At 45.2% G+C, this 66,307-nt stretch overlaps 3 protein-coding genes across 7 annotated transcripts in view; 2 read left to right on the top strand and 1 right to left on the bottom strand.

Moving 5' to 3' along the window:
- Nucleotides 1-17,996: 17,996 nt before the first annotated feature.
- On the bottom strand, nucleotides 17,997-33,983 carry LOC129340124 (serine protease 27-like). 5 transcript variants are annotated; one of them, XM_054994714.1, is made up of 8 exons: nucleotides 33,735-33,794; nucleotides 33,054-33,115; nucleotides 30,718-30,869; nucleotides 29,947-29,967; nucleotides 26,083-26,245; nucleotides 23,356-23,627; nucleotides 22,184-22,353; nucleotides 17,997-20,460 (listed from the first exon to the last, which is right to left on the bottom strand). In XM_054994714.1, the coding sequence occupies exons 3-8, from the start codon at nucleotides 30,773-30,775 to the stop codon at nucleotides 20,164-20,166; spliced, it is 981 nt and encodes a 326-aa protein (XP_054850689.1). In that variant the 5' UTR covers nucleotides 30,776-30,869; nucleotides 33,054-33,115; nucleotides 33,735-33,794; the 3' UTR covers nucleotides 17,997-20,163. The 5 variants fall into 5 exon arrangements, with proteins under 5 accessions (XP_054850689.1, XP_054850690.1, XP_054850691.1 ...); XM_054994715.1 differs by lacking the exon at nucleotides 33,735-33,794 and adding an exon at nucleotides 33,578-33,613; XM_054994716.1 differs by lacking the exons at nucleotides 33,054-33,115; nucleotides 33,735-33,794 and adding an exon at nucleotides 33,906-33,983.
- A 7,400-nt stretch (nucleotides 33,984-41,383) lies between these two features.
- On the top strand, nucleotides 41,384-56,012 carry LOC129339498 (serine protease 27-like). Its single transcript, XM_054994078.1, has 7 exons — nucleotides 41,384-41,605; nucleotides 47,021-47,044; nucleotides 50,505-50,664; nucleotides 51,509-51,780; nucleotides 55,059-55,228; nucleotides 55,725-55,895; nucleotides 56,004-56,012. Exons 1-7 carry the CDS (start codon nucleotides 41,551-41,553, stop codon nucleotides 56,010-56,012), a joined length of 861 nt encoding a protein of 286 aa, XP_054850053.1. The 5' UTR covers nucleotides 41,384-41,550.
- A 6,031-nt stretch (nucleotides 56,013-62,043) lies between these two features.
- Nucleotides 62,044-66,307, top strand: part of LOC129340126 (serine protease 27-like) — a 14,574-nt gene continuing 10,310 nt past the window's right edge. Inside the window, exon 1 of the mRNA XM_054994718.1 lies at nucleotides 62,044-62,208. Within this exon, the coding sequence (XP_054850693.1) occupies nucleotides 62,154-62,208 (55 nt within the window). The 5' untranslated portion in view covers nucleotides 62,044-62,153. The remainder of the gene's footprint in view (nucleotides 62,209-66,307) is intronic.

Here is a 66,307-nt window from a genome sequence, read left to right as displayed (position 1 = left end):
CTGTTTGACCCTCCCATCCTCTTCCACACTGCTGCTTAAAATACTGGCAGAGAAAAAAATAAAGGGGACCCCTCAGCAGCCAACATCAGTGCTACATCACTTCTGGCAAAAAAACAGAAGTGACATCGTTGCACTGGGACAACGCTGTAGGGTTCACCCAATACTCTATGGTTTAACCAAGATTGTCCCAAAGTTCTACCAGCAGATTGTCACTGTTGGATGGCAACTCTGCCCCACCCCAGGCAAGGGCCCAAGCAAGTAATGGAGTGTCCTACCTGGCAGGCACCCATTCTGCCTTCTTTGGAAGCAGTGCAAATCATATCTTCCTTGACTGGGTTCGGCTCTTGATTAATATTGAAGAGAGAACTGCAGGTGATTGGCACCTCCAGTTCGTGAGGAGTTTGTGGGTAGCCCAAGTCCACTGTAGGGAAAAGACATGGGAGACCTTTGTGTTCATGGAACAAAGAGACTTCTGTTTGTTTTCGAAGGAAAAGTACTGACCTCCTACTTCCTGAGATCTTCACAGACAGCCAGGAGTCAATGTTTTCTGTATCCCATAATTGTCTCAATTTGTTATTTAGTGTAGAACACAGTGGGATGGATGCAGCCAGCTTCCCCCTCCCCCCAGTCAATCTCTTCTAATTCTCCTTCTTGCTACATCCCCCCATCGCTCATGGACTTTGGTCATGCAAGACCCATAATCCCCAGTGTAGCCTTTTTGGGTGATCAGGTGGGACCCCACTTTCCTTTTTCGCTAGTAGAAAATATGGTTGGATTGAACCCAGGAACCTAAATATTAATCATCGAACCTTCCCTCCTCTATCCCTTGTTTCCTTTGTTTCTACTGCTCTGTTGTTATATCTTGGTGACAAACTTCACAGCAGGGACATGTCTCTTTTCCCACAAGCTGGTGCACCATAGTGGTGAAAGGATTGACCTACAAACCATTATGTCCCTGGTTTAAATCCTTTCCAGGTCATGAACTGACCAGGTGGCCTGTTGCAAGCCGTAGCCCCTCTCACCTGCCAGTTGATACGGGTCTACCTTACAGGGTTCTTGCAAGGATTACAGCAAGATCAAAGATGCGAAGTACCTGGAACAACCAAAAGCCTGGAACAAATGCTTAAGTATTATGATTCGCCTTCCGCATGTCCATGGGCGATAAGAAAGAAACATCACTGCCTGAATGAACACCATAAAGAATGCCTCCCCACACCCAGCTCCTTACCTCTTGTCTGAAACTGTGTGACCCAGCACTTGGTTCCATTGGGGAACTGAGCAGAAGGATCTGGCAAGCAGATGGGAAGGGTGTTGTTGGTGAAAGTTACAGGCCACGACAGTTTTACTAAAGCAATACCCCCACTGGATCCCTCGATGCCACTGAAGTTAGTGTTGAGGATAGTCTGGTTTATCATGGTTACCATTTGGTATCCTTGGAAAAATTTTTGAATTCCATAGGCATATTTCACCAACACTGTATAGTTGCTCATGCTCCTGGAAGTATGAAAACAAAGGCAAAAAGATAACAGATGCAGGATGCTTGCAAGACTAGGCTTGGAGTTTCTGAGAGACCTCCGATCCTGTCTTGCTGAGCTAACTTCCCCATCCCCAGTTTTGTTTTTTTGTTTTAATTTTTTTTTTAATAATTAAATTCCACCCCCAGTTTTAACTTGATGTTGTAGCCGCTTCTTTATGTTGCCAGTCTTCATGTACTGCCTGTACTTATATGCTGCCCAACGGCTGTTTTATGACTCATGCTTGATATTGTCCGAGTGCTGTTTTTTATTGCTTGGTCTTGTTTCATTGTTACTTTTTATTGTTTGATTGCTGTTTTTAACTGCCAATTGGGTTAGCATTTTGTATTATTGTTTTATCATGATTTAAATCTGTTTTACTTTTTGTCATTGGCTATCTTGAGCAGGACTCTGGAGTACAGCTGGTTCCTGGTTTTGGGGACTTCTGGGCAGAGAGTTTCCATGGGGCCGCTCTCTCTGCCCACTACCAGACCTCACCAGTTGTAGCTCCCTTTCCTCTTCCACCCATGCCTTCCCTCCTGTCTGCCCTGCTTGTGAGCCTTCTCACCACCTGCACTCACAGCTGCCCGCACTGCCTGCATGTCCTTTGCCTGATGACACCAGGCAGTGCAAGTAGTTGGTGATGCTCTTCCCCAACCACACTGAGTCACATGTTTAGCTGGGAGCATGGGTAGTGGAGCGGCATGTGGTTGGGGATTGGTGGCAGTGGACCTCATCAAAAGCCATGGCAGCTGTCCCACCTTAGATATGCCGATACAACAACAACAACATTCAATTTATATACCACCCTTCAGGATGACTTAACACCCACTCAGAACAGTTTACAAAGTATGTTATTATTATCCCCACAACAAAACACTCTGTGAGATGGGTGGGGCTGAGAGAGGTCTTAGAAGCTGTGACTGACCCAAGGTCACCCAGCTGGCTTCAAGTGGAGGAGTGGGGAATCAAACCCGGTTCTCCGGTCCTGCGCTCTTAACCACTACACCAAATTGGCTCTATCAGCCCTGACCTGGAGATGCAGCACGAAATCTTCTCAAACAACCAAACAAGGGTGGCTTCTCCAAGAAACGGAAGGTTCTCCACCTTCTACCAAAGTATGGTTCCTCCAGATGCTTCTGGTTACCAGCCTTCCACCTTTGATGCCCTCTTCTGGTACAGCAGGGTTGCATCTACAGGGATGTTTTGCTCCACCCCGACTTTCAAACTTGAGCAGTGTTTCTTAGAGGGTTCCCATGATGTTGCCTTGATTTCCAGGGTGTCCCCTCCTTTACTCCAGACTTTACAAGCCTGCTTTGCTAGGATCTTCCCTGAAAGATGGCAGTTCAGATCTAATGTGGGGAGATCTGTAGGCTCCACCTGGAGGTTGACAGCCCTGCACACAGCAGCTGCGGGGAATTGCTTTTCAAAAATAAAGGAGAGTCCAAATGGGCGTAGAACATGTTTGATGGGGGATGAAAGGCTCCTGCCTCCCCCCTTGAGCCATTTTCCCATGTGGAAACAGTGCAAGTGGGACAGAGATTTCTTTTTTTTGCTGCTTTACATGGAGTATTATGTGCATATGGAACAGCAAAAAATGGAGAAATACCCCTGCACACACACACTATTTCTGTGCGGGAAAACAGCTGAAGGGCATGGCAGGAGTCTTTCCACCCCTTCGGAACCCAAGCTGATTCTGGGGAACCCGGACCCAACTTGTTAAATCTGAGCATGTAGAGTCTCTCTACACATTACTAAGTACCTAGGGACGCTCAAGTGAACCTCATTTCATGTGTCCCCCCCTCCAACTTTTCATGCACTCACAGTCACACTTCAATTTGTTCTACGTGAATAAATTCACGTGTTATATATCAGTTCCTCCTCAACTGCTAAAAGTATCCCAGTTTCAATTAATATATAATTGAAATGCAGATCTTGACACTTTCTCACACTTTAAAGAAATGCAAATTGGCAAGTCAAAGGAGCCGACAGTTCTTGTTCCCGCAGTGAAAACAGAGCTGAATCAACACTTTGCCCTCTGGACTTGCAGATGCTGCCCGTGAAAGTGGCATTCATGGTTCCCGGATGAGGCAGTGAAAGCACGACAAGGGAGTTTTATGAGCTCCCTGCCGTGACCTTCCTGGTTCCTTGGGATCTGAGAGATCGAGCCCCCAAGCCCTCCCCCCAGAGAGGGGAGGCAGGCTGGAACAAGGTGGAAGAGCTTAGGGGGTCTGGCAAACCTCCAGAAGCCCCACCACCGGTTCTGAAAGCAAGGACCAGATAAGGAGCCATTTGGCCAGGAAGCTGCTAAACTGAGAATCCCAACAAGCCAAAATGAACTACAGCGAATAAACCAGATTCTTAACAAGACAGATAGAAAACGACTTGAAGACAGCCCAAGTGATCCCACAACTTTCTAACAAGTAAGCTGACTGTTTTATGGTTTTATGAAGGCGATCCAGCTTGACTGCAAGTCGGCTGCTTCAGTGTGCTGGGAGGGGCAGAGAAGGAGAGGAATTCTAAAGAGCCTCTCTCAGCAGATTGCTGGAATGCTACAAATCTTTGAACATAATTAATCAAAATAAAACTTTTTACCACTCTCTGAAATGGAGTCTTGGGAACAAAAAATACTCTCTAATTTGCAAGGAATATCTAAATTATTGACTGAAGTACTAATCAAAGCAGACGGGATATTTGGAGTGAAAAAGGATAAAAAGATGACAAGAAATAACAATGCAGAAAAAATGTTTAAAGAGACAGATCTAACTGAAAGAAAAACAGAGCCAGATGAATGGAAAGGCAATCTGCGACACAGTTCACAAGATGAGCGATTTTACCAAGATGTCTCCTTGAAGATACAAAGCATTAGCAAGAAGAAGGCGGAGCCACAGAGCAGACCTACACGGAGAGAATCCAGCATGCCACCATTGTAAGGGGAAAGAAGATTGCGGATTTTAAAACAGAAAAACAAGCAGAGGAGTAACAACATGCATATTGACCCTCTACAGAAATGGCTGGAAGACAAGGGAATCTTCCTTTGGAGGCGTAAATGGATTAAAGACTGGAAGCATTACTTCACAGGAAGAAAGAAGAAGAAACCAGAATCAGATTAGGATTCAATAATGCAGATCTAACCTCTTACCTTTATAGCTTCTTCCCTTCTTTTCTTACTATCAATATTTCTCTTTATATAACACTATATATTTTATCTATGTTTTGAAGAGTTAAGAGAGTTAAGAGAGAGGGAGATAGATGGAATTATTGAGCTCTATGGTTTTATTACTACTCTCTTTTCCCTTCTTTATTCTGAAAATAAGAAAGAAGGAGAAATATGGATTATGATCTGGACTTCCTCTAAATGTTTAATGATATACAATATAGATATATGGCTCTATATTATAACAGACCTTGTATATCTACTCTTAAAGCAATAGTGATAATGTGATAAATGAGCCTTTTGGAGTTTACCAATTGTTCTTAGATCTTACTCCTTGTTTTCAGAATATAAATTAGTGGTTAAGCTAAATGACCATCTGCTCTTTTTAACCTTATGAGTATGAGAATTCAGGTGAATAAGTGCAGATGGTCAAAATAAAATAGATGAAGGAACTACTATTTTTAAAATGCAAAATTGCTCTTTTCTCTATATATAAAAACTGCTCTTTTCTCTATGTTGATGTATATTATTGTTCTGCTGATATTTTATGTTTTATTATTTTCATCCCACTCCTGGAATGATTAAGGATTTAATATCCCTGATTTAAAGATAAAAGAGGTGGAATGTGATCTATCTATAATATGCACAAAAAGAAAAAAATATTAGATATGATATAAGTGTTGGAGAAATTGTCGTTCTGCAACCAGGGACCAGTCCACTAGTTGCTGTCGGTTTGCTACTTGGGCTTGCCTCTTACCATAGGCATGTAAAGAGTGCAACCTCACTTGATCTTTCCCTAGTACTAAACTGATGTCTCTGCTAAGAATAATGTGCCAGCAGCAAGAAGGTCTTAAGCAAGACTGGAAGTTTTTATTTATAAAGGCAAAAAAACAGTTGGGCAAGGCACCAGACCTGGGCCCAGCCCACTGACCACTAGAGCGCTATAGAGATAGATACAGAATACAAGTTAGCATGCAAGATACAACAATATTATAAGATAACTACAAAAAAAAGACTTCCCCCCCTCATTCCAGAGCTCTGGGACCCCTCCGTTGCACAGCCACAAAGCTTGAGCTAGCTTCTGCGTGTTGGCAAGTGAAGGGTACCGAGTGCTTGGTTCGTCCCTCTTTTATAAGGAGGTATCAAAGACTTGCATCATTAACATCCTAATCAATTACATTGTCTTTGTTCCTGAAAGACAGTTCTGTTGAGGGTCTTTCATGTAAACATATGTCTACACATCCTCTGCCTATATAATAGACTGCATCTTTGAAATGTATTTGACCACATTGTGAATTACAAAGGAATGTTCACACCTCACTAGCTAAAGGTTTGAGATATCTTGTCCTTCCTGAAGATAAGCTGTTTGTTGTTTGTTCTGGTCCTTCCTTTGGTGATTTATATGTGAAAGGCCAGAGGACCCTTCAAAAGGTCCCAAACAACTAACAACTTTTATGGCCTTATCTGTTCTCTATCACAGAGGGTGAAATCTTGTCAGGAAATGCAACTTTATTTTGCAGGGAGGGAGGGGGGGAGGGAGAGCTAATGGAAGATTTCTTTTTCTCTATTTCTAACATGAGCCAAAAAGGCCTGGTTCCAACCCACTAACAAATTCTGACAACAATAAGGAGCAGAGTAAGTGGATTAAAAAGTATAGAAATTAAATAAAGACTATAGAAAATAAAAGGGAATTTTGAAGATATGTGGGGCGTCAATTACATATATAGTAGCTTTTTGTATTTGGACGGATGGATATGTGTCTTGTATGTGAATCTGCTAAAACATTGTCTTGTTGTAATCCCTCCCTGTTTATAAAAATCCAATAAAAATTAAATTTTTAAAAAAGTGGCATTCACTTGCGCAGGGCAAGAACAGCCTGCACATGAATTGAGGACTAAACATACAATCCTGCACTTGAGCATCCCTAGGTACTTACTAATGTGTAGAGAGACTTGTAATTTGTCCCTGAGACTGCCCTGTTGACTGTTAAACCACAGGCTACCAGCCTGCCTTTGCAATTATTTCTGGCTGGCATTTGACGGTTCCCGTCTAGTGATGAGCGTCAGATACTCACTTATTCATGCAGCGAGCTGCTGTCACCACCCATTGCTCGGCTATGAGGCAGGCTCCACAAACGTGCTTGTTATTGTACCGGATGCTGACTTGCTGGGTCCACTCTCCTTCACTGATTGGTTGCCCCACAACAAAGTGCATTGAAGACCTGTTCCGTCCACAGACTAAAAAGCAAAGAAGGGGTGGATGGAAAGGGCAAAGCAGGGTGGAGGTCAATGTTGATGAATTGGAATCATTATGAGGCCGTAGATCAAACAGAAACTCAGTGGTATTTGGGAGACAAAAAGAATTTATTCCAGCAGAAGTTTTCTTGAGTCCAAGCACACTTCATCAAATGCATTGGAGGATATACCCAGAAGACTGAAGCATTTATATTCACAAGAGAAGGGGGAGGGAGATGTCACAAAGAGAGGCTGATTTTGACATATAAATATAAAAGCATCGGCCTTACTGATGTACCTTCCAGTGTGTCTGATGAAGTGAGCTCTAACTCCCAATCATTTGAGCTGAATACAGGCCTTTTTTTGCACAGGCAATTTTTGTTGCGTTTGGTTCCATATCTCTTCGGGTTTTCTTCAGAATTCTGGACAATTAACTCCCCCTTCAGATTTCCAAGCGGCATTCCAAGGGTCCTTTTCTGAGTTTTCTGCCTGCACTTTTTCTGCGTGAGGAGAAAATTCAGAAGAAAACCCTTGAAACGCAGCACTGAAATCTGAAGGAGGAGTTAATCATTCAGAATGTGGAAGAAAACCCAAAGAGCTACGAAGCCAAACACAGAAAAATTGCCCATTTAAAAAGGCCACATTTTGTTAGTTTTTAAGGTACCACTGCTGCTTCAAACTCACATGGCGGCCCCTCTGAAATTACAACTGAGGCAAGAAAGGAAGAATATTAGATCACGAACCTCCTCAATATGAACGTTCTTCTATATGTTTGTATTAGAATTTCCAGACATTTCCATCAATAGATGCTCTTGGGTTTAGGGGGGCATGTGTCTGGCAACACTATTGCTTTCATATTTGTTAACATGACTTTTCAAAATGTGACTGTCAATAATTAATTTTTAGAATGACAGCATTTATAATGAAAAAAATTAGAAACTGCTATGTTTGAAGTGGCCGGTCTAATTTTGAAAAATCAGCCAGGGATTCTGAACCTATGAAGCTGTAAAACCATTGGACCATCTGACCCAAGAGTGCCTGCTCTGACTGGCAACTACTCAACAGCGGAGGAAAGGCCAACCTGGGGGCTCAGCAGCATGTGACACAGGGAGTTCTGTGAACAAAGCTCAAGTGTGCTGGGCCCCAACTCAGACTGGGCACACAATGCGCATGTGTGTGGGGAAGCTATGCCCCCCCCCCCCGCCGCACCATTTTCCTGACATGAAACAGCCTTATGGTGCCTGTATGAGTACACCTGATCCGGGCTGGCATGCCCATTGAGGCCAAGTAGGCGGTTGCCTCAGGGCACGGGGCACCGGAGGGGGCACTGGGGGCAGGAGCACGCGCCACGGAGCTGCAGCCTCCCGCCCCGTGCTGCCACCGCCGCCAACACACGCCCCCGGCCAGGTGCAGCAGCCACGGGCAGGCATCTGGGGTGGCACAGGGCAACCGAGAGGGAGCTAGGAGGCTACCTGTGCGCTGTCCCAGCTGCCCGCCGCCGCAATCAGGGCCGAATCCACACGTCTCAAGTTTTCTGCTTTTCCCCCTCCCATTATTCACTTCTCAGAGGGCTGTTCACATACTCTTACCTCAATCCCACCATTCTCTCGTGTCTTTCGTGTTGCGCCTCAGACGAATTTGTCATGTGTTCAAACGCCTCTCTTGCGTGATTCTCACCGTGGATGTGGACAAATAGAAGCGTTTCACAAGGAGACCACCCCCTTCAAACCACCCCACTTCCGTGTTTGTAGCCTTTCTGGAACACCATCCCTCTTTGCCATGCAATTATCAAGCTTTTCCACCCTCCGGAGCATGCCTGCCTGCCCACCCTTCCCCCCCTTTTTTTTTAAAAAAAGGGGAATTTCCCAGCATTGTTGCACAATCCCGGCCATAAATCTTAATCGGGGTGCTCCAAAATCCCCATGGAGACATCAAGGGGTGGCGTCATTTCCATTTCCGGGTCATTTTTAGGATGGTGAACAGTCGTAAATATCGGTGGCTGTTAAATTTTTTTTTTTTAAAACTGTTGAAATTACCATTATAGCGGAAATCCATCATTCTAACATTACATTCAAGCATCAAATAATTAGTCTGCCCGTTTGGAGAGTTGGGATCACCCCCACCTTAAATATCAGTTCAAATTAGCCTGTCAGAATAATGGTCCAATGGATTTCAAAGAAGAAGGCATAGAATAACATTAACCAATCACAGGCATCATAGGGGTGTGGCCTCGCCATAGCAATTTAGCAAAAAAACGCTATAGCGGAAATCTGATGAAAAAATGAAAAAAAAACCCAAATATGATGTCGTCATCTGCGACATTGGATCTAAACCCGCCCCGTATTGCACGATTCTACCAGGGATGTGGACGAAGTATAGCACAAGGCAGCGGCAGTAAGAGAAGGGATGTGAACACAGACTGGGACATTGCGGGATAGAATCCAGCGCGATTAATGCACATGAAAAGCAGAAAGTAGGGAAGTGTGGATTTGGCCCAGGCCGGCTTACGCGTGTGCGCGCACCCATGATGACATCACACGTAATGTCATCATGCAGGCTGGTGTGTGTGTGTGCGCCCCCGGCCTGCCAGCTGGCCGCAGGTGCCGAAAACCCTGGTGCCGCTCCTGCTCCTGATTGGCACATGGAAGGCCCCAGGTTCAATCCCTGGCTCCTGCAGTTAATAGAGCTAAGGTTTAACTAAGAAATCATAATATTTCTTTCTCTTTAAAAAAAGTCAGGTCCTCATCCCTGATTGAAATGAGCAGTACAAAGGGTGTTTTTTAAAAGCCTCCCCCAACATACTGTTTTCTTCAATGTGAAATAGTCCTGGGGAGCTGCTATGTCCCCTTTTTGTCGGAGCTCACTCTCTCAACGGTAGCTGCTATGCTACATTAAAAGAACACAAGACTCTTTGTCCATAGCCCAGACTCTAACCCGACTCCATTAAATGGCAAAACTGTAGTGACAGACCCATTAGCAATAGTCAGTAAAACCACACCAAGACTAACAAATGTATTGTAGCTTCAGGGCCAGAGTTGATTTTGTAAGATGCGTGAAATATTGATTTCAGTTGGACATAAGAGGAGTTATTACACAGCAATATCAGAAGGTACAGCAATCCCCCGAGGTACTGATTGCAACATGGAGCATGGATGAACATCAGTGATCCAGTCAAATGAACAAAAGATCACATCTGAGGATACCCACTGTTAGAAGAGGAAGATGAATGTTGTCCCTTTCCTCAGGTTTTAGAGGGGGACAAACCAGAAAGTTAGAAAGATAGAAAGGTCAGGCCATCTGTTTACTCTTTACTGCCCTGAACTATCCTTTGATGTGTAGATAGCTAATCTCAGGACTTCCTCCTAATGAAATCCTTGTCCTGCATTCCATGCTCATCCTTAGACTAGATAGGTAGACAGAAAGCTATTTTTCCTCTTCCCCTTCATAATAAAGGACTCTTATTTCTTTTAAAAATCTAAACTAACTGTAAGTTTGTTATTTTCTCTTTCACACACAAACTACCAGCCAGCAACTCCAAACACCCATCATGTTCCTCCTGTGATTGTTATACTCTGCACAGTTTTATATACCTTTTAATATGGAGGAAGATTAATTTGAAAAGCAAGATGAATACGTACACTTGTCAAGAGGGGCAATTACTTTCTGTGGCAAGCTGGCCACTCTTAGTATCTACTGAGACTGCCTTCTTTAAATTTGTGACTATGGAAGGAACCAGACAGCAAATGAATAGCTCTATTCTGCTCTCCAAGAAGGTCTGGTCCCCAATCCAGTTTTGAAATAGTTTATAGCTTTTCCTGGAAAAAGGATAAATGGTCTGGCGAACAAGGACAAAAATATAGAAGATGATTCATTGTTTGCTATTCGTGTATTTCAAAGACACATCTCCATCACCACCCCAAAAATCCCCCCTCCCGATTTCCATTCAGAGCATGAAAGGGAGTCTCCCATGCCAAGGTACACCTTTGTTTACCTGAAGATAACAACCCCTTCAGGTTCTCATTGCTCACATTTACATTATTTTAACATATTACCCTGCCTTTATGTGACATTTAAGGTAAGATTCTTGGGAGGTCTCCCATCCACGTACTGACCAGACCCATTTTTACTTTGGCTGCAATCCACAGAGGGATGTGAAACTGTGCCTCATACAATCACAGCAGCAGCAGGAGGGGGGAGTGGCAACAGAACTGCTTCCACCCATCCCTGTTCTTGCACACTCACTTGCCACTTCTCCCCCTCAACATCTGCTTCCTTCCCTTCTCCTGCTTTACCTTCAGAAAAGCACAGATGTGTATGGTTATTTCTCCAGGACCACCCCCTGCATTGCCTGAAAGCCCCCTTTCCCCTTTACTTTCTCCATTGAACCGTGCTGTAATGCTACCGGGCAATCGAACAATGAAATGCAAAAAAGTCCTGGGCAGAGGTATGTGGCAGTAAAATCGCCCTCCCCCCGATTTTAAAGTGGAGCTCAGTTGGTTGCCAGTTTCCAGTTGATGTCTGGAGATCTCCTGGAATAATCACCGATCTCCAGGCGACAGAAATCAGTTCCCTAGGAGAAAATGGCTGCTTTGGAGGGTGGACTCAATGGCATTATAACCTGTTGAGGCCCCTCCCCTCCCTGAACCCCACCCACTTCAAGCTCCATCCCCCCAAATCCCCAGGATTTTCTCAACCTAGGGCTGGCAACCCTTCCCTCTCCACAGACACAGAGGGTGTGTTCAAGCAGAAATCCCCTGACAGCCCCTCTGGAGATTCCCATTTGAGTTTGAGGCTTATTTTAAATCCAGTGTAAAGGGGAAAGCCCTTGGAAAGTCACAGTATTCAGAATGAGCATACTGTCACATATGGATGCTCCCCTTTAACATGGGGAGGTTCTTGCTATCCATGCAGGAAAAAAAATCTCCACAAAATGCCTATTTCTTCAGGTCATTTTCATCTTGCCCTTCCCTCCAAGGAGCTCTGGGCAGCATGTGCTTTCCTCTTCCCCACTGTATCCTCACAACAACCCATCGAGGTAGATTGACTGCTTCAAGGACACTCAGACAGTGTTGGACAATGAATACAGCTGACAAAAAGAAAATTGATTCATTAGAAATGTGGTGCTGGAGGAGAGTTTTGCGGTTAGCATGGATGCCCCAAAAGACAAATAAGAGGATTGTAGATTAAATCAAGCATGAATTCTCTCTAGAAGCTAAAATGATAAAACTGAAACCATCGTAATTTGGTCACATCATGAGAAGACAAGACTCTCTGGGAAAGTCAATAATGCCAGGAAAAGTGGAAGGCAGTAGGAAAAGAGGAAGAGCAAAATCGAGATGGCTTGCCTTAATAAAAGGAGCCATGTCCTCTAGTTTGCAAGATCTGAGTAAGTCTGTTAATAGGACTTTTTGACGGTCTTTCAATCATAGGGTTGCCATAAGTTGGAAGCAACTTGACAGAACATAACACACACACACCCCTTTTAATACAAATGTCTTTTGTAAACACTCCTTTTTGATTCCTACACCCCTCACACACACACACTTGCAAAATCCATGTGCAAAAATTCTTTCCAATCTATTAAAGGCCTCATACCTGTTTCTGAGCGGGCAACACCTGAGGGAAAAATCAAAAGAGAAGACATGTCAGGTGAGAGGAAAACCAGAGACATCCCCCTCTCCCCCTGCCCCCCCTTTTTCTAAAATTGTATACACTAGCAAAGGGGAAAGACTCTAGTCTGCAAACTGCCCCCAATTTGCAGAAAAACTTAACATCTTGTATAGTTGGTTATAGATATGTTTCTAGCCCTTTTCAAATTCATTTAATTCCCTTTAGTAATTGTGGTGCGTCTTAGCTCTGGAACCCACTCTGAACACAAAGCATAGCCTTGCAATGTAAGTTAAGTGGTCAGGTACTCTCTTTTCATTTCTATCATTCATCTCTTTTCAAGGTGTCTCCTGGCATACTGACAACTGGTCCAGCTACTCAAACATTTGAGATTGGGGGGCGGGGCAGGGGGAAGGATCCCAGCAGAAAGATGGGACACCCTGGAAGACCCCATGCCTTTTGTTTTAGAAATTAAGTCCCAGACTATATGGCTTTCTACTTGGTAGCAGGAACACTGTGATAAGTTACCTGCTATAAAGTCACCTGTGTCCTAGGTACCAACCATCTTCCTTTAAGTACTAGCACCCACTATCCTCTCAGAGCCACACAACAGACAAGAGGCCCATTTATTTCCATATGACAACTCAGGGATCTCTGTTTCATCCTGGATTTAAGACCTCATTTTTCACACACACCCTCCAATCTTTGCAAAGGAACAGCAGAACTAAGAGGATGAATCTCACACTTTTTGATGACCCCCCCCCCCCGCCCACAGCACCAATCACCTTGTAGCACAGCCAGGTGAAACAGCCATACAGCCAGAAAGGGGGGCACCACAGGCATGCTTTCAGCGTCTCTAATCCTTCTAAGCTGTTTTCTTCTCACTAGATCTTCTCCAATCACAACCAAGAAATAGATGTTTGATGTCTGAGTCTTTTATTATCTGTATTATAAAAATTTCATTGCAAGGGTAGGGCTGGTGGAGTTTCCTCCTTCCTGAGCATGGACATGCAGCCTGTACTCCTCAATCCCTGAATTCTCTCTATCCCAGCAGAAACCTGGATCCTATCTTTTTCACACAATCTGGGTCCTTCTCTCCTGATTTCTAGCACTGCCAGTTTTTCCCCATGGGGGTGGGGGGGGGTAGCTTTCCTGTTCCCATAAAATCACAGGCAGAAAAAAAGGGAGGGACTAGGAAAAATAAAACTATAAAAACATAGGAACCCTGCTAGCAAAAAGGTAGCAGGGTTCCTATGTTTTTATTATTTGCCTTGCAAATTATTATTTACACTCTGTTCCCAAAATTTTGATCCCCTCCTTTGTGTCTAGGGATTCTTGGGATCTAGTTCACCTTCCAGTTCTCTAGGTTTCTGGTATTGCATTATATATTTGTAACCCAGGCAGTGGGAATAAGGGCAAATTCAAGGCTTAGGGCCTCCTTTCTTAAAGCCACCCATCTCATTCACACCCCTTGGCTTAAGCAACTAACTGTTTATTACAACAGGAAAACTACAACTTTGCACACAGCATAAGATAATCCCCACCACAACTCCTTTCTTCTCCATGAACCAAAGGCCAAGTAGTCAGTGTTCCAGAAGTGCTGTTTCCCTGTTGAAGCTGGTCGAGCCACAATCCCTCCTAAGCAGGCCTCCAGGGGGAAGGAAAGTTCTATCATTGTACTATAGCTATTTAGCTGGTTCGGGGAGACTTTCAATGCACAGGCATCAAAGATTCTAGCTTTCAAATGAGTTCTACACACAGTTCATATCAATGCAGACATGGTTCAAACTGAGTAAATATTTTATTTATTAGCCAAATCCATTCAATATTTGCAGTAAAAACAATGGATTCCTCCATCCCCATTTGGGGAAAGGTTAATTAGTGAGACAAAGGCAGGAAAAGGGGCAATAAAATATATCCCGTGCATCTCAAAGGGAAGAGGGGCAGAAAAGAGTATATATCTACAATTCCCATAAGTCTGTTCTTAAACAGACGCAATTCCCTATTGATGCCTGTTGCCAATACAGAGGCATTTCTATTCTCAGCTGTAACAGCACAGGGCCTCTCTCCTCACCACCCCAGAGATCAGCTCCTGCTCAAAGATAGGTAGTCTGGGGGCTACCTCTTCCAGAACATGGGATGTCCCCCCCCCAAAAAAAAGTGGGGGGAAGAGCCTGCACCAGACAAAAACTTCTTCGGCTGAGGCCTTCCAGTATCCCAGTCCTCGGAGACACCAACATAACTAGGTCCCTTGCTCTACTCCCTCCCAATTCTCTCCTTTTTCTTTCAGTCACTGTTACGCACATTCCTCCCAATATACAAAGTAAGCAGTTTCTTTACTCCACCCTAAAGCATATATCCTCAAAGCTCTTCATTTCTCCCCTCAGCCAAAATTTGGCAGTTCCAGCAAACTATATAATATATATATATGTCTAAATTGCATAAACCTACCTCCAAACTCTAGTAACAAATGTAACCATGATCAAACAGGTACATAACTTGAAAAACCAGGGCTGTTTCCTCACAGTCTAAAAGTAGCAACAAGATACTCACAAAAGGCTGCCCACAAAAGGCTGCCGGCTTCCTTGTGCGATTTTTGACACCATACGTTTACAAAATGGAGGCAGGCAATGATGATGGTGCTTTCGTGGCAGGCTTCCATGAGTATCGTGAGTATCGTAGGAAACGGCCCAGGTTTATCATAAATCAATATTCTTACAGGGCGTATTTCTCTGCTGGATCTCCTGATAGTGGGTGATGCTGTTACCACCTCATTGACTGGGCTTTGAGTCAGTGTAGAGCATGGATTTTCATCGCGTCTCACTGCTGAATGTAGGGCTGATCTGCACATATGCATCTTCTGCTTCAACATTTATAGTGATTGAAGGATGTTTTTTTACCAGCACTTAAATTTTCAGTTGCTGTTGAATTCTGCTGTACTGGCTGCTTGTGGTATAAAGATCCAGAGGAGTTAGCCGTGTTAGTCTGTAGTAGCAAATTCAAAAAGAGTCCAGTAGCACCTTTAAGACTAACCAACTTTATTGTAGCATAAGCTTTTGAGAATCACAGTTCTCTTTGTCAGATGCATCTGATGAAGAGAACTGTGATTCTCGAAAGCTTATGCTACAATAAAGTTGGTTAGTCTGAAAGGTTCTACTGGACTCTTTTTGATTGTGGTATAAAGGGCTCAGCTCCAGCATTTAGCAGCTGAGGTTCTTGATTTTCTGGTGCCTTTTCACTAGGCACATGCAAGTCCATAGAAGCTGACAAATCTCCTTGAATATCAGTCTTACAAAGAATTACAAAGAAAAAGGAATTATAAAGGAACTGCTGTTATAGACTTACTGGGAATCCGAATTGGACATACTTGTCTTATTGTAATATTGTAATACTATAATATGAAATTTTCACAATTGAGCACTAGCACTTTAATATAATTAATTTTGCCTAACACCTGGTAGTGTGTGTGGTCTCCCTGGGGAGTTCCTTAGTGCTGCGGTGTTCTCATTGAAGACCTTCCCTTTTTTGTGGTGGAGAGTATTCTCCTGTTTCAGGCATGCCAGCCAACGAGGGGCAAAATCCCGGGGATTTGCCCTCTCGCCCGGCAATCGCCCAGCGATCTGTGGGAGGCACCCAGGGACCCTGCATTGTGCGTGCACTCCCTGTGGGCATGGCAATGTCAGTTCCGGAAGTGACATCGTTGCATGGGTTTGTGGGAGTGTTCCCATGCTTTGTTTGGGGCTGAGTCAGTTGCAGTTTGGATTATAGAGATGTAGGAATAGAGAGAAAGTAGTGAGACTTACAAAAGAGTGAACAAAATATGGAGTTTAGATAAGCTGTTTGCTATTTTACAATCCATGTACCCTTTACCCCAATTTTGTAGTAAATTCTTTTTTTTAGAAGCTAAACACATGACACAAGTGTCTGTGCTGCTTATTTCTGCTGTGTATTATTTTTCACTCTGCTACAATTTGTCAACAACTAGCCATTTGAACAGAGCTGCGTGTTGGGGTAGGAGTCCCATCAGATCCTCTCATTTTGTGATTGTGAATGATGCAGGCAGATTAATTAGTTACTTATTTATTTTGCAAAACGCTAAGCAGGCTTTGCATTAAAGACAATGGCAGAATCGTGCTATATGCTTTTCTGTCTGCTTTAAATAACAATCTGGGGCCACATGTTGGAATAGTCCCCTATGAAGAGAGACTTCCTTGCGCATAGAAAGCTAGTTTGTCAAGAAGTCAAAATACTTCTTTTGGACGTGATAGATTTTTATAGATACAACTGGCTGGAATGATATACAACTCTTGTATCTCAGTTTGAAATTGGAACACCACAGTCAAATGAATATCATCAGACTTCGGCTCAAAGACCGTGGATTGTTCCAGGCCAACATGTTTCCCCTCCCTGAAAATCCTAGAACCACACACAGTCTTACACTTCCAGCTCCCATGTGTATGTCACCATAGGTGGTGGTGGAGGAGATGCTTTATTTAGCCTCTCCTCTTCTTCCATATCTCTATGATAGTGTCATATGGATAACATTATTGCCTCTCACCATGTTTGGGTCCATCTGCTGACCATCTTACTGCACTGGAGTGTGTTAACTGCAGTGTTAACCTAGCTTTTCTTATCTCCACAGGATAGATTTTTAAAGGTCACATCTGTTCCCCTTTTTAAAAAACTTATGACACTCCAGGGAAACTTGTTGTGAAAATGAGAAGAGGGTGAAAAGATCAAATCCTTCTTCCTTGAGGCATTGCAGTCAGTGTACTTTTTAGGCAGATTGAGCCCAGGCTTAAAATGTGTGTTTTTCTACACTGCCCTCTGCTGGAGATATATGCAGAGAAGTTAGCCGTGTTAGTCTGTGGTAGCAAAATCAAAAAGAGTCCAGTAGCACCTTTAAGACTAACCAATTTTATTTTAGCATAAGCTTTCGAGAATCAAGTTCTCTTCGTCAGATGCCTGATACAGAGATGCCTGATACAGTCTCTGTATCAGGCATCTGACGAAGAGAACTTGATTCTCGAAAGCTTATGCTAAAATAAAATTGGTTAGTCTTAAAGGTGCTACTTGACTCTTTTTGATTTTGGAGATATATGGTCTCCCTTTTTTGTGCTTCTGCAATATGTCTCTCTCTCTCTCTCTCTCTCTCTCTGTATCCACACTGCTGGGCTTCTTTCTGGCATCACTAGTATTGTTGGAAAAAATATGCTGGATTAAATGGGCTACTAGTCTGAATGCGCACAATGTCTCTTTTAGTTGCAGATTTGCAAAAGAATGTAAGTTGTTTGTGATGTACTTTTTCTGTTGGATGTGGAATAGGGCTTTTTAAAAAAATTGGCCCTTGCTCATGACGATCACTGTAGTATAGGAATGCTAGTTATGCCTCCTGATTGCTCCCTGGCCTCTACCAACAGAAGCATATTGCTGTGAAATATATAACTTATAGGGAATAATAAAGCATAATGTTCCTTATATTTTTATTGAGACATACAAGGATGGTACAATGCATTGTGAATACATCCTAAATAACTCTGTGGCAAGTTCCAAAAGAAGAAGTTTCCTCAAAGGCACTGGGGAAAAAATATTGTTTCTGTTGGGAATCTGACGAGAAGTCTATCTGCTTTTCCTTTTTGACCAGACTTTTACCTTTCTGGGTATTCCTTCCAACACAGTCATTCGAGGGGCAATAAAAAAGACTGCACTGACTGCTGAGTCATACAAAGAATAAAAGCACTAAAACAGTGGTAAGTGTTATAAAGCATTGTACTGAGGAAGTAAAATTAGTGTATATAAAGAATAGTGCAGTTTCCTTAGATCTGACGTATCACAAATAATGGATCAATCCAAGATTCCTGAGGAGGTTGCCCTTATGTCCACAATGCATGATTTATCACAGGTCTGAGGCACAGAGCCCTAACCGGGATATCCCAGGCTAGCCTGACTTCATCAGATCCCAGAAGCTAAGCAGGGTTGGCCCTAGTTCATGTTTGGATTGGAGACCCACCAAGAAGTCCAGGATCACTAGGCGGAGGCAGGCAATGGCAAACCAGGGTCGAATCCACATTCACCCATTACCCGCATGTTTATCGGATATCTTCCGTTTGCCTCCAATCCGCGATTTTTTCCTCTTCGTTCACATTCCTGCTTCCAATCCGTCTTTCTCGCGCGTCCCTCCGGTCACACGGCCGCTCGAAAACCGCTTTTTTGGGCGGGACCTTTTTTCCCCGCCCATTTTTTTTTTAGCACACTTTTCCGTTATTTCGATCTTGCCTTATAAAGAAACATCATTGAAGATAATGATGCCTCTCTTTCCCCCACTGACAGCACTGATGGCTCTCTCCCATTTCTTTTTTGGAAATTTGGAAGCATGTGGGAAGCTTTCGTGGGCATTTCCTATGGAGGACAGTTCAGTGCCTGAATTTTACTGAAGTTTCACTTCCTTGGAGTGTCATTATTTCGATATTTTGTAATTTCGATATTACAGTAATATAAAACAAAAAAAATAAAAAACAGTTAAAAAGGAAGTTTCGCGAGTCCGTTCTGAGGATGGATTCACCCCAAAATGATTTTTCAAACTACCAGTTTTGATTCAGAAACAGCATAATCAATAAATCCAATGCTATGAAGTCAAAAACAGTCTTTTGCAGACTACGGAGCACTTGCAAGTTGAATCAGCCAATAGGAACTCTCGGAACGGCCGGAGAGACAGGAAGGGGGGTGGTTTTTAAAAAAACCGCGTAAATTGCACATTGGCCCGTTCACGGCCACCGTGAAACTCCCGTTGAAAACCTGTGACCACATATTCAGGAGAAATGTGAATGAAATGCGTCTGTTTAATGAGGTAATGTGACCGGCACTCGGGATTGCGTGGGGAATGCGGGGAACATGCGACTTAGAATGAGTAATGTGGATTTGCCCCATCTCTGTTAGTCTCTTTCCTTGAAAACCCCAGCTGAGTTTGCTAAGTTGCAACTTGATGGTACCTCTCTCTCATATACACACAGGCACACACAGTGAGGCCCTGACTTTATCTCTTCTTACTACATCACTGAAAATGGTCAGGAATTTAAGAAAATAAATTATAGACATGACTTTTGGTGGCATGCAAAGGGCAACTCATATGTTATACAGGACATCTATGATTAGATTTCTCACCATATTTTTTAACCCAAAAAAGTAGCGGACAAGGGGGTGACTTGGATCATGGTTGTGATGCTGGATGTTAATCCCCCCCCCCCTTGGTCAAGCTCTCCTTCAGTGCTGTGACACCAATCCAAATCACCTCCCCACAGCTGTTTTTTGAAGTTAAAAATCAGAAGACCTGATCATGGATCTTTTATGTAACTTTTAGTTTGATCCCAATACTTTCCTTCATATTCCAATTCCCAGCTACAGTTCCCTGGTTTTTAAAATCTTAGGGGAAGATGAATTCTAAGCATGCTCCTCAAATGACAATTCACAAGATTCTTTGGGGTAAATGGTTTTTAAAGCAATCAGAATGGGTAGCATGCCCAAAGCAGTCAGACAGACATGGGCGTGAATCTCCCATTGCACGTGGTGATTTTGGACTTAGGTAAACCCCACATAGTGCAAAAGGAGATTCCATTGGATGAATTGTCAGCCTGAAGGCAGAGAAATGAGTATCTCACAGAAGAAATACGAGACATCCCAGGAGGGGCAGTAGAGTGAAGGTCTTTTGTAGTCCGCTGTTCTTCCCAGCATTCCCATCTTTATCGTTTTCCCCAGCATTCGTATCACCACAGTTCTGGGGCTCCACAAAGGATATGCTGGGTATATGTTCAGAGATCCAGCTGGCATAGTAAGGCACGGAGGCGTAAACACCAGGGCGGTTGGCTTCAGCACAGCCTTCCCCCCAGCTTACAACCCCAGCCAAGATCCAACCTATATCACATTCACAAACCAAGGGACCTCCAGAGTCACCCTGTGGAGAAAGAAGGAAGATGTAGAACTTGTCCATGGAAAAGAGACTGAAATCAGATTTGGGATATCTGTTGGAATTGGGTTCCTACAAGTGGGAACCCACAAGGACTTGTGGGGGGCTTCTCATGTTCCCCCTCTCCCATCATGTCCTCTTTTGCTTCCTTGCCCCCCGGCCTCTCCCCTTTTCCCCAAACCACCTCTGTTGGCCCCCCTGTCTCCACCCTTTGGATCATAGGAGAGCCTCAAGGTTTTGCAGGTACTCTTGGCAAGACCCAGGCTGAGAAAAACTGGCCTGAAGGCAGGGTTCCTGTGGAGAAACGCCATTCTGTTTGTGGAGTTAACTTTCTATGGGCTGCAGAGGGGAGGGGCCAGTTCTGGAGTGGAATGTGCTTGGAGGGAGAGCGAGTCAGTGGGAGTTGGAAGTTGACGGTGGCTGAGGAGTTGAGGGCATCTAATTAGGGCATGAAGGAGATAGAGTAGGGGTTTCTGTTTATGCTTTATTATTCCTTCCGTTCACTGTATATATGCCTGTTTATAGTTTGAAGTTAAATAAATGATTTTTGGAATTTATGAAGGAAGAAAGCTCTTCTGTTCCACATAGTTCCTCAACCGCTTGGGCCCACTAGCAGAGGAGGGAGGTTAGGAGGCTGTCCCGCCTAACCAGGACCCCATACAGGGACAGTGGTGGCAGCAAATACCCGGAGACAGGAAAGGGAGACAGCCCCTTCAGGTGCCTGGCCAGAGGCAAAAAGGGAGGGGTAGGCAGAGCGGGGTCTACCAGTGGGAGGAAAGACCCCGTTATGCCACAGTTCGCATGATCAGTTTCAGTATAACAAACTTTTAATATAGTTCACATGAACACCTCACCTCACAAGAGTGAGGTTGCTGAACAGGGACTTCTTGAGAGGGGTACTCCTCCTCTGGCTTGGGGATAAAAAGAGAGGCTGCGTGCCATTTTCAGAATGCTACTGACTTAGGGTTGCCAATATGGCCTGCTCCTTTAGGTTTAGTCCAGATTTGTGGGATGCCACCTATTGCCTGCTTGAGCTATTTTCTGGCTGTACTCTCCCTGCCTTTTTTTAAAAAAGTAATCTTCTAGTTGCTATTGATCCATATGAGGTGAAGCACAAGCTTTCTGCTAAGTCTTTTAGAGCTGCCTCTGATAATTTCCCCAACCAGGGTTGCTAACTCTAGGTAGGGAAGTTACTGGAGATTGAGAAGGGGATTGGAGCCTGGAGATGGTGGGGTAAAATTCCATAGATTCCACCCTCCAAAGCAGCCATTTTCTCCAGGGGAAATTATCTGTGCAGTCTGGAGATCTCCAGACCCCATCTGGAGGTTGGCAAACCTATCCCCAGTTCCTGGATGCAGTTGTGAGGAGTAGACACAAAGTAGCTAGGAGACAACACAACCAATAACAGGACCAAATTAGCAAGCCATTTGCATGAGATATAAATTAGGCATACTAGATTCTGGATAATTAGCATAATGCAGCCTCACTTAGTTCCTCCCAGGTTGGCCTCTAAAGACTGGCAGACGAAAAATAAAGGGGCTCATTAGCATCCAATGTCAGTGCTCCATCACTTCTGGGGGGCAGCACCCAACACTCTATGGTTTAACTAAGATTGCCCCTGCCTCCAAGCTCTCCCAGCAGATTGCCAGCGTCGAATGGCAACCCTATCCCACCCCAGGCAAGGGCCCCTGCAAGTAATGGAGTGTCCTACCTGGCAGGCATCCCGTCCACCTTCTTCATAACCAGCACAAATCATATCTTCTTTAACTGGATCGGGCTTCAGGTCAGGCTCTGGATTAATACTGAAGAGAAAATTGCAAGTATCTCTATCTATGATTGGCACCTCCAGTTCCTGAAGTATTTGTGGATAGCCCAAGTCAACTGCAGGGAAAAGATGTGGAAGACCATTGTGTTCATAGACTGAAGAGACTTGTGTTTATTTTTGAAGGAGAGTGACCTTCTACTTCCTGAGATCCCATTCCTCACAGACAGCCAGGAGTCAGTGTTTTCTGTATTCCACAATTGTCTCAGTTTGTTGTTTGGTGTAGGACACAATGGGTTGGATGCAGCCAGCTCCCCCCCCCCTCAATCTCTTCTAATTCCCCTTCTTGATATAGCTCCCAACCCATACGGATTTTGGCCATGTAGGTCCCATGATCCCCAGAGTAGCCTTTTTGAAGGATCAGGTGGGAGTAGAGTTGCCAGGTCCCCTTAACATCGGGGTCAGGAGGCTGGGGACCCGGTGCTTACATTTCTTGCTTCCCCAGCATGCTTTATTCGCATGTGCGGGCCCATGCCTGCATGATAACATCACTTCTGGTGATGTCAATCAGGTGGCGGGTGGTGGCAGGGGAGTGATGGGAGGTGGAGGGTGAAAGTGGGTATCCCCTGCCCCCACAAGTAGAATGAGATCCCTAGGTGGGACCCCTCTTTCCTTTTTCACCAGCAGAAAAATTTGTTGGATTGAACCCAGCAACCTGTGTATTAATTATTGAATCTTCTCTCCTTCATTTCTCTTACTTTATTGTTATGTATCGTGACAAATTTCACAATAGGGACTTGTCTCTTTTCTCCTGAGCTCCTGAGCATAGCGGCAAAGAGACTGATCTACAAACCACTGAGTTCCTGGTTTAAGTCTCATCATTCAGGCCATGAACTGACCAGGTGGTTTGTTGCAAGCCTTAGCTCCTCCTACCTGCAAGATGATACTGGCCTACCTTACAGGGTTCTTGTAAGGATTACAGCAACATCAAACATGCAAAGTGCCTGGAACAACTGAAAGCTCTGTACAAATGCTAAGTATTATGCATGTCCATGGGTGATGAAAGAACATCACTGTCTGAATGAACACCATAAAGATGCCTCCCCCCACCATCTCCTTACCTCCTGTCTGAATCTGTCCCCATCCAGTAACCCAGCACTTTGTTCCATTGGGGAACTGAGCAGAAGGATCAGGCAAGCAGATGGGAAGGATGTTGTTGGTGAAAGTTACAGGTGATGACAATTCCACTAAGGCAATGTCCCCACTGGAGCCTTCATCGCCATTGAAGTTAGAGTTTGGGATAATCTGGTTCATTGTGAATATCTTTCGTTGTTCCCAGGGAGTATTTTGAAGCTGATAGGCACCCACCTCCACTTCATAGTCGGTTCTGATCCTGGAAGTATGAAAACAAAGGCAGAAACATAAAAGATGCAAGATACTTGCAAAATTAGATTTGGAGTTTATGTGACCTCAGATCCTGTCTTGCTGAGCTTACTACCCACCTCCCCCCCGGAAGCGATGTCATCACATAGGTGTGGAGGCATGCACGCAAAGAGCATTATGGGGGCATCACAAAGGTAAGTGCTGTGTCCACCCCTCCCACTGGGTGAGTAAGGGGACCTGGCAACCCTACATTTGCCTAATGACACTAGGCAGTGCACGTAGTTAGTGATGCTGCTATCACAATTGTCAGGAGCACCACTGTTCTGTACTGTACCACCTGCATGTTCTACTCCAACCACACTGAGTAGTATGTTTAGCTGGGAGCATGGGTAGTGGAACATTTGTTAGCAGGTGGGGGAAAGGCAGGTAGTAGGCAAGGTGTGTGGATTGGGAGTTGATGGCAGTGGGCCCCACCAAAAGCCATGGGTGTAGTTACCATAATGTGTTAAGGAGTGTCAATTTTAAGACCTTCCCTAAGGACCCATGATCTTGTAGTCAGTTCAGCTAGTTGAGATTGCATACAGTCCACTGGAGTTGCTTTGTACATAAAAATGTTTGAAAAACTCCTCATTTCACTTGTCTCTCATTTGGAACCCTGAAGATTACAGTGGGCTCTGGACAATGCCTCGCCTTATGTTGATGCCAGCCCTGTTCTGGAGATGCAGCATGAAATCTTCTAAAACAAACAAACAAGGCTGGCTGCTCCAAGAAATAGGATTTCCACCTTCCCCCAAAGTAGGATTCCTCCTAGAGTTGCCAGATCCTCTTACCCTCCCTGTGGAAGGGAGGGACCGGGCACTCATCTTGTTCTTTGACTTCAGCAAGCATAAAGCACAATCATGCTTGGGGGGGAGGGGCATGCCATAACATCACTCCCTGGAGCGGTGCTGCGCTGTGCTGCCCTGGAAGTGTGCCCTGGAGGCCTGGGAGGCCTGCTCCCCTGCCTTCCTCCCGCCCACTGGCCAGATATTTCCTTCAGATATTTCTAATCAACAGCCTTCCACTTTTGATGCCCTCTTCTTGTACAACAGAGTTGCCTCTACAGGGATCTTTTTGCTCCATCCCAACTTTCAAACTGGAGCAGTGTCTTTCAAAGCCTAGCCATGATGTTGTCCTAATCATCTAGTTTCCAGAGTTTCTCCTCCTTTGTCCAAACTTTACAAGCCTGCTTTGCTAGGATCTTCCCTGCAAGATGGCAGTGCAGGTGGCCTTGCCCACCATGGCAAGGTGCCACCCACAGTGGCATCATTTACTGCCATTGTGGCTGCCATTTTCCCTGCTGCACGATTAGCTTTAAAAAATGGTGTATTGCCACAACATTACACTATAGTGATATTGCAGAAATCTTAAAAAAAAAAACTGGCAAAAAGCTTTCCAGTGGTGCTGAGGATAGTTGGGGAATGGCAACTGCAAGGGAATGACCACGGAAAGTGTAGCATAAAATCCTGTGAGGATGATCTGTTGCTGCTGAGAATGCCTTCTGCATTCTCAACAGCAACAAATCCACAATAGAGATTCACTGGCATGTGGATGCAGCCAAAAGTTTGAGGCTTGCTTGGATGGAAAGAAGCATCTCTAGGACTGAGTTACTTTTTAACTAGTTGAGTTGCCCATACCCAACATGGGCTCCTTACAGCACTTAGCTATAGTTGCCAGCTCCAGGTTGGGAAATATCTGGAGATTTGGAGCAGATGAAGTCTGGGGAGGGCAGATTGCTGGGCAGGTTGTTAGGATGGGAGGGGAGCTCAGCGGGCTTATAGTGCTATGAAGTCCACTCTTCAAAGCAGCCATTTTATCCAGGACAAACAGTATCTGATCTCCAGAAGACAACTGTAATTTTGAGAGATCTCCAGGCCTCACATGGAGGTTAGGAGCCCTACACCCAGCAGCCTCAGGGAGTGGCTTTTAAAAAATAAAGAGCCCAAATGGCCTTGAAACATCGTTGACAGGAGGACTAAAGGTTCCTGCCTCCCCACTTGAGCCATTTCCCCATGTGGTGGAAATAGTGCTGGCCGGGGGTGGGTGGGGGGAGTTATGTCTCTGTTTTTGCTGCTCTTCATGAAGTATTCTGTGCATGTGGCACAGCAAACAATGGGGGAACCCTCCATGCTGTTTCTGTATTGGAAAACAGCTGGGGGGGGGCAGGAGTCTTTCCTCCTCAGTTGGTGGTGTTCTCCTGGGCTCCCCTTTATTTTTAAAAAGCCGTTTCCTGCAGCTGCTCTGTGGCTGCTGGGAATCTCTGTTGGGACTGGGGAACCCGGACCCAAGTTGTTAAAACCTGAGTGTGTAATTGACCCCAAGACTGCCCTGTGGACTGTTAAACCACAGGCTACCAGCCTGCCTTTGCCGCTCTTTCTGGTTGGCATTTGACCATGCCTGTCTTGTGACGAAGGTCAGATACTCACTTATCCACGCAATGAGCTGCTGTCACCACCCATTGCTCGGCTATGAGGGAGCCTCCACAAACATGCTTGCCATTGTGCAGGATGCTGACCTGCCAGGGCCACTCTCCATCATTGGCCGGTTGCCCCCCAACGATGCGTGTCAAAGACCCTTTCTGTCCACAGACTAGAAAGCAAGGAAGGGGCAGGTGGAGAGGATGAATCAGGGCAGAGGGCAATGATTATGAATGGAATCATTAAGAAGCCACAAGTAAGACTGTACAGAAGACAATTAGCATTTGGGAGATGAACAATATTTATTCCAGCAGAGGTTGTCATGATTCCAATCTCATCAAATGTATTGGAGGATACACCCACAAGGCTGAAGAATTTATATTCACAACAGAAATGAGTGGAAGATGTCACAAAGACAGGCTGGTTTTGGAATCCTACTATATAAAAGACTAAGCATATTCAAGATAACTCACTTGCTACTCTGGTGCGGCTTCAGAGGGCACTGCTGTGGAGGGAAGCCCAGATGAGGCAGCCAGACCTCCAGAGAGTGCACCATGGTGGGAAGCTTAGGCCAGGATCAGGCGTGGAGCAGGCGGCAATGCATGCCCCCTGCCTCTCCACAGCTGGGATCAGGAGTGGAGCAGGTGGCAATGCCCATCCCCTGCCTTCGCGCAGCAGGGAACAGGAACAGAGCAGATAGCAATGCGCCCCCTGCCTTCATCCAGCTGGGATCAGGAGTGGAGCAGGTGGCAATGCCTGCTCTCTGCCTTCACCCAGCTGGGATCAGGAGCAGAGAGGGGGCAATGCCCACCCCACCTTCACACAGCTGGGATGAGGAGCAAAGCAAGTGGTACTGCCTGCCCACCCGCATTCACCCAGGCAGGATCAGGATCGGAGAAGGTGGCAATGCCTGCCTGCCCTTTACCCAGCTGGGATCAGGAGTGTAGCAGGTGGCAATGCCTGGCCCCTCTTCACCCAGCTGGGATCAAGTGTGGAGCAGGGGGCAATACCCGCCCTCCGCCTTCACCCAGCTGGGAGCATGAGTGAAGTAGGTGGCAATGTCCATTCCCTCTTCACCCAGCTTGGATCAGGAGCAAAGCTGGTGGCAATGTCTGCCCCCTTCTCCTGGCTGGGATCAGGTGCAGAACAGGTTGCAATGCCTGCCCCTTCACCTGGCCGGGATCAGGTGCAGAGTAAGTGACCATGCCCAGTCTCCCGCCTTCATTCGGCTGTTATCAGTGATGGAGGAGGAGGAGGGAATGCCCTCCTGCCCGTTCTAGAGCCCGTTGTATTTTTCCCCACAATGGGCTTTGTTGCTAGTGTATACATAGAAGGAGTTATTACACAGCAAGATCAGAAAGTTCAGCAATTCATTGAGGTTTTGATTGCTACACAGAGCATGGATTGACATGATACATCCAGTCAAATGAGCAAAATGTCCCATCTGAGTAGACCCATTCAGAGGATGATTAATTTGTAAAGCAAGATGAATATGTACACTTGTCAAGGGGGGCAATTACTTTCTGTGGCAAGCCAGTCACTCCTATTATTTACTAAGACTACCTTTCTTAAATTTGCTTCTATGGCAGGAACCAGACACAAATGAGTAGCTCTATACTGCTGCACTCCCAGAAGGTCTGGTCCCTAAACCAGTTCTGATATAGCTCTTCTTGGAAAAAGGATAAATGGACTGGCAAACAAGGACAAAAATATAGAAGATGATTCATTGTTTGCTATTCGTGTATTTCAAAGACACTTCTCCATCACCACCCCCCAAAAACCCCCTCCTGATTTCCATTCAGAGCTTGAAAGGAAGTCTCCCATGCCAAGGTACACCTTTGTTTACCTGAAGATAACAACCCCTTCAGGTTCCACACTATATTCTCACTGCTCACAGACTTACATTATTTTAATACATTACCTTGCCTTTATATGGCATTTAAGGTAAGATTCCCGGGAGGTCTCCCATCCAGGTACTGACCAGACCCATTTTTACTTTGGCTGTGTCCACAGAGGGATGTGAGACTGTGCCTTGTACAATCCCAGCCGCAGCAAGAGGAGGGATAGGCACCAGAGAGAACAGCCTCTACCCATCCCTGTTCTTGTACACTCATTGCTGCTGCCGCCCTTTCTTTCCTTTTCCTTGGAGGTAGCTCAAGATGTGTAGACATGTTCGTTTGTCTGTAACAGTAGAAAAGAGCAAGGGTCCAGTAGCACCTATAAGACTCAAGAAGTGAGCTGTGACTCAGGAAAGCTCATGCCCTACCACAAATTCTGTTAGTCTTATAGGCACTACTGGACTCTTGCCCTCCCCCTTTCCTGTTTCACCGTCACAAAAGCACCAATATGAATGGTAATTTCTCCCCTGCGCAGCCTGGGAACTACTCTTCCCCTCCATTTTCTCTATTGAACCATTGCTACATTGCAATTGGAACAAGGAAAGGCAAAAAAGCCCTTTAATGAATTAAAGAGGGATGGGCAGTGGTGCGTGGTAGCAAAATCTGCCCCCCATAATTTTGAAAGTAGAGCTTAATTCCTCCCCCTTCCCTAGGGTTGCCAGTGTCCAGATGGTGGCTGGAGATCTCCTGGAATTACAACTGTGCCTCGTACAATCCCAGCAGCAGCAAGAGGAGGGAGTGGCACCAGAGAGAATGGCCTCCACCCATCCCATTTCTTGCACACTCATTGTCACTGCACCCCCCCCCCAGTCCCTCCTTCCTTCCCTTTTCCTGTTTCACCTTCACAAAAGCACAGATATGAATGGTTATTTCTCCAGGACCACCCCCTGCACAGCCTGGAAACTGCTCTTCCCCTTCATTTTTTTCTATTGAACCATTTTTCTATTGAACCCCTTTAAAGAACTAAAGGGGGATGGGCAGTGGTGTGTGGCAACAAAATCCGCCCCCCTCCATTTTGAAAGTAGAGCTGAATACTTCCCCCTTCCCTAGGGGTGCTAGCGTCAAGATGGTGGCTGGAGATCTCCTGGAATTACAACTGATCTCCAGGTGGAAGAGGTCGGTTCTCTGGAAAAAAATGGGTGCTTTGGATAGTGAGCTCTACAGCACTCAATCCTGCTGAGGCCCCTCCCCTCTTTAAACCCCACCCTCTCCAGGCTTCAACCCCCCCAAAGCTCCAGGAATTTCTCAACCTGGAGCTGGCAATCCCCCCATTCCCACAGACACAGAGCAGGGCCATTTCCACACACATTGAATAATGCACTTTCAACATGTGCGGAAGCAGCCGAGGTGTTCAAGCAGAAATTACCGGACAGCTCTTCTGGAGATTCCCATTTGAGTTTGAGGCTTATTTTAAATCCACTGAAAAGGGGAAAGCCCTTGGAAAGTCATGTTCACAACCAGCATACTGTCATATGGATGCTCCCCTTTAACACAGGGAGGCTCTTGCTAAAATCCCCACAAGGTGGCTCTCTCTTTAGGCCATTTTCATCCAGCCCTTCTTTCCAAGAAGCTCAGGGCAGCGTGTGCTTTCCCCTTTCCTACTCACAACAATCCAGTGAGGTAGGGAGACTGCTCCAAGAACAGTCACATAGCTTCATGGTAAAGTGAGCAACTGAACCCAGGTTTCCAGGCATGTCCCCTACCCACACTGGTCCCCACCAGCAGGCCAAAACTTTGGAGAGATTGAATGGTTTCAATGACCCAGTTTGGGCGATTTCTATCATCCCCTCAGAACTGCAATCCAGAAAGAGAAACCATGATTAGTAGACATCTGGTTCCCCCCCCATTCCTACCTTTGTATCCACACAAAAAGCTCTTTGTAAACACCCCTGTTTGAGTTCTACCCCACCCCCAACACACACACTTGCAAAAGCCCCGTGCAAGAATTCTTTCCAATCTATTAAATGTCTCATACCTGCTTCTGAACGGGCGACACCTGAGGGAAAAACCAAAAGAGAAGAAATGTGAGGTGAGAGGAAAACCAGAGACTTCTCCCCCACTGCTTTTTCTAAAATTGGATACACTAGTAAAGGGGAAAGACTCTGGGCTGCGAACTACCCCCAATTTAAAGAAAAACCTAAAGACTTGGATAGTGGGTTATTGGTATGTTTCTAGCCCTTTTCAAATTCATACAGTGGTTTTAATTCCCTTGCCTTTAGTAGTAGTGGTGGGTCTTAGCTCTGGAATCCTCTTTGAATATCAGGCACAGCCCTCCAATGCAAGTTAAGTGGTCTGGTACTATATTTTCATTTCCATCATTCTTCTCTTTTCAGGGTGTCTCCTGGCATACTGACAACTGGTCCGGCTACTGAGACATTTGGGATTGAAGGGAAAGGATCCCAGCGGAAAGATGGACTTCCTAGAAGACCCCATGATTTTGCTTTTAGAAATTAAGTCCCAGACTGTAGGGCTTTCTCCCTGGTAGCAGGAACACTTTAATAAGTTGCCTGTGATACAGTCACCTGGAGTTACCAACCATTTTCTTTATCTGATAGCGCCCACTGCCCTCTCAGGGCTGTATAACAGACAAGAGGCCCGTTTGTTTGCATATGACAATCCAGGGATCTCTGTTTTATCCTGAATTTAAGACCTCCTTTTTCATCCTCCCTCCAATCTTTACAAAGGAGCCGAAGAACTAAGAGAAAGAGTCTCACACTTTTCAATGACCCCCCACAACACTAATCACCTTGTAGCACAGCCAGGTGAAGCAGCCATACAGCCAGGAAAGGGGGCACCACAGGCATGCTTTCAGCTTCTCTAATCCTTCTGAAGGGTCCTCTCAATAGCTCTCCAATCACATCCAGGAAACGGGTGTTTAACGTCTGTGTTTTTTGTTATCTGCGTTATAAAAATTTCATTGCAAGGGTAGGGCTGGTGGAGTTTCCTCCTTCCTGAGCATGCACATGCAGTTTGGACTCCCCGATCTCTGAATTCTCTCTATCCCAGCAGAACCCCGAATCCTGTATTTCTCTGGGTCCTTCTCTCCTGATTTCTAGCACGGAGGGGGAGGGGGAGGGGGTAGACTGGGAAAAACTTCACCTGTTGAAAATTTGTCTTGCAAGGTAGATAATAAAAACAGGAACCCTGCTAGCAAAAAGGGCAGCAACTACACCCTGTTCACAAAATCCTGATTGCCCTGCGTGTCCAGGGATTTTTGGGATCTAGTTCACCTTCAAATTCTCTAGGTTTCTGGTACAGCATTATATATTGATCTGAGACATTTGTGCCCTGCATTCTCCACCAAAATTCCTTAGAATAGCAACATGAAAATCATATCCCAAAGCAAGCTCTGTTTCTTGGATTGCTTGGGTGGGGGTTGCAAAGCAGCTGGAACAGAGCCAGTTAACCCTCTCCTGACCAAATCCACTCTCATCTGCTCTCTATCATCTTTTCTCCCTGGGTCCTTTGCCTCCTCCTTTTTAAACGAGTGAGATTTATACTCTTCCGAAGTTGCCTCTTCTGTTTCCTCAAGAGTAGGTAGCTTATTGGTGAGGGCACTGGATATGAACGCTCTATTTCACTCAGCCTGGTATCTGACTTTAACAATTAATTAATTAAAAACATTCGTATGCCACCTTTCTACCCAAATAGGGTCCCCGAGGCCACAAGCATTAAAACATGAAAGCATTTAAAACTACATTTTAAGATAAGTAATTTGAAATTTAAAACATTTAAAATAGTATAACAATATATTTTTAAAAAGCATACATGTACACAAACGTACCACTAAGAACACAGAGGGCCAATAACAGTTATTGCAAACCACCATGCTGTTACTTGCCTATATGAAACTGTGTGCGCCTCTCAGCATGTGCAAAATGCCTTTTTCTCACCAATGAATAGCCACTGGCAAGTGCTCTCTCACACACAATCTCTCTCTCTCTCTCTCTCTCTCTCTCTCACTCTCACACACTCACTCAGGGCGGGGGTGTTTGGAGGACAAGAAGAGTAATTTTAATAAATTCACTGGGAAAGAAGAGTGAGAGAGTATAAAACCAAGCCACAGTATTGGACCTCAGATCTGAAGAAGTATTTAGTCACACCATTCTTTCTTGGAATGGTGTGACTAAATACTCTGGGCATGTGTAGAGTGCTTATGCCCTTGCCATAAATAACTTCACACATCTACTCTCTTAGTATTAGCAAATTATTTCTAGGTTGGAGGGAGTGATTTATGGCAGGTGTAACTATCTCCCAGTTTCAATCCTAAAGACACATTTCCTAGGAGTAAGCCCCATGGAATATACTCTCCAGAGGATGTTTAGAGTATTTCCTCCAAGCACTGATTAACTATCTTTCCTGCCACTTTGCTTCCTAAGATAGTTTTGAATCTCTGCCCCCTCTCATGCCCTGTAACACTTCCTAAAAGAAGAACAGCTCCAGTATTCAGCAAAGCCTTTGCCCTGCTGCCTGCTCTGTCTTTTTAAACTACCCTTCCTGACTACCATTGCATCTGACATGTGTTCTTCATGTGTCATGTCTCGTGTGGAGAGACTCATATGATCATAAGCAAATCCTTGTACCACGGCATGCCTGTTAGTGATAACTGCTGCACATGTAAACTGAAGATGGGAAGCAATAATCTGGCACTACTATCTCAGTTACATTATATTTAGCACAGAGTTAACTTCTATGTTATTTTTTCCAGCCTGGTATATAGCCCATCTTTTCTAAGCCACAAAATGGTGATTGCATACTTTCACAAATACCGTGTGGAACAATACCTAGTGGGGTGTGGAAGTACAATACCATTATTCAATATGACATGATCACATTCCACCCCATGAAATCGCTGGATGCCACCATCACATCATCAGGTCCACCTACCCAAGAGTTTAAGGGTTTAGGAAAATGGGGACCCTTCCCTTCAGTGTACTCACCCTTCCATTACGATAACATTTCTGGCTATAAGGCTGAATTAATTCAGGTTTAGAATGCCAGTTTGTGGTGGAAAAAAATAAAGGTGTAACAATGAGAACACTTTCTTAGGAGTAAGGCACCACTGAATATAATGAAACTTACTTCTGAGTAGACCTGTTTGGGCTTGCTTCCAAATTCTGTTTCTCTGGACCACCTGCATTTTTCTATGTCAAGGATAATTTGAGTTAGGTTTCTAAGCGGGATTGCTTGTGCAAGATGGGAGGGGAGAAGGAGAAAATTGTGCATTCTAGTCCAGCATTAGGCCCCGTTTGTTTGTGTCAGTTTAAACACAATGTCTAAATGCAGCCTATGTGACTACTAAATGTTTTTTTAAAAATAGAAATAGTAATTTCTTAAGTGATAGTATACCTTGGCCTAACTACAGATACATCAGTATCTAAGTGTGCTCACCTACACTGATGCACCAAATCGTGAGGGAAATGCCACCCCCCTTTTGCCACTAAACACAGCGAAACAGAACAGTAGTATATTTCTAAACAACACAAGTTATCAATGGTAACTGGTCCATTCTGTTCCTAGGAGGAGCACCCCTCCCCCAGTTCTGGCTATGCTCCCTTTTGCTTTAACCACTCAACACCACTTCTTTCCTCAAGCAGAATAAGAACCTTTAGCTCATTCTTCAAATTCCTGTCTTGCCGGTGACGAGCCTCTCTCCCTTGACCTCTGTTCTGGTCCCTTCCTTGGATCTGGGGCAATTAAATGGATTAATATTCAATCCAAAGTTGGTGTTTAACCTTTAGACAACGAAGCCGCTGAACTTACAGTTTCAGTTGGAGAGAATCCAATTCCAGAGAAGGACACTGATTAAACAGTCTTTAGCCGTTACATTAAGAGGACATTCTTTGTTAGGACCTTCTTTTGGACCGGGGTGGCAATCCTTCCCAAACCTAAGAAGACGCCACCTGTTAACCACCATTTCCCCCCCCCCCCTACCTTTGACTCTGTGGGTGCCTCTGAAAAGATTCCAGAAGACGTGGTTCATTTCAGAGTGGAAATAAACACTGAAGAAAGCTCTTTCAATAAGATCATGTTACATATTAATCACTCAAAATAAATATACTCACTTCCTGGTTTGAACCAGACATGCTATCTTCTGTTTTTTGTTTTGACTGTCAAGCATGTGCAGAGTGCCTGATGGGGTGAATTTTTTTTTAAAAAAATAGATCTACCTCTATGTATTTACAGTGTCTCTTCATTCCAAAAGGGGAACCACCCAAAGAAAAGAGAAGCCCCCAGAAATAGGTACGTTGAAACATTAACTTACTGACATGAATGAAAGAGGGCAAAAGATCATTTGGTAATGTGGTATTGAAAAATCTATGTTTGGTTTAAAAGTCTATTGTAAAGCGTGGTGTAGTAGCGTGCCAGACTGACATGTGGGGCAGCCAGGTTCAAATCCTTCCTGCATCCCACCATGAAGCTTTCTGGCTAAGCTGGGGCCAGTCACACTTTCATGGTCTACCTACCTCACAGGGTTGTTGAGTAGATATAATGGAGGAAGAGAAAATGAAGTGCTGTGTAAACAGGTTGAGAGCTGTGACGTATGCTAGAACTGATGAAGCTCCTTTTTAACTAGTCAGGCCACTGGATTATATCTATGGCAAAGACAGGTAACCATTGTGGTCTGTGTGTCAAAAATGTCTACCTGTGAGGATATTGGTGTTCAAGCCAACAAAAGGGGTGGAGAAAGACAAATGTTCTACTTAGCCAGGCACTGGACTGTGCTACAGACAATGGGCATAAGCTGTGCCTATTGCCTTATCCCTCAGTGCCAGCCAGCCTCAGTGGTATTGCAGGCATTTGGGGGCTTGCATTGATCACCTGGATGGAGAATAAGTCCTGTGCAACAAACAAACAGTGCAATCCTAAGCAGAGGTACTCCAGTCTAAGCTCATTGATTTCAATGCCTGGCCATGATTCTATAAAACATCAGACAGAGGCCTTAGGGTCGCCAGCTCTGGGTTATGAAATTCCTGGAGATTTGGTGGCGTAGTCTAGGGAGGGTGGAATTTAGGAAGAAAAGAAGCTAACGGGAACATGACATAGATTTGCCCTTCCAAAGCTGCCATTTTTTCCCAAGGGGAACTGATCAATACAGTCTCAGCTGTAATTCCCTGAGAACTGTAGGCTCCTATTGGAGGTTGGCAGGCCTAGGTCTTCCCCAGTCCTTTTACCTCCATGTGGCATGCCAGGGATTGGAGCGGAGTCTTTTTCCATTCCCTAATGTATCTCAGATGAAACTAGGGACACTAGCGTTTAGTACATAGCCCCACCCCTAGGATCACTACCCATCCCGGAAGCCCCTTTCCTGCAGAATATTGCATTCCCTTATGCTACAACAGCCTTCCCTGACCTCCAAAGCACCTTGCATAAATCAGTTGGCCAGAACATTTCCCTAAGAATGTTTAATAGAATGTTTGATCTCACCGTGGGTCTGATTGTCCTTGCAATAAACTAGGGGCAACTTTAAACATGCTCAGACACATTTACTGTCTGAGTGCTTATTTATTGGGAGGGTGTGTATGTGAAAGAGGAGGGTATTGACATTTTCTGTTCTTAATAGGCATGATATCACCTGCTCTAAATTCAAGTGGTTCAAGTAGGGAGAGCCAGTATGGTATAGTACAGTAATACTCACTCTGTGGATTATCATAGTTACCACCATCATCATCGTCATCGTCATCGTCATCGTCATCGTCATCGTCATCGTCATCATCATCATCATCATCATCATCATCATCATCATCATCATCATCATCATCTGTTTATAGTCAGCCTTTCTCACTGAGATCCAAGGTGGCTTACAACAGTGTGAGTGAAAATACAATATAATTGAGTGCTAGGACATTCACTGAGCAAAATACAATAATGAACAACAGTTAGAATGGTCAGGGAAACAGATACAATTGGTTTGGTAGCAGAAAATTTTTAAACAAGCATAAAGCCGAGATCATGGAGAACCCTCTTAGTATTTCCCATTATCTAAAAGAGCTACGTAACTACTGCATGCCCTGCATGCTACCCCAAATATGTACAAACAATAATATAACATCTTCAGTTACCAGAGAACCTCTGAGCATCTAAAGTTATTTTCCTCCCCCCCCCCAGACACACACTATTGGGCATTTTGTTTTATGGATTAGTATTCTACAGTGATACACCCCATTCCATTTTATTCAGCAATGTGTGGGCCAAGCTACACATGACGAATGACACTTGAACAGCAAGTGTATTTCTCCCTGTTCACTTGCCCTCCACTCAATCCACTTGCCGTTCAAGTGTCATTCGTCATGTGTAGCTTGGCCCTATGATGACCAGCCTCAAACACAAAACCCCTATACCTGCACAACTTCGATATAATTGCCACCAACAAGTGTTGTAATTTAAAAATAAAACAGTTTCATCTTGGGCCTATACTAATGATCAAATGTTTCCAATTTTTAAAGAAACTGCCCAGTTTCTTGGAATGTGGCAACAGATGTCATGGGCAACAGTGCTCAGAAGAGCCACGTGTGACATGTCAAAGAGCCATGTGTGGCTCCTAAGCCACTGAGTGTCATTGCTGGAGTGGTTAGAACACTGGACTAGACCCACACTCAGATTCCCGTTCTGTCTTAAAGCTCACTGAGTAACCTTGGGCAATCTTCCAGGTTAACCTACCTTAAAGGATTGTTGTTTTGAGGATAAAATGGAGGACGGGAGATTGATGTTGTAAGGTGCTTTGGGTCCATTCAGGAGAAAAGCAGGGTATAAATAAATACTTTATCATGTCAATATACATATGCATTGTTACCCTATAAGAAGGTCTCCTTGTGAGTTGGGGGAATTAGCATGCAATGAGAGACAGCGAAAGGTGGGTAACTTCAGGATCTCCACCTGTGTATACAAGGGTTGTCCCAGCTAGAGAACTCTTTCAATGAACAGACAGATGTTTCAACCAAAAGAGTTTTTAATTGAAAAGAATAAACATCAACAACATGCAAAAACACACACAACACACACTCAGAGCTAACTCGAAAGCAGTGGTGAAAACTGGACAGAGTTTGAAGGATTGGGTGATAGTTACCATCCAGAAGAGGGTGTCCGAGAGAGAGAGCATTGAGCAACCAGCATGTCACTGTGGAAGAGCTTGAACCAAGGTCCGAGCTCAAACCGAGGTCCCAGGTCCAATGTGGAAGAGCTCGAACCGAGGTCCAAACTGAGGATCTGGGAGCATGCACACAGCTATGGCAGAGGGGTAGTCCAGTTATGCTGTGGAATGTACCCTGGGGCAAGACTGCATCTTCTGCCCCCCAAATAATGACTTAATGGTTGTTCCCAGGGTAGGACAAAGGTTTGAGAAGCTGTCTCTGGGGTGAGACAATTAACTGGGAAGGTTTGATAAAGTCTTCCCGGGCGGAACTAAAGTTATCAAGTATAGGTGGGTGAGGCTATCAGAGTCCTGAGAATAGGCGAGAATAGGAGAGTGGATCAGGGGAGATCAGTAGGGAAGACCTTTTGTTTTAGGATCTTTAAACAACTCTGAGCCATGGGGGTTGAGAGCTGGCCTCGCCTGACATCTCACATGCTAGCACGTTCTTTCTTCTGGCTGGAATCTGCCTTCCATATTTCTGCTTGCTTGGGCAGTACTTTGTGTTTGAAACACATTCAAAGAAGGGGCTTATTGAATAGCCATATTCATAAGCCTTCTTAATACTGTGAGGGCAAGTCTTACCACTAACAGCATATGTGTGGACTGGTTATTTGCAGACCTCTCATCTTGAGGATATCTAGTTCTATCCAGCCAATGTCAAAGTCCTTCCTGAAAAATAGTTCCTTCTTAGTGGTACCGAATACCTCTAAATTCCAGCCAAATACGTCTGTTATTGTTTTGCTGCTGAATCTAGTGAATGTATCCTGGTAATTAAAAGATTAGACTTGAACAGTGCCACTTGGAACTTCAGTTGCCGCAAGCTAATGAAGTACTGACAATCTTCTGAAATCTTTCAGATGATCAGATCAGCTCAGGTATGTAACTTCCAAAACCTGAGGAGGAGAAAAATGGTCCCTTGCTTTTTTGATAACTGGCTGAAAGATCAAAAAAGGAGCCTGGTGACCCTGGTCTGTTTTTCCTGATTGTTTTCACACCTAGATGGGCCTTCTTAATTTCTAAGTTCTTTCTGATCCATGGCCTTTTTTGCATGGGTGATGTTTGCTACTTTTGGCCCCTACACCAAACCGGCCCCACTCCTCCATTTGAAGCCACCTGGATGACCTTGGGACAGTCACAGCTCTCTCGGAGCAATCTCAGCCCCACCCATCTCACAGGGTGATTGTTGTGAAGATAATAATAGCACACTTTGTAAACTGCTCTGAGTGGGTGTTAAGTCATCCTGAAAGGTGGTATATACAATTGAATGTTATGTTATTATACCTCCTTGGGTTTTCTTCTGAATTCAGAACACTTAACTCCCCCTTCAGATTTTAACATAAATTATTTTTCTAATCTTACCAAAGGCTTCAGCACACACTGATGAAAGCAATGCCATTGTAGCCATAAGAAAACTTTTCTTTTTAGTTTATTAAACATTGGTTGGTCTAACAAGGAGGTTTATTAGGATGGAGAGAGGAAAAATTCCTGAGTATGTTTTTGCTGTATACCTGAAAATTATACTTTAAATGTGATATGGTTATTTGCATTTTGATAGTCCTTGATAGTCCTTGGAATGCAAATCTTTAATTTTCTTTTAAATGTAAACTTTTGTTCCCTTTTGCCTTTTCTTTTCTGTATCTCCTTTTTGTATTGAAAAAAAATATTCTCCCCCCGCCCCAAAGGAAAGGTAAAATCCAACATCACTAAAGGTAAGATATTGTGCAATCATCACAAACAGTACAATCCTAAACAAAGTTACGCCTTTTTAAGCCTACTGATTTCATTGGGGTTAGACTAGAGTAACTCTGTTTAGGATTGCACAGAAAATCTCTGCTTGTGCAGCAGTGTGGGAAGTACAGAATCCTAATTTCAATTAATGCTCAAGGGATTCAAAATTCAATTATGCAATATGGATATATAAGTATAATTTATGTTGGTGTGGAAAACAGGAACTACTATTTAAGCCAACCATAAAATTTCCTTAATTTTCATACTTGGGTGGGGTTTGGTTACCTGTTTCAATTCAGTGTACATGCAGCACATAAAGGCAAACTTTGTTGTAGAATTGGCAGTAATGCCTGGGCCAACTGAAGAAAAAAGACTCACCTTAGGTGGTGGAATGTCAATGCACATACTGGGAATAAGAAGAGGAGAACTGGGAATAATTTTTTTCCTAGGGATACAGTTGGTTTGTTGTTCATTAGGTGAGTACTTGATCTAATCTTATGTAAAGGCTGGAAGCTGAACAGAAAAGAGCAAGTTCTGCTGACTAGGGGAGGCTTGGGGGGACTTCAAGCAAGAGAGATCCCACCGTTGCATAAAACCTGTCCCCTCATTTAAATTTCTATTTACCCATCTTGGTCAATACATAACAAATGCAACCACAGGCAATCATGTTTCACAAATTCAAAAACCATATCGAAATTTGAAGCATGGTGTCCTCTTTCCCAGACCCTCTCTTTCTCTAACCCACTCTACATGGCTGGTCTCAGGGGTAGGCATGGTGGGTCACCTATCCCACCAATTCTTGAGTCATTTGTCCCCCCCCCCCCCAAGACCCCAGCAAAAGCATAGGGATCCTGGGGACAGCGTCTCAGTCCCTGATTGGAGGAATACTCTGAGGGAAGAAGTGGACTCTCCTGTGAGAGTTGCACCCCAGGTGACTCTCCCTCCAGGAAATAGGAGCCTTGGAGACCGGAATGGACTTCCATTTCCTGATGGGAAAGATGCCAGGGAGAAGAAAGGGTTGGCATGGAAGCACTGTGCTCCACTGCCTTTCCAGAGGCACCTGTCCCACTTGGAAATGGGAGATAATCTTGGAGGCTCCATCGATGTCACAGAGGCCTGTGGGACTATCTCCAATTTCCTGGCTTGAAAGACCACTGGAGGGAATGGAACAGCAACTCTCTGACTCTCTTAATCCAGCCTCGTTGCCCTGAGAGAGGATAGGAAGTGGTGTGTGAAACGGAGGGCAGAGGATGTGGATGAGAAGATATCTGCTTAGTGGGGGAGCACTGGACATCATTTTGCTTAGGAACTCCCCCACCCCCCAGCTCAGATCCTTGGAGCTGTCCCTGCCGTTCCCCATCCCTGACTTCTGATTCTGTCCCCTGACTTTTGGAGTAAATTTCATCGATCTTCTTTCTGTTTAATATTTTTATAAAAGTCTATTAAACTGAAGAAGACTTGGTTTAATCCTAAAGCAGAATTGTTTAATGTTTAAACAAGGAGAGGGCTTAGACAGGTGAGAACTGGTTTCCAATGTGAGATCCAGGTGCAGTTTTATAAACCTCTCCTGGCATAGAAGCTGAGAATCCAGATGCATCTATACACGTATTTAACACCTCCCCACTGTCTTTTCATAATTCTGCCAATGGGAAACCGCCCAACTCCCCTAGGCTGTTCCAGCTTAGTTGTCCTCTCAGTCCCTCCTCCTCATACTGTGCTCTCCACCATTATCCCTTCACCTAGGTGTGGTTCTTCTGTAAACTCATTGTTACTTCTGCTGGGTTCCCACCTCGATCTTTAGGTGTCCATTGCAAATTGCTCCCTGACAGGTGGAGGGGAGGGCAGGCTTGAAGAGAGTCTATGAAGACGGTGATCGTTACTCAGTGTGCTTAGGGTTTTAGAGGGCTAAGGCGAACAGCAGAAGAGAGCCAGAACTTCTGGTGGCTTCTCTCTGCAGCTTTAAGAGGTAAGTTGCAGTGGATCCTGGGGGAGTCTGTGGAGACCAGAATCCAGGAGTTTGCTCAAAAGTCTCCTAGATAGAGGTTCATCGATCAGAGCACAGTGCTGAGGAACTGGGATTCCTGGGTTCTCTGGGAAGGGAAGTATTTTGTAGTTGGGGGGGGGGGCTAGGAGTAAGACTTCCTGAATTCTCAGGATATTTAGGGGTCTTGTGTATGCACTGAGGTAAAATAGGGGGCATTAAGAGCCAGCGGTGGGACCCAGCCAGGTTTTTTGCTCAGTTTCACCAGTTTCTCCTCCTTACTACAAGCCTTGTCCCACAAGGTTTTTATCCATGCAGATCCTCAGCATGGCCTTTTTGGTGGTCAAAGGGGACCCCTTCTTCCTTTTTCACCAGCAGAAAAATTGGTCGGATCCGACCCCAGGAGGATTCATGGATTCTCTCCCCAGCTGGGGAAGGAGACATGCAGAGGCTACAGAAAGGGGGACAGAGATCCAGGGCTCTCACTCCAAGCGTCACTGGTTAGAAGCACAGGGACTCTGTTGATTCTTTAATTTTTTTTCCTGCTTGTCCTTTAGCAGGACTCCTGGGTTCTTTTTGCCTTTGGAAGAGCAGTCGTTCCCTTTCCTTCTGGGATGGAAGCTTTGATCTGTTTGTGATGCTGCCTGAAAATTTCTGCTTGTAAATGTCTCAGTCCCCTTTCTTGATTTTCAAATTGCATAAGCAACATTGGCCAGACAAGTGAAGAGACCAAGAACATGGCCAGAAATGAAGTGATCCTCCTGCTGCTTCTGCTGCTGCTCCCACTGAACAGTGAGTGAAAGGCTGATTTCAACAGAACGAACCATTTTGATTTCTGTACGATTCATTTACCGCACGCTTCCTTCCCTGTTACCGTTTCTCCTGTTTCTTCTGCAAGTCTTGTCCGTGAATTTGTTCATCTCGGCAATCTGCCAACACTTTGGTGCACCTCAGTTGGAATTGCAAGCTCTCCTGATATCGAGTCCATGAAATCTTAGTGGCTAGCCAGCAGGTTGATAATAAGAAATGCAGAAAGCTCTTGAAAATTGTCATCCAAATGGGTCAGTGAAACAGCCAATGGAACAACTCCTGGTTATCCTAAAGCTAAGCTCTAGTACTTGAGACCAATACATATGGAGAGAATTGTATGCAGCAAAACCAGATTACTCTTGATGTAAAAGCCTTTGTATCCTCAGAGCACACCCTAGGCATGCTGAAACATATGGCCCAGAGAAAATCAGAATATGCTCCAAGAGACATGAAATGCTGAGAATCCATGAAATGGAAAGAAAGAGGAGGCAAATTGGCCTGTTAGAGTGCCTGAGAGTGTATAGTTTACACTTGGGGGTGATTTGTGGAGCTGGGGCTGATTGTTCCTTATATATGCCAGCATACCTGCCATTCTTGTGTTTTGCATTTTGTGCTAATCATAACTGTTTGCCAAAATTATATTCTGTATACTGTATATGTCATCTGAGAGCCAAACTACAAGTGACGCCTTACACAGGTTGGACACTTGTCAGCTTCCCTCAAGTTTTGATGGGAAATGTAGGCGCCCTGGTTTTACAGCTTGGCTCTCCATTACAGCTGCAAGACCAGGATGCCTACATTTCCCATCAAAACTTGAGGGAAGCTGACTAGTGTCCAACCTGTGTAAGACGTCACTTGTAGTTTGGCTCTCAGAGTATCTTAACTGCTACCATGAAATACAAGAGAGCCAATGGGGCCTCTCTGTTATCTGTTGAAAATATTTACTTTCACTTTTCTAGCAAGTGTCCTTGGAGGAGAGCTGCAAGCAGCGAATGGTGTATCTTTTCCCAGAGACTGGGATAATTTCACTTTGTACTCTGTCTAAACTAATCAGTTCCCATGTAACTTCTTTGGGGTTTCGTGCCAAAATGTCAATGAACCTGAAGGGTGGGAAGTTTCCCTATAATCAGCAATACCTTTGTTTGAATTGTCACTTCTGCCAACTGCCATCTCAGCTTGCGTGTAAGAAACTGGAAGTGAACCTCCAGAGTATGAATCTTCTAGAACCAAAGATTTTGTTCAGTCTAACTGAAGTAAGATACCATATAAGTAATGCACTGAGCGTTGTATCACAGAGAACTAAATGAAAACTTCTCAATTGGCTCATAAATCTTAGGAAAGGAGCTCTGACTCTCAGAGGCTCATCCCCTGGAAATCTAGTTGATCTTTAAGGTGCTACTGGACCTGAATCTTGCTCTTCTACTACAAACGAACTCAGCTACCCACCTGAAACTGTCAGAGGCTGTCATCCCTAATCCCACCCCAGCTATTTAAATCAGTCTTTTCTAATATCAAGATTTAAAATGAATGGATATGCTTGAGACAGTGATTCTGTCTTCCTCCTATTTGTAAGCACTGAAACTTCTCATGGAAATAGTTTTGCTTAGATTGAAGCCACGTAAAACGAAGTGTTTGACATCTCAAGGGGCATGTAGGTTTGAAAACAGGATTTATTTAAAATGGTACAAATATATCCTTTCCTGGTTCTATTTCTTTTCAAATGTTTTTGTAGTGAGCCATTTCATTATGTCCAGTTTTGTTTTGTTTTTTGTGCTCCACATTTGTTTGTTTCTTCTATGGAATTCTATTGCAATTTATTTGTGATGTGGCATTTCTTAAATTATTTTTTAAATTTATTTAAGTCATTTATAGCCCACCTTTCTCACTGAGACCCCAGGCAGATTATAGTTTAGTACAGTCAATTTCAAGGACATTTCCACAAACAAAGACATAGGGTAAATAAACACAAGTTTATAAAGAGATAGCATTAGTAAGAATCCAATACAAAGTTGAAGAAATGCTGAAACAGAACATAAGCAATTCTAGGGCTGATATTAGACCACATGAAGCACAAGTAGCTCATAGGAGCACATATTTAAGACAACAGGTAGTACGTAAGGCAACATAGTGGTAAAGTCTATGGTCCTTAACTGATTAGTGAACCATTTTTGAATAATTTTTGAATATAAAAGGTTTTTTGAATAATTCGGTTTTGCATCATTTGTGGAAAGCTAGGAGAGTGGGGGCTCTGACCTCCTCAGGCAGGCTGTTCCTCAGGGTAGGGGCTACCACAGAGAAAGCCTGTGTACGGGCTGCTGTTGATTTTGCCCATGTGCAGGCTGGCACCTGCAGGAGACCCTGTTCAGATGAGCGAAACTGCTGAGGAGGAACATAGGGAGGGAGCCGGTCCCATAAGTATGCTGAGGCAAAGCTCTGAAGAGCTTTGTATGTGGATAACCAATACCTTGAACTGAGCATGGTAACTGATGATAGGTAGCCAATGGAGTAACTGCAGGATGGGGGTGATGTTCATGCTCTTGCTTGCTCCTGATAATACAAAATTGCTTCAAAAATAAAATTGAAATTTTTTGTAAATTTACCACAAAGAAATAACCAAAGAAATGGTGGGACGAGAAATATCGTGCAAGGAAAAAATGTAAGCCAAACAGAGATTTTTGAGTCAGGACACTAAGGCTGTCAAATTCAGTAGCTTCCTTATTAAAATTAAATAGACATGTTCTACCCTCCTTTGTATTTTAATTCTCCTAGTGAGAGAGATAAATTTGGGATGGGGGAGGGGGAGATCACACAAGGCTTTTACATGTATGACATTTGTTTAATGACTGACAGTTTCTTTTAAGAATGGAGCACTTTCAGTTTTTAGAAAGTGATGTATTTAAAGCTCAAAATGTCATTCACCTGATCTGCCAGCTGTGCCCAACCAGGACTGTTTCCACATGGATGTTTTGCTCTGCTTTGACTTCCTTACAATAACACTGCTTTGAAAAGCATTTACATGATAGTTTCCTCTATTCTCCTCTCTTCTGTGTTTTCTCTGGGCTTGCTGGGTCTCTCACCATCTGCCCACTGTCCCTGCTGCTACTTGGCAGGGCATCGCGGGAAAATGGGGAGGGGGAGAGATACCATGTTGATGGTGTGATGTCACTTTTGGCACAAACCTGGAAGTGACATCATTGTGTTGACATGATGCTCTAGGATCCTTCCATAGAGCTTTGGGGGGGGGGGGGTCCTAGAGCATCACACCAATGTGGTGATGTAACTTCCTTGTTTGCATTGGAAGTGATAGTATGACATTGGTCTGCTGTCATTACTCTTGTCAGTTGCCAGCTAATGGCTGGCAACTCTGGTTTTCTTCTGCTTGGTTGAAGGGCCAGGGGGCTTCAGAGTTTGGCAGTGGGCCCTCTGTTAGAATATGAGCCTCAGCAAATGCCCAACAATGCCAATGCACATTGGCATTTGGGCTTAGTCAAAAGATTCTAGAAGTTTCTGTTGGTCATGAGGAAATTGCTGGGTTTTTTCCCATATCCCTTTCAGTGCAGTTAAACTGGAGTGGCTGGAAATTGCTCAAAGGCATAAAATTCTCTAGTGCTTTCCTGTTTTTGAGGCATACAAGCACATAAACTTGCCTCACAAAGATCCTCTTCCTTATAGTTGCCTCTTTTCCTTGTAGACTTGTTTAGTATGAGAACTTTGCTTCTTGTTGTAATTCTATATAACAATTAAAGGCAGGTGAGCCAAGTCTTCCTTTGCATCTGACCACCCCAATTATATGCTGTGAGTTTCACTATGCCCTCTATTGCGCATATGTACTCTTGAACTGTGAAAACTTCCTCACAGAAGTGGACTGAAGTAAGCTCTGCTTTTGGAGCCTGAAGCGGAAAATCCAAATACAGTAATCATCCATGTAACAATGGGAAAAAAACCCACCAGAACTAGTTTATTGCCCTTTAATGGTATCTCAGAATTCAGTGCCTGAGGGAGACCATCTTGCCCTACCACATAGTAGACTAGACCTACTTCCCAGTGCACAAATTCTCTGAGATACATAGTCCGCGGACCAACTTTGGAGCAGTGGGAGAGCAGAGCTTAGAACCGTTGTGGATTTCATAGTCAGTCCTAATTGCTTTATGCCCAATGATGAAGTGAGTTTGCCTCACGAAACGGGTTAAACAGAAATAATGCTTGCCATACCCCATTGGCACCATAACGTATTCACTTTGGGACAGTGAACCTCCATGAGAAGACATCCGGTTGGCTCTCCACCAAGCAGCGCTTTTCCACCTTGCTGGAACATTGCACTTTACTCCTATATTTCGGACAGTGACTTGTTGATTGTATTTATTGTATTTTGTATATAATGTATGGACTCACTTTTTGTATATGAACACCTATTTATGTAGTTATTAAGTTATTTCACTAGTATTGCATTTTTGCACAGCACTTTCGCATTTTCAGAATTAAATTAAATTATAATTCTGGTGGTTTTTGTAGTTTTGATCTCCTGGAGGATACAGCAGCCTCAGATGGCAGATTCTATGGTATACCAGAGATACTAGGTGAAATCCTTCTGCAAATTCCCTCTTCCAGAGGCACTGCCCCCAAATCTCCAGGGATTTCCCTGGCTGGAATTGGCAACCCAATGGGGAGCACATGCTCTCCACGAACCTCCCAATATGTGCAGTCACCACGTTTTGTCTGAATAGGCACCATGTACATTTTCTGCTTCTTAATTAGCGCACTGAAGCTGAATATATGCATGATGCCCTGTTCAGAAGAAATGGCAATTGTGAGGATCAGGATTGAGGGTAACATGCATCCCCCGTATGTGCAGTTGGACACCACCCCCAATGTAACAATCAAAAAGGGCTCTTGAAAATGGCTTTCATGAGGAAATTGTAATATATCAGTACAGAGAAAGAGTGTGTGAAGTGCCACAAAATTGCCTGGAAGTCTTACTCTTTTCTCTGGAAGGCCTCTTAAGAAACCACCTGTCCATCCACTATCTGCTATCATGTTGTTGAGAAGCCCCATGAGGGCCTGCCACCATGTGGCAGCAGCAATGATTGCAGCCTTCTCTCTCACGAGGGTAGCTTTAGATGCTCTTGGAAGGGCTAGGCCTGCCCTCTTCCTCCCTCCCCCAGCATTCACATCACCACCACAGTGAGAGACAGTGGTGTCTACTCTGCTCAATAATTAGAGGGCAGCCAACAGTGGTGCCTGTAGCACTGTAGCAAAAGTCATGCATTGTATAAAACATGTCATTTGGGCTTTAACAACTGAGAAAAAAATGGGGGGGGGAATACTTCAGCAAAATCTTGGTTTTTTGTTCTCATCTAAATATTAACACCACTCTCTGTTTCCCTGATTCTTTTCCAGGGGCTGCTGATACCATGCCTTCAGGTAAGACAGAATCTATGTTTGCAGTAAAAAAGATGTATTTATATAACACTAACTTCATATAATGCTGGATTCTACTCAGTCCTTGGCTTTGAAAGGAAAGGGGTTTCTGGAGAGAGGGGTGGAAGGTCTATTGATAAGGAGTTTTAAGCTCTTCAGAAAAGGAAGGAGGCTGTAACAGTGATGTTTTATCAGTCCTGATTAGAGATGGGCATGAACCAAAATACGAACCAAAATTCATGATGAACCAGGCCAGTTCATGGTTTGCGAACCAGTGGTTCATCAGATCCCATTTCTGATGAACTGCCACGAACTTTAGGCTGGTTTGTTTGGTTCATACTGCAGACAGCCTGGTGCTGATCAATCAGTTTCCTGGGCTGACCTGGAAGTGACCTTCTGCTGTCCCAGAAGTGACCTTCTGCTGACCCGGAAGTGACGATTTTCTGACCTGGACATGACTCACAAACCAAAAGAACTGGTTCATGAACGGGGGTGGGGGGCAGGTTTGTGAAAGTTTGTGGTTCATGGTTCGTAAAATTTGGCACAAAGGAGTGTTGGTGCACGTGCTTCCCCCAGTGGCCCATTCCTTTGTAGTGTTTTGAAATGTGCAAAGCACTTGACCCCTATTGGTAATCCTCACTTGTAAGGTAGGTATAACGAATTATTCTTTGTTTTAATTTGTTTTTAAACCTTATGAACCTTATTACAGCCTTGCCTTTGGACCTTAAGTCCAGCTCCTCTTTACTTTACCTTAAACTTATACCTCAGGAGGGCTCTGGTCCCAATCTACATTCCTTTTATTTCCACTCACAAAGATCACCAGGTGTTCTCTGCTTTAGCCAGGTTTATACCTTGGGAACATCTTCACCCTTTTTCTGTTTGTTTGACCTATATATTACTGTTTCCCCAAAAGGTTTTTGCTATGCCCAAAGGCTTTCACCCTAGATCTCTTCTGCTTACAGGAAGGCTTTATTATAGATGGTAGTGTGACAGAATAGTCAGCGTGTGAGGATGGTTGTGATGTATTTGGAAGTACATAAGTGTGATGGTTGCAGAATTTTGATAAGTGTATTGGTTTCAGAATAGTTCTTAAGCTTGGTGGTTTCAAAGACAGTTATATATTCACAAGCCCAGTCATACAGACTAATTTTCCACACAGATCTTCTCTAACAGAATGTGCTTTCATCTAATGCACACAAACATAGATTCATTCACTCAGGCCTTTCCAGACAGATTGCTTGACCTAAATAAAGTGATTTCTTTCTCAGATATACACAGACTGGTTCTGGCGCACACACAGTTTGCCTGAGACAAAATTAAACCCACAGGCTTCCACACAATTTGCCTGATTTAGCTTGAATCCTTTCTCTGTGACACTCAAAGACTGACAACCAGACACACAGACACAGACTGTCTCTCAGGCTCCGCGCAGTTTGCTTGACTCAACTAGAATAAAACCTTTTTCAGGCTTCTGCACAGTTTGCCTTAGGCAGAATAACCTTTCTGAGATATACAAAAGATGACTGAAAAACTTTCCCTCAGCACCAAGGCTTTTTTTCAGGGGGAACACGGGGGAACGGAGTTCCGGAACCTCTTGAATATGGTCACATGGCCGGTGGCCCCACCCCCTGATCTCCAGACAGAGGGGAGTTTAGATTGCCCTCCGCGCCAAGTGGCGCGGACGCCAATCTCAACTCCCCTCTGTCTGGAGATCAGGGGGCGGGGCCACCGGCCATGTGACCATTTTTTCTCAGGGCAACCCACTGAGTTCCACCACCTCTTTTCCCAGAAAAAAAGCCCTGCTCAGCACTAATGAAAAATTGTACCCCAAGGGTACAGTGACATCAAATTGCATTCCACTCACTCATCCAGCCCCTCTCCTTCTTTCCTCAGAGGTCTGCATTTAAATCTTCAGTAACAAATATTTAGAAACACCATATTAACAAATGGAAATAAAATCTAAATTAAACACATTACATGCAAAATATTACAGTAGGACTGTGATTTTTTGCAGTCCACTGACACTGACTTCTGAGGCTTGAATACCCACTCAGCTGTGATGCTCACTAGATCACTTTGGGCCAGCTATAAATTCTCAGTACAACCTACCCCAGAAGAAGGGTTGCCAGGTCCCTATATCTTCCTGGTGGGAGGGGGGGACCCGGTACTTCCCAGGATGATGATGCACGCATGCATTCCAGGCGCTAATGTGAGTGACATTATTGCGCTGATGTTGGACATGTTGCTGTGATTTGCACAGAACCAATTCAGCCTGTTGGGGATCAAAACTGACCCTTGTGAAACATGAGAGCATGCCCGTCACTGGTGCGATGATGTCATTCCAGGAAGTGATGTCGTTGTGGCCTGCCAGGAGTGTGCCTGCTGTGTACTTGCCTGGGTTACCTGCTGGTGGTGGGTGATTATCAGGTGGTTTGGCATCTCCTGCCAATTGCCAGTGATCGCCGGGCAAGAGAGCAAACAACTGGGAGATTGCCTGCCTGCCACCAGTGGGCAACTGGGAATCCTACTCAGAGGGCTGTGGTGAAAGCATCCTTTGCACCCCACCCTGAGCCACATGGAGGAACAGCAGGATGCCAATTAGAAGGCTGATGAAATATTTGTATTTATTTATTTTGATATTTATACCCACTTTCCCCCTCAATGGGGAAACATGGCTCACATTATTCTTCCTGCCTCCATTTTATCCATAAAACCTGTATGGATAACTTACTCTATGAAGTAGGTTAGGCTGAGAAAGAGTGACTGGCCCAAAAGTCACCCAGCAGTTTATGTGGAAGGAGCAAGAGTGGGAGGAAAAAGAAAACAGCCACAAAATGAGGAGCAAGATTCAGGTCCAGTAGCACCTTAAAGACCAAGTAGGTATCCAGAGTATGAGGTTTCGAGAGTCAAAGCTCCCTTCTTCAGTAAAGACCAACTAGGTGTCCAGGGTGTGAGCTTTCGAGAGTCAAAGCTCTCTTCTTCAGTAAAGGGGCTTTGACTCTCGAAAGCTCATACCCTGGACACCTAGTTGGTTTTTAAGATGCTATTGGACCTGAATCTTGCTCTTCTACTGCAGACCACCACACCTATGCATCTGAAACAAAATGAGGTGTCGGAGAAGAGGAAGGGAGCCATGACCCACAAATATCTGCATCTGTCCCTGCTTCAGTTGTTTGCATTGAATGTGGGCATCCCAGTTTTGAAAGGTAAAGTAAAGTGTGAGGAAGCAGAGATAGGACTTGGGATTCATGTGTTTGGTCCTGTTCTGGGAATTAGATGGGGAGAAAAAAACTAGTCATGATTACTTGAAGAACCATTTCATTCATTCATTCATTCATTCATTCCCAGTCTCTGTCCCTAATGGGGACCGAAAACAGCGTCCATCACAACAACCCTGGCCCCAGGTTACTTAGTTGCGCTCATACTTTCCCCTTCTCTCTCTCTTTCTCTCTGACTCCCCTAGTCTGTGGCCAGCCAGTAATGACCTCTCGAATTGTGGGTGGCCAAAATGCAAAGATTGGAGCCTGGCCATGGCAGGTCAGCATCCGTTCGCGTGGGAAACATTTCTGCGGCGGGTCTCTTGTGGCAGAGCAGTGGGTGTTGTCAGCTGCCCACTGCTTCTTGTGAGTATCTGCCTGGCAGCAGGCTCTGCATTCTCTCGCATTCTGGAAGCAATTTGGCCTTGGGGGATAATTCTTCCATACACAGCGTGGCCCGGACTGGCTGCAGGTTTTCATAGACCTTTTGGCACACGGAGTCCATGGGACTTTCTATTGCAGCTCTTCCCCCCTTTCCTGTTGCAGCCACACACACCCCCGCCCCGGTTTTATTCTCCCTCCTAGTTGTAGCCATATTGATTCCTAGTTCTGGCTCCTTTCTCCCCCCCCCCCTTGCTCCCCAATTTGTGGCTTTGCTGGAGCTGAGTGAAACTTTCTTGCATTCCTTTTAGCCCCGTTGGTGCCAGGTGGGTGTAAATGGAGCAAGGAGCAAGATGGGAGCACTGAAGTGCTGAGGGTTGATAGGTCATGGTTGGGAGATTCCTGGAGATTTGGGGGGTGGAACCTTGAAAGAGTCGGGATTGGGGAGGGGAATGGCCTCAATGGGGTATAGTGCCACAGAGTGCACCCTCCAAAGCAGCCGTTTTATTCAAGGGAACTGATCCTTGTCACTTGGAGATCAGTTGTGATTCCAGGAGATCTCCAGCCACCACCTGGAGGCTGGCAACACTATCGCTGACTGAGAAGAGTCATTGGAAGCAGCAGCAGCAGCACATGTGCTTCCTTCAGTACCTCTAGACATTTGGGAAATGGGTAATGAACACAGTTTCTCCTATTGGGGTGGACCACCTGCTAGGTGCTTAATTCTGTTGGTCCTGAATGCAGCTGTTAATCAGATGCTATGCCTCAGAAATGGCTGCATGTTCAAGTTACAAAAGCAATTTTGCTTTGTTTCCTCTCTGTTTCCCAGCAAGACTCCGCGCTCAGACATCGCAGTGGCCCTGGGAGAATATGAACTCGAGAACCCAAGCCCCAATGCCCAGATGATCCGTGTCACCAGAATAGTCCTCAACAGTGCATTTTTAGGAATTGGATCACCAGGGGACATTGCTCTTTTGTGGCTCCAAAGACCTGTGAAATACACTGCATACTTCCTCCCTGTGTGTGTGCCAGATTCCTCTGCTGAGTTCGCCGAGGGCATGGGCTGTTGGGTAACAGGATGGGGACACATCAAGTTTGGTGGTGAGAACTGTTAATGTATTATTTACATCATTTATAGTCCACCTTTCTCACTGAGGCTCAAGGCGGATTACACAGTATGAGGTTAATACAATCAGTATCAAGTACGTACATTTCAATACAATACCATAAGGTAAACATATACAAGTCTGAAGACATAGCATTAGCAAGGATCCAAGACATAGTAGAGACATAATCAATTCTAGGACTAACATTAGACAGCATGAAGCGATGGTTGTACATAGGAGTACATATTTAAAGCAGCAGCTAATATATGAGGCAAAAATGGTGATGAAGTCTATGATCCCCAACTTGTTAGTGAAGCAGCTGAGACCCCTCCAAGTTCTGTAAAGAACTGCTTTTTAAGAGACCAAACAGGTTTTATTTAAGTATATACAACTTAGAATCATAGACTTGTCTTGGCAGTAGTATGTGCAAAAAGGATCTAGGCATCTTAGTAAACCATACACTGAACATGAGTCAGCAGTGTAATACGGTAGCTAAAAAGGCAAATGTGATTTTGGGCTGTATTAATAGAAGTATAGTGCCCAGATCACATCAAGTGATGGTATTGCTTTAGTTGGACCTTACCTAGAGTATTGTGCTCAGTTTTGGGCACCACATTTTAAGAGGGGTATAGACAAGCTGGAACAATGGCAATGAAGGCAATGAAGACGGTGAAGAGTCTGGAGAACAAGTCCTATGAAGAACGGTTGAAGGAGCTTGGTATGTTTAGCCTGGAGAGGAGACGACTGAGAGGTGATACGATAACCATCTTCAAGTACTTGAAGGGCTGTCATATGGAGGATGGCACGGAGTTGTTTTCTGTTGCCCCAGAAGGTTGGACCAGAATCAATGGGTTGAAATTAAACCAAAAGAGTTTTCAGCTAAATATTAGAAAGAACTTCCTGACAGTTAGAGCAGTCCCTCAGTGGAACAGGCTTCCTCGGGAGGTGGCAGGCTCTCCTTTGGAGGTTTTTAAGCAGAGGCTAGATGGCCATCTGATGGCAATGCTGATTCTGTGAACCTAGGCAGATCATGAGAGGGAGGGCAGGAAGGGTTACATCAATGCTCCTGGCCCTTCCTTATGTGCCCAGGGTAATACCAATTGCCACGTTGGGGTCAGGAAGCAATTTTATCCAGGCCAGTTTGGCCAGGGATCCTGAAGGTTTTTTGCCATTTTCTGGGCATGAAACAGGGATAACTGGAGGTATGCGGGGTGGGGAGTTGTGAATTTCCTGCATTGTGCATTGGACTATATGATCCTGGAGGTATCTTCCAACTCTATGATTCTATGAACTAGGGCTGCCAGGTCTCCTGGTGGGTGCAGGGGATCCCCCACTCCCAGCTGCTTCTCCCTGCTGCCACTCACCTATCCGGTGGGGGGGGGGGGAGGCCTCAGGGAACTGGCCTGGGAGGCAATAAACCTACCTGGGGCCAGTGCACAGCTGACATGTTCACCACAGGTGTGATGATGCCACTTCCAGAAGTGATGACATCATGCCTCCTAGGAGCATGCACATGTGAGAGGACCAACAAGGTAAGTGCCAGGTGCCCCCCCCACTGGGAGGTCAGGGGGACCTGGCAACCCTAACCACAACACAGCTGCTTCCTCTGCTCCAAATATCAATGCTTTCATTCTTTGCAATTCTTTACTACAAGGACTTGATGGATTATGATCTTTGGTGGAGTGAAATGTGAAAAGTCCTGAGCATTCACAGTTGAAGCAAATTGGAGAGGAACACCTGCGACACAATGCTGAATGTCACATGTGACGACGAACACTGTGCCACAATGCTGAATGTTAAGAATGACAAGTGGGAGGGAAAAAAAAACCCCAAGGCAAATTTGAAAGCCTGAATTAGGGCTGTTAAACTAGGCACAATCTGGATCCATTTCATTTTAAGGTTGCCAAATACCGGGGGGGGGGGGGGGGAGGAGGGGAACCCTATTCCAATTGAGAGGCTCAATGAGATTGCATCTACCAGGTAATGTAATCATTGAACCTCCATGCCATGAAAGGCTTCAGCTTTCTATTTCTGCCCATGAGCCCTCTCTTAAAGGGGCAGAACATTTTTTCTCCACTTCGATGGCAACCCTATTTCAGCTGCGGATCAGTTTGGTTGACTAATTTCAGTATTTCATTTCAGCAGTGGTTCATGACACACTCACACTAGTACCTGGATAAATGAATCAAGAAGGGATCAAAATGAATTGCTCTCTACTATTTAATGAAACATATATTTAATGTTTTTTTAAAACTGTTATTGAAAGAGCCACACCTTAGATCATTTTATTTTAAAATATTTTTTTGGTTTGTGTCATGTTTACTTAGTTTGGAAGATTGTGGAATGCATTCCTCCCCCCCCCTTTCCTTCACGTTGATTCTCCTGATCTTATGGATGGCCATCTTTATTTTAGTTTAGTTGTTACCACCTTCAACTTTATCATAGCAACCTCATCTTCATCTTTTGTCTTCCTCTCTCATTTCCTCTCTCGCACTCATGGTCTGCTTCAGCACAGAGACAAATCTTTGTGTTGTTGTTATCATTGCTGCTGCAGATGCTGAGGCATTCACAGTGGCGAGAGTGCATCCTCATGGACATTTTCTCCACACTTCCCTTTTTACATGCCTCTGGCACTGGCACCCCGCATCCCCTACCACTAGTGTGCTTTTAAAAAACAATCTGGAACAGCTAAATCAGTAGAGCATTGTCCCATTGTAATGATCTATTGCAACAATGTATTAATTCCTAACTTTTGCTCTTTAAAGCCATACGTTTCTAGCCCTTTTTGCTGCAGAGTTATAAGGAGAAGTGTGCAGCCAGTGCCTTTCCAGTTTTTAGAAAACTTGTTTAAAAATCACAGAAGAATATGCACTCACAATCCAAAAATGCTTTTACCTTTAAAAAAAATTATTGAGGGATTCTGTTTGGCACGTCCACTTAGAAAAGGAGTTAGATGGGGAAGGTGCCACCAGTGACAAGGCCTTATTCCTCATATACATCACTCTAGCTTTTGTGAATAATAGAATGCAAAGGAGGGCCTCTCCAGGTGAATACATATTGCAGAAAAGTTTATAAGGGAAATTTACTCCTGTGCCCAGGTTTTAAAGCACCGGTCAATTCCAATACCATGATTTGTGCCCCAAATTCTAACAGGTAGTCTTTAAAAAACAATACTATATTTTCCCTAGAGTTCACCTGAGTTCCTCTAAAGAATAACCGGATGGTGGCCTGTTTCAGTGAGGATGCTCATTTTCTTCTCTTTTGCATTTATAGAGCCACTCCCTTCCCCTAAGACCTTGCAAGCGGTTGAAGTACCCTTACTTACTGCTGCACAATGCAACCAGCTGTACAACATAAGTCAACCAAATTCCACAGGATCCACACCAGTCTTGAATGACATGATTTGTGCTGGATATGAACGTGGGAAAAAAGATTCTTGCCAGGTAAGCTGTTTTGCTGTTGTTTTTAATGGGGTAGGCCGCCTGGGTGTTTTTGGAACCTTCCCGATATGTCTCCAAGGCCTATTATCCTAGAAATGATGTAACCATTACTCTATAGCTGCCAGCCTCCAAGTGGGGCCTGCAGATCTCCTGGAATTACAACTGCTCTCCAGACAACAGAGATCGGTTCCCCTGGAGAAAATGGTTGCTTTGGAGGGTGTATGGCATTATACCCTGCTGAGGTCACTTCCCTCCCCAAACCCTGCCCTCCCCAGGATCCACTCCCGAATATCCAGGAATTTTCCATCCTAGAGCTGGAGTCCCTGGCTGCCCCAGCACTTGACAGGTGGTTCTGACCAGAGCTGAAATGAATTGTGGGGAGTGGGTGGGTGATACAGTCCACAGACGAAACACCAACGAGGTCACTTTCTGGCCAAGAAACATTGGAGTAGCAGGTAAACTCTCAGCTAGTATTATTCCCATTATTCTTTGTTTCTAGGGTGATTCTGGGGGGCCCTTGGTCTGTGCCCAAAACAATTCCTGGTTTGTGGTTGGGATTGTGAGCTGGGGAGAAGGCTGTGCAAAGCAGTACCGCCCTGGCGTCTACACCAGAGTCATGAGTTACGAGGATTGGCTGCAACAGCGTATTCCAGACCTGAAGTTTGGAGTTGTGCAGATCACTTTATATGGAAGAGGGAACCGTTTCACTGGCTGTTCGTTCATTTGTTCTGTTTCACTTCTCATTTGTTCTATTTCACTCCTTCTGTTTTGCATCTAGAATCCATGATGAGGTGACAATATTATTGTGTTTGTGTGGGGTGGTGGTAGGTTTACCAGGTCCCCCCCCCGGCAACTGGTGGGGGTAGGGAATTACTGGGTTATGGGGGGGGTGCGCTCCTCAAAAACATCATTACGCCTCCAGTGATGTGTTGATGTCCTGCCCTCTGCATCTGGAAGTGATGCCAGCAAATCACTGGGGTAGGCTTGCCAGGTCTCCTTGGCAACCAGTGAGGGAGGGTGTTACTTACTGGGGTTTCTAGGCTGGGGTTTCTGGGCTGAAATTGGCCCTGTGTGAAGCATGGAAACGCTCCTGCAGCCAGCATGATGACATCACTTCCTGAACAATTGGCAGGCAGAATGGCACACCGCTGGAAGTTAGTTTGTCTTCAGTGGGCACCTGGCAAGACTACGCTAAGGGATAGTGGGGATGCTAGAGTTTTGCCCAAATACCAGAGTGCCCCTGATATCCCCCAGTGACCCACTGATGTCATTTCCAGGTGCACAAGAAGTGACATCAGCATGTTGGAATGCTGCTGAAGTTGGCCTCCCATCTCCTGCACTTTTACTTTCAATAGCTAGCTGAGTGGTGGTGGTGGGGGGATTCTCTACCACCAGCAAGGGAATAGTAAGCCTGGGGGGCGGGTTTGCTATGAAAGCTGGTCACCACAGAAACAGAGATAAACCCTGGCTTAGAGGCAGCTGCTAAATGACTAGCTTGGCTTTTGTCCCACAGTGAATACAGAATATGCCTGGTAGCACCTTTAAGACTAACCAATTTTATTATAGCATAAGCTTTTGATCAGGCATCTGATGAAGAGAACTTGATTCTCGAAAGCTTATGCTATAATAAAATTGGTTAGTCTTAAAGGTGCTACTGGACTCTTTTTGATTTTGCTACTACAGACTAACATGGCTAACTCCTCTGGATCTAAGAATATGCCTGGGGAACACAGCACCTTCTGTCACCTTATGAAGTGAGAAGCTACTTGCACTTTATTGTTGTTATTATTCCCCCCCCCAAGTTTTTAATGTCCTACAAGATTTCACAGATGAAAATAGGCATGCTACAAACACCTCCAATTATCATATGAAGAATTGCTGTCCAAACCTCCCTACCCCAATGGCACATTAGCCCTGTTCATGAATTACAGCGAACACATATACAATCTATGTACAATGTACACTTGATTGTCCTTTGTGAGCAATTCTCATGTTGCAGTCAATGCATGTACAGCTGAATGTGTGATGCAAACCCCACGTGTATCCAGTTACTCTTCTTTGTTTTCATTGGTTAAGTGAATGCATGTTGACTCTTTCTTACAAACAGATGTATGCACATACAGGCAGGATGTACATGTGTTCACTTTCTAACATGTGAACAAGGCTACTATTGAGGTTGTCTTCCATCTGGTTGATTGGATTCAGCCGGTGCCCTCTCATCCAGTTCCTTTCCTTATTCCTGTCCATGCACGTTGCATCATCCATAGCACAGCTTAAATTCTATTGGTCAAAGGAGGACCCCTTCCTTCCTTCATCACTAGCAGAAAAGCTGGTTGGACCCAACCCAATATTTGTTTACTCTGTGATAAACTGTCCTACTGTGCCTTAAAATCCTGGAAGGTATTTACTATTTATTAGGTTAAAGATATCCCAGAAAAACATCATTGTCCTCCAGTCTGTAATCAAATCGAGCCTTACCATCAGGTGGTGTTGCCAAGTAGGCCCCCTCCCCTGCTTTGAAGCCTGCTATGAACTGTGCTAAAGTTTCCTGCGTTGCTGTTTTACTGCTACACCCAAAGACTGCTGTGCACGTGTGTGTATTCTGATACACGTGTCAGCTTCCTGCCTGCGTGTCAATTACCCTGCTGCAATAGACTGTGTAGTTTACTGACTCCATGTTTGGATAACTGCACAAAGAACTCTCTTTCTGGGCAGCCCTGCCCTGACCTGTATCTGGACTTCCAAGTGTGTGTTTGGACTCTGTTACAAGTGTGCCCCGTGCCTGCATTGCCATCTGCCACAGACCGTGCCTGTTCCCTGCTTTGGACTGTGTTTTAAAGTGTTGTTCCCCCTGCCTCCATGGAAGCCTGCCTCATATGGGCCCAAGCCGCTGCTAGCAGCCGGGCGCCTGCCGGGGAAACCTCCAGCGAGCCTGGCTAGGCGCTCCCTGGTCAGTTCCCGCCTGGAGCCTCCCGCGAGCCGGTCGCCGAGCCTGCCCTCGCTACCGGGCAGCCTGCTATCCAGCCCCAGCTATGCCCAGCCGGCATCCATGTTCTCAGGCAGCCAGAAGACCCTGGGAAGAAGACTGCTTTGAGAAGCCATTTCGGTGAAGCGGGCACACCACGTCCGCAGCGAGAGCCCCTCGCCCTGCTCTGCATATCTTAGGAGCCGCCCCGGAGAAGAGCTAAGTGCTGACCATCCCAAGCACTTAGAGAATGCATCTCAAAGGAACCTCCGCATTCCAGAAGCTGATGACATCAGGACAAGCCCTGTCCGCTGGAACATCCTTTCAGCCCACTTGGATTTCCCCCTCCCTCTTTTGTCCCCTCTTCCTGAGGTGTCACTTATCACAATCTGATTACCAAAGTGGCCCATCCAAGCCATTCAGTAGCCCATTAGACCCTTTGTTTTAATCTGTGAGAACCACCAAGTACAGCACCAGCCCCAGGGTACGTTTTGGGGTATTTAAGCTGGTCTCCCAGACCACTCGGTGCTCCGGCCATTCCCTATCCAGACCTCCTTGCTGTCCGTCTGTGGTCCCAGTGCTGGCATTGGGCCACCCTCGCTGCTGTGTCTCTGCTTCGCTCCAGGATAAGTGAGTATTCCCCCCTATCATCGTTGGGAACCAGCTAATGCGAACGTCTCTGTATTTCATACCCTGTATTTCTTAGGTCTTGTGTGTTCTCTGTATGCTTGTGCAAGCTAGGCTTACGCTACACTCAATACACGTGTTTGAACCTTACTCCTTGTCTGCCTCTTTTTCACTAGAGTGTCTGGGATCGGGACCTCCGTAAACATAGGTTATGATCCTCGCTTAATATTAATAGTTACAGACTGCTATAGCTAATTCCCCATTATAATAAAGAGCAGTTCTGGTAACAGTGGCATGACCAGCTATTGCACTATTTTTTGAGTGCTCATGCATTTACATGGATGTGTGCATGGGAGAAGATGCATCCAGCCCTGTCTCACAGGGAGTGAAGTTATATAGACCCCAGGAGGTGGGAGGATGGGACAGCTGAACCTGGAAAGTAAATCTAGTAAGTGGTTTAAAAGATGTGGCCAAATACAAAGATAGTGATTTACCACAGGGAGGTTCCATAAAACAGGGATTGTCTCTAATAACCAGAGAAGGAGGGGCTTTCGAAGAGGGACTGTTCCTTGAGTGTGGCTGAGGTTTAGTGATTAGAATTTCAGACTAGGTTGTGGGAGTCCTGGGTTCAAATCACCTCTCACCCATGAAGCTCGCCGGGCCAGTCACTCTCTCAGCGCCTAACCTACCCCACAGGATTGTTGTGAGGACAAAAATGGGCACAAGAACCATGGTATTCCTCTCTGTGCTCCTTTGGAGGTAAGGCAGGATAACGATGTATAGACAGCTGTAGCATCTGTAGCTCAAAGGACAGAAGTTGGAAGGCAAGCAGACAACACTTGAAGGGATCTCAGAACCAGGTTACATTCCTGAGGAGGGAATTTTGGGGTTTGTAGGAGGGCTTTATGGCTGTTGCAAGCCGAAGGAATAAATGCAAGTATGCAGATTTACCTGATTTGCATTATTAATTCAGGTTGCAGGGTTTGGGAGAAGTTTTTCATGAGTTCTCCTAAATGCTATGTAGTGACAAGTAATACCCATGCAAGAAGTTCAATGTTTATTTGTTTAGGACCTTTTTTCCTGTTTTTACCCAAAGAGCTCAAGGCAGTGTATATCATTCTCCTCTCCTCTGTTTTATCCTCACAACAATCCTGTGAGGTAGGTTAGGCTGAGAGAGAACGACTGATCCAAGGTCATGCAAAGCAGACCTCCTTTTCAGAAACTCCCGCATGTCGAATCACAGGGTGTCTGTGAGATGCTATCATTGCTTCGAAACCTTCTGATATAACGTTTTGGGGCATTCCTGCTTATCCAAATAAACTGAACATTTTGGGTTCTTCTCCACTAGTGTAGAGAAATGTGACTGCTTGTAAATACATTTTCCCCTGTATATGGAATTGTGTCTATATTTATTTTACAAACTTGAAATTAAAATTGAACAATCACTTAACTTCAAAAGACTTGTGTTTTTTTTGGTGTGGAAGTTTCATTTGTACATGTGCATGCATCATCTGATGTCAACTAAGGTTGCCAACTCTGGCTTGGGAGATTCCTGGAGATTTGAGTGCATTGCCTGAGGAGGATGGAGCTTGGGGAGGGGAGGGAGAGCAACAGGGATATGATGCTATGAAGTCCACCATGCAAAGCTGCCATTTTTGCTAGGGGAATTGATCTCTATAGCCTGGAGATCAGCTGTAATTCCAAAAGAATTCCAGGGCCCACCTGAATGTTGGTAACACTTAAAAAGGCCCCCCCCCCAATTCATCTGCAATGCTCAGCCACATTCATGTGAACAGAAATAGTGGGATTTCATTGGGTAGGGTTGCCTGCTCTCAGTTTGGAAATTCCTAGAGATTGGGGGTGGCTCCTGGGGAAGACAGAGTTTTGGGGGGTACATCACTGGGTTATAATGCTTTACAGTCCATCTACACAAGCAGGCATTTCCTCCAGATGTGCTATGTAATCCAGGATCCATTGTAATTCCAGAAGATCTCCAGGCCTTCTTTAGGGTTGCCTGTCCCCTGGTGGGGGCAGGGGATTCCCCTGCTCCCTGCCTCTGCCCCCTGCTGCCACTCACCTCACTGAGGGCAGGGGAAAGGCCCTGGGAAACAGTCTGGGAGGCAAAAATCTCCTGGGCCACCATGCAGCGGGCGTGCTCCTCCCCACAGACGCCTGGCAGCAGCCAAGCTTTCAGTAGGATTGCCAGTCCCCCACTTGGGGCTGGGAATCCCCTGCCCCCACTCTCCATGCCCTGCCCCCACTTACCTGGCCAGCAGGGGAACAGGCAGGGGGGACGCATCTCCCGGGGTGTACTCCCAGGTGGTATGGCGTGCAGTGGGCTGACTTGGGCCCCAAACGGGCCAATTTGGGGCTTAAATCGGCCTGCTGTGAAGCATAGGAGCACTCCAGGGCCCTCTCAGCTTACCTGGCTGGTGGGGGGAAAGGTGGGGGAGCACACCTCCCGGGGCATGTTCTAGGGTTGCCAGCTCCCCCTGTCCTCCCAGTGGGAGGCAGGGGACCTGGCACCTACCTTATCTGCTGTTTGTCACGCGTGCTGTCTTGGGCCCATGTGTTGATGTCACTTCCAGGAAGTGATGTCATCACGTGGGCTGCGGCCACCCTCGGGAGAGCTCCCGCATTCTTCAGCGGCCTGATCTGGGCTGATTTGAGCCTGAATCGGCTTGGATTGGGCCCGAATTGGCCTGGAATGGGCTGCTGTGGAGCATGAGAGCGCTCCTAGTGGTTAGAGCAGGCACCAGTGTTCTTTGCTTCTGTTCCCAGCTAGGAGACAGCACTGAGGGGTTGGATATTTAAGATAATCTAATTAGTTATCCCTTACCTGTAAATATGGTAAATATATAACTGTTTTGGGGTATCCCTAACTGATCACAAAATCCTCTCCCCCAAGACCCAGGCATGAAAAAAAAGGAAAGAATTCTGGGAGTTCTGTCAAACTTCTCTGTGGAGGTAACACCATCCGGGAAGAGACAGGCTAAAAGGTTTGTACTTTGATATTGAGATCGCACAGAATGGATTTCTTTCTTAGAACTAGACTTTATTTCTTGAAATCTGGACTTGTCTAGATTCATGTCAATGACCACAGCAAAATCGTACCAGGCCAGGAGGGGACAAAAAGCCAGCAGGGCGTGTTTACTTGAAGGGGGACAGGAAAAAAGTAGGGTGGGAGGACAGGTTGAGTCACATTCTCCCTAGAGGCTGCCAAGAAGCTGCTGTACCTTTCATGGTACTCTTTGCTTATCACAGAAGCAAACCTGGAGGGTGCTAGGTTTAAGTTCGCCCTGCTCACTGGGAGGTGAAGCAGGGGCCCTTCACACTATGAGAAACACGCTCTTCTCTTTCCTGTACTTCTCTGTGCTTCCCCTGATACAGGGTAAGTAATACTGCCTATTGAAGGGGTCAGGATACCATGAGTTTGAGAGATCCCTGTGCGGTGTGTGTGTGGAATATCTAAAACGTTTTTTGGGGGAAATATATATATATATTTAAAAGCTACCCGGTGAATTCTGATGTGTTGAATTTCATTCAGAGGAGGACCGGGGAGTGTGGCCTAATGGGTCGGAGTGTGCAGATTCACCCCCACCCGCGCTGTTTCAAAGACAAGTGATTCTCTAGGGCTGCGTTTTCTGTTCCCTAGGACCATGTGGCTGTCTCTCTGGAATAGGATCTCACACATTTTGGAGGGGTGACCATTGACCATCTTGGGAGTGGTGTCTGGTGGGTAAAGCCGGCAAGGTGGAAAACCAGGATGCCTCGGTTCCATCCCTAGATGTCAGAGGGGAGTGGGGTAGATATTCAAGATTGTTTGAATGCAAACTACGTAGCCTGTCTCAGCATTCATGATGTGATGGGGACTGAAGGGTGGTAAATTGGTGGGATTTTCCTTCCCTTTTGACAACTGCTCCTCCAGGGATTTTTTAAAAAAAGCTATATTAATGATTGTGACCACGGACTGGGATTCTGAATCAGTTAATCTGGAATTATAGCGTATGCACGTGTGCATTTGTGTAAAGATGGGGCATCATTCTGAGATCCAGTCCTCACCTCTGGGAGTATAATTGGGCTTGGGAGGCAGTCTTGAAGGTGAGTGGAATCCAGTTCTTGGGGTAGGCAGCTAGAACTCTGGAGTGCTGTGGAATTTCGGGCTTCCTAGAGCCACTAGACAAAAATTTCCTCCGCGTCTGTCCCATCTACCCTAATATCATATGAAAGCAAATCACATGGCATGCCTGACTCTTGGAGAACTGTGGGTGATCAGAACTCCTGGAATCTTGTTCCCTTTGTGTGCCCCCCCCCCCGGGCTCCCACAGCCCTGCTGAAAGCAAACTGGAATCTCTCTTTTTGGTGCTGGGTAAATCAGCTGTTCAATGGCTGCTTGGTTTGGGGGCATCTGAGCCAGCTGCCAGGCTAGGAGATGTTCTTAGGTATAGCTAAACTGTATTTCCTACATGTTCCCCCCTTGCTTCCAGAATGAATGATGATGATGATGATTTTTAAATGGTTTGCACACGTGTGCTCTGTGCAAGCATAGGCACTCGGAAGGGGAAGTTGTCCAGGTATTCTGGCAGTGTGTGTGTGCACAGGTTATAGCATGAGCAAAGTTTACAACAGTCACCCTCTCCCACCCAGCCCTGGACTTTGCAAACACTGGTGAGAAGGAACCGGTTTGGTCATTCAGCAGCCAGAGCGTAGAATTCACCTCTGTCCTATTGTAAGAATGTCATTATGGTACATAATGTAATATAATAGATGGCTTGGCAGCGGCTTAGAGGACGGAGGATGGGCAGCGTCCTGGGCCTATCAGACTAACTGGTGGAGGCGGGATGTGTGTTAGTGAACTTGCAACTCCCACTAGCAAGCTGCTCTAGCTGCACTCAGGTTAGCTACCAGCAGCAGGTTGCAGGAAGAATGACAGCTGTAATATAATCAGTAACTGGCAGCAGAGCAACATGGACCGGCTTCAGCCAGTGGCAGTGAGTTCTGTGAGCTCTCTGCTTTGTCTTACTTTCTCTGTGTTTGTTGTGTGCATGCTCATGGGCACATGTGTATGTGAGTATCTTTTATGCACTATCTTCATCCATAGCAATAGAAAATAGCAAGAATACAGAAGCACGTATAAGACTAACCTGAAGAAGTGAGCTGTAACTCACGAAAGCTCATATCCTACCGCAAATTTTGTTAGTCTTATAGATGCTACTGGACTCTTGCTCTTTTCTACTGCTACAAACAGATGGACACAGCTACCCATCTTGATCTGTCTTCACCTATGCCCTCCTCTTTCTCTCTGTGTATCTGTCCCTGCTGGCTTTGCAGGTTGGCTATGCTATAGATCAAGCTTGGACCAATCATTTCTCTCACTAGCCCTGTTCACATGTTACAGTGAATGCACATACATCCCGCGTGTCCCGCAAACAACTGTTTGTAAGAAAGAGCCAATGCACATCCATATTATGATTGAATCCGGAGACCAGTTTCATTCATGATATAAATGGACTAGCAATGCCTGTTGTGGGAAAAAATACAACGGACTCTAGAAAGGGGAGGGCAGGCAAGGGGGCATTCCTTCCTCCTCTGTTACTGATCCTGGCTGGATGAAGGTGGCGGCGGCGGCGGGGAGAGGGGGCATGGCCACCTCCATTGCGTCTGATCCTGTCCAGGTGAAAGGGGGGTGGGCATTGCCTCCTGCTCCACACTTGATCCCAGCTGGGTGAAGGAAGGGGTGGGCATTGTCACCTGCTCCACTCCTGATACTGGCCGGGTGAAGTGGTGAGCATTGACGCTTGCTCCATGCCTGATTCTGGCTGGGTGAAGCGGGGGTGGGCATTGCCATCTGCTCTGCTCTTAATCCTGGCTGGGTGGAGAAGGGGCAGACACTGCCTCCTGTTCTGCACCTGATTCCGGCTGGGTGAAGGGGAGAGGGGGGCGGCCATTGCTGCCTGCTCTGTACCTGATCCTAGCCTGGGCTTCCCACTGTGGTGCACTCTCTGGGGGTCTGACTGCCTGATCTGGGTTTCCCTCCACAGCAGCGCCCTCTGGACGCACACCAGGGTAGGAAGTGAGATGTCTTGAATATGCTTAGACGTTTATATAGTAAGATATGTGGTTTCAATTACACATTTAGCAAATTCTTTGCTATAGATTCACTGTTTTTCTTGGTACCGGAGAGCCTTGGCCTCAGTGCTTCTTTCCTGTAAAATGGATCAATGATTCTTAGATAGATAATTCCATAACATAGTAATATATACCCATAGTCTAGGTCTTGATTTGTAGCTGCTTTGGAAGCAGGGGGGTGGGGCAAAGTATATATATTTTAATATGCTTGGATCACTTCCCTGAGTTACCTACTCTGTGTGGCATTTCAATGCCACAGATCTGCTCTTTTTCTTGGGGCTTTCATCCTCAGGGTTCTAATTTGGTAAAACATGTAAATGTTTTGAATTTTGTCTTCTAAATGCTTAATTCCTCAATGGTATGGTGTCTGTCTCTATGCATGTGAGTTACACTTGAGGTAGGGTTCACCTGCTTTAAATAGTCTGCTTTGCATTCACTTTGCATGCACTCCTGATTTGTGCTTGTGTCAAGTTGTAGAGTGCACTACATCCATGCATCCATGAACACAGTGGCTGAGCTGCTCTTGGTCTTCCAAGTAGGATTGATCTCAGGAAAAAAATAATCCCGTTAGTTTCCAGCCGAACTGACTGTGCTACTCATCGGTTGGCTGAAATGACATTACTAACCACCCCCCTTGCACATCCCTGGAACAGTTTTTCAGTTTTAGGGGGAAAATAAATATTTAATCAGATCTTACAAGACATTTTGGAGGGAAAAGTGGCAGACAGCCTGAAGCATAGTGGGAGAGGTGAAGAAGGAATCAGGGTAGGATTTAGATGACAGTATTTAGGTTGTTTGAAGAGTGTGAGAGGAAATCGAGCTCAATTACAACCAAGTCCAATTCATCTGGCTGGTGGTGGAAAATGGCAGCACATATGGGGGGTTGAATGGCAGGTTCCTGATTCACTGATGTAATTCCCCATGTGGCTAAAAGTGACATCAGTGCATCACTGGGTACGCTATTCGGGAAATATTTATGGTTAAACCCAGGGCTCATTTCGAGGGGGAACACGCAGGAATGCAGTACCGGCAGGTCCCCAAAGAAGTCACATGTCAGGTGGCCCCGCCCACCTGACCCTCGACCATTTTGGGCCCGTTTCAGCCTAGATTGGGGCTGAAAAGGCCCGGATCGGGCCTCTGACAGGTGGTGGATCACTCTCCTGCTCAGCAGCGGCCTGATCCTGACCATTTTGGGCCCCTTTTCAGCCATTTTCAGCCCCTTTTTGCCATTTTGGGTCCAATTTCGGTCCTGAATGGCCAGGATTGGGTCCAAAACAGCCAGGATAGGTGATATCAGGGGGTGTGGCATATGCAAATCAGTTATACTAATGACACACTTCTGGTGGTGGCAAGGAGTGTGG

The sequence above is a fragment of the Eublepharis macularius genome, chromosome 12 (genome assembly GCF_028583425.1).
Source record: "Eublepharis macularius isolate TG4126 chromosome 12, MPM_Emac_v1.0, whole genome shotgun sequence".
In the NCBI taxonomy this organism is placed as follows: domain Eukaryota; kingdom Metazoa; phylum Chordata; class Lepidosauria; order Squamata; family Eublepharidae; genus Eublepharis; species Eublepharis macularius.
The sequence above is the reverse complement of the archived record's forward strand: the minus strand, read 5'-3'. Positions and strand labels throughout refer to the sequence as shown.

Coding starts and splice junctions, on each gene's coding strand:
- LOC129340124 (XM_054994716.1), bottom strand. CDS start 30,775: ATGCCTGTGGTGCCCCCTTTCCTGGCTGTATGGCTGCTTCACCTGGCT. Junction 26,246..29,946: donor TGTCGCCCGTTCAGAAGCAG/GTATGAGACATT, acceptor CTTGCTTTCTAG/TCTGTGGACAGAAAGGGTCT. Junction 20,461..22,183: donor GTGGACGGGATGCCTGCCAG/GTAGGACACTCC, acceptor CTTTCTCCACAG/GGTGACTCTGGAGGTCCCTT.
- LOC129339498 (XM_054994078.1), top strand. CDS start 41,551: ATGGCCAGAAATGAAGTGATCCTCCTGCTGCTTCTGCTGCTGCTCCCA. Junction 47,045..50,504: donor TGCTGATACCATGCCTTCAG/GTAAGACAGAAT, acceptor TGACTCCCCTAG/TCTGTGGCCAGCCAGTAATG. Junction 55,229..55,724: donor GGAAAAAAGATTCTTGCCAG/GTAAGCTGTTTT, acceptor CTTTGTTTCTAG/GGTGATTCTGGGGGGCCCTT.